Source organism: Schistocerca serialis, chromosome 9, assembly GCF_023864345.2.
Source record: "Schistocerca serialis cubense isolate TAMUIC-IGC-003099 chromosome 9, iqSchSeri2.2, whole genome shotgun sequence".
NCBI classification, from domain to species: Eukaryota; Metazoa; Arthropoda; class Insecta; order Orthoptera; family Acrididae; genus Schistocerca; species Schistocerca serialis.
This window is the reverse complement of record NC_064646.1, coordinates 36,917,634-36,989,722: the sequence shown is the minus strand read 5'-3', so window position 1 is coordinate 36,989,722 and position 72,089 is coordinate 36,917,634.

The following is a 72,089-nucleotide window of genomic DNA, read 5'->3' as shown; positions in this document are numbered from 1 at the left end:
GCTTGTTGGTGGCTACGTGTAACCATTAGTTTTAACTATGTGAAATTTCCGTTTTTCGAGTTTCTATGCGTATAGTTGTGTACGCTGTATGCATTCTCTGTTAACCCTAGCTGTGTGACCTCGTGGATGTCACTGTTCCAAAATGTATAAATTTGGTCCGTATTCTTTATGTTTTGACTTCCAACACAAAATATTTACACAATCTTTTACTTGTTCATCATCGGTATGTGTGATTACCAAACAAAAATTTACATATGTAACTGTGTAAATTCTTGCATAATGAATGAACACACCGCTAAATATACAATCCACATATGCACTGATATGATTATAGAACAATACAATACTTTTCAACTCATTACTGAGAGTACGATAGTACGTTTGGCTTAAGAACAGTAATTAATACACGTACAGAGTGAGCATATATAGAAGCTGGAGGCTGTCTGAGTCTGTGCAAAATGGGTAAAAACTCACCGTTCCCTAAACGCAGTAGACAATGTCTGAACCTGGCCTTAATGGCGTACTCGCGCAACAACGTAAACGTACATCTACTGCGCAGCGCAAATATAGTTATCTGTGACAACATGAGCTGAAAGAAATCGCACTATTTTTGGTACTGGTTAAACAAATTCGGTAAGTGCAATGCGAGCAAGGCGAGAGCCAGAAATCAAATGTTAGTAATCGGATGGAGCTGCAATTTGTATCCGGTTAATCTTGTTTTCGAAACTTTCTGATTAAACAAGTGGGATGTGAAGGCTCAGTCTCTAATGACTTGAGAGCTACTGTCCTTTATTCGTGTATTAACTAGAGGAATTTGAGAATGTCAACACGCAGACATTGCTGATCATTGTTATAATAACAGTAGGTTTGGAACACTTTAGTTGAAACTTCCTCTTACATTCAGTACTTAAGAAAAGGGTAAAAAATGATGTGATCCTTTCCTGAGTTCATGGTAGTTACGAAATGCTTAAACCGACAATGTTCTGATAGCCAAGACACAATTCAAGGTACAATATCTAAAAAGCTAAAACCGAAAAATCCTCCCTAAATGCGACATCGCGTTTCTTGCAAAGCCAGCACGCGCGAATGCATAGCCACCTGTTCCCCTATTCGATATGTTCCAAGCTGCACAAAATGCGTTCCGACGTCAAACCTCCCCACCAGCACCATCCAAGTCAACATATCCGATTCTACCAATACTCGGCAAAGTAGTGCTCACCAGCGAGTACTTACTACTCAACGACAATATCCAAAAACTCTCCTCTATACACGTTGTGGGAGATACGCGATACGTGGCAAATACACACATCAAAAAAAGTTTTGCATCACCCCGGTTCCCAGAACTCCTGAATATAGACGTTGACTGTGGATATTGTATCAGAGATAAAGTCTCTTTCACGGTTCAGATATGTCACTAAACCCGCCCAAAAATGTAGACAACTATGCATGAGCAGCTCCTATTAGACGGAGGGGGTCCGACAGCCGATCAGTTCCAATCTTCCCACCAGGAAGGAGGTACAAGGCTCGTGTTGTCTGTAGTTCAACCATGCCTAGACGGCCGATAGCGCAGTTCGATCGCGTCCGCATTGTTAATTTGTGCCAGGAAGGGCTCTCAACAAGGGAAGCTTCCAGGCGTCTCGGAGTGAACAAAAGAGATGTTGTTCGGACATGGAGGAGATACAGAGAGACAGGAACTGTCGATGAGATGGCTCGCTCAGGCCGCCCAAGGGCTACTACTGCAGACGATGACCGCTACCTACGGATTATGGTTCAGAGGAACCCTGACAACAACGCCACCGTGTTGAATAATGCTTTTCGTGCAGCCACAGGACGTCCTGTTACGACTCAAACTGTGCGCAATAGGCTGCATGATGCGCAACTTCACTCCCGACGTCCATGGCGAAGTCCATCGTTGGAACCACGACACAATGCAGCGCGGTACAGATGGGCCCAACAACATGCCGACTGGACCGCTCAGGATTGGCATCACGTTCTCTTCAATCATCAGTGTCGCATATGTCTTCAAGCAGAGAATCGTCGGAGACGGTTTTGGAGGCAACCCGTTCAGGCTGAACGCCTTAGACACATTGTGCGGCGAGTTCAGCAAGGTGGAGGTTTCATGCTGTTTTGAGGTGGCATTATGTGGGGCCGATGTACGCCGCTGGTGGTCATGGAAGGCGCCGTGCGATTCGCGATGCCATCCTCCGACCGATAGCGCAACCATATCGCCAGCAGATTGGCGAGGCATTCATCTGCATGGACGACAATTCGCGCCCCCATCGTGCACATCTTGTGTATGACTTCCTCCAGGATAACGACATCGCTCGACTAGAGTGGCCAGCACGTTCTCCAGACATGAACCATAAAGAACATGCCTGGGATAGATTGAAAAGGGCTGTTTATGGACTGCGTGACCCACAAACCATTCTGAGGGATCTACGCCGAATCGCCTTTGAGGAGTGGGACAATCTGGACCAAGAGTGCCTTGATGAACTTGTGGATAGTATGCCACGACAAATACAGGCATGCATCAATGCAAGAGGACGTGCTACCAGGTATTAGAGGTACCTGTGTACAGCAGTGTGGACCACCATCTCTGAAGGTCTCGCTACATGGTGGCACAACAAGCAATGTTGCTTTTCATGAGCAATGAAAAGGGCGGAAATGATGGTTATGTTGATCTCTATTCCTATTTTCTGTACAGGTTCCGGAACTCTCGGAACCGAAGTGATGCAAAACTTTTTTTGATGTGTGCATTACACACAAAACAACCGTCTCTCATAATATATTTAGGTTAGTAGTGTTTTTGCTTTGTGTGATGATATTCTGGTTGCTATGGGTTTATTTATCGAGTGTGATCCTTTATTCTAGTTCACTGTTGCTCTTTGAGTTTACGTATTGTCATTTTGTCATTTCGAGGTAGTGATTGGAGCTGTCGACACTCCGAAAGGGAGTGCCATATGGAGAAATCGGAAACATTTCCGGCATACTCTTCTGTTTGAGTTCAGGAGAGGGGTGACAGCAACGGAGGCAGCCAGGAACATTTGCGACGTGTAGACGATAATGCCAATAGACAGAGCACGGCAAGAAAATGGTTTTCTGTTTTAAGCAGGGTCGTTTTGACATTAGTGACTCTCCACGTTCAGGAGGACCTTCGGGGTCTGATGAAGAGCCTTTAAAAGCATTAATCCACAGCGATCCACGTCAGTGTACTCGACACCTGGCGTATGTGATGAACTGTGAACATTCCACCATCGTGCAACATTTAAATGCAATGGGGAAGGTTCTAAACTAGGGTGTATTGGTACCGCATGCTCCAAGCCAAAATCGCAAAAATCAGTGGGTGGCCGTATGTGCATCTGTACTTGCTCGTTATCAATTGGCTTGTGAATAGCACCGACCATTTCTAACCTGTATCGTTACTGGAAACGAGAAATGGAGTCTTTACGCCAACATAAGGAAAAGAAGGAATGGTTTAGCCCAAACAAAGCAGCAGCTGCCCGCTGAAACCTGCGCGCATCCATAAAAGATAATTTTATGCCTCTGGTGGAACAGCGACGTCCCCGAGGCGTAACCATCATTGCTGTCTTTTATTGCCAACAACTGAGAGGTCCTGCGGACGCAATCCAAGAACAACGACCTGAAAGACTGGGTGAAGTGATGCTAGTCCACGGTAACGCCAGCCCGCATTCTGGTAGACTGACAAAAAACACTATACAGGAGCTAGGAAGGCAAGTAATTCTGCACCTACCTTATTCGCCTTATCTTGTGCCCTCAGAGTATCACCTCGGACGAAAATGCTCTCCGAACATGCCTCGACGAGGTCTTCGCTTTAAAGCCATATGATTTCTAGAGTCGCGAAATCCAGAAGTTACCCCAGCGTTCGCAGACTGATGTAAAGAGTGAAGGAGAGTACAATTATTATTGATGACTAAAGTGTCTGTTAGATGCATCTATTGTGTTTATTGAACTTATGGAAAAGCGCTACGAACTTACGCACCAACATAATAGAAACTGAATAACTATATAGAACAGTGCCGAAATAACCTGCATCACCTCTCCTCTGTTGATTTGTCGCACATCCAATTCCAACACTCTGACACCAAGAAAGCGTTGCACATTCCCACGACACCGCTCTGTTCCCTCATTAGCGCAATCTACTTTTGGCTGTAGTGCAACTGGCGGAAGTCTGTCCCATTCCAAAAAGAACACTCACCGTCTCCCTGGTGCACAACCGTAGCTCACCTTCTCCGTGTTCGCAAACATGACCGGCAGTGCATTGCTGAGTCTACATTCAGTATTACACGGCAGAAAGATTTTAGTAGACCGTAAAGGACCCGTCTGAAGGTAGGCAAACCCCGTCCAAGGTGTGTAGAAGAAGTTGCCTAACCGTTAGGCTGTAGAGCATCCGCCAGTCTAAACTGACGCCGAAGTTTCTGACACGTACATTTGCAACGGGCTCAACAAAGCTGCGTGGGTGTTGCTGAACTGGGGGTTCTTAGGGGGAACCTTTGCAGTTTTATACACACACTTATTGATGTTGCACACCCGTGTGATCACGCCACAGGACGGCGGAAAACAAGAGGCTTGAAGAAGTATAAGTACCGTTTGCTGCTTCGGATCACGTCTAGATTTTCTTCAATCGTTTGGAACGGTCCCTAGTGGTTCCAATCTCATGAGAGCAAATACTGTTCAAATGTTCGAATGTGTGTGACATCTTATGGGACTTAACTGGTAAGATCATCAGTCTCTAAGCTTACACACTACTTAACCTAAATTATCCTAAGGACAAACACACACACCCATGCCCGAGGAAGGACTCGAACCTCCGCCGGAATCAGCCGCACAGTGCATGACTGCAGCGCCTCAGACCGCTCGGCTAATCCCGCGCGCAAATACTGTGGTGACGGTGCACTCCAGTGGGTGCTTCATTGGTGATGCAGCTCCACTATGTCCTTAGAGAAGGGCTGAAACGGCTCAAGATCACAGCAGAGTCAAAGATTGTCAACAGCATCTTCTTGTTGCTAATCGCAGGCCGAGCGGTTACAGGCGCTACAGTCTGGAACCGCACGACCGCTACGGTCGCAGGTTCGAATCCTGCCTCGGGCATGGATGTGTGTGATGTCCTTAGGTTAGTTAGGTTTAAGTAGTTCTAAGTGACTTATGACCACAGCAGTTGAGTCCCACAGTGCTCAGAGCCATTTTTTTGCTAATCGCACTGCGAACTGCCGTCTTCGACAGGAAATGTGTGGGAATCGATGCCGCAGGGAAACGGCTGGTTTCATTGGCACCCTTTTTGCCAACCTCTGAGGCCTTTACTTGTCGATTCTGAGCGGCGCTGCGTCTGAAGCGTTTTCCTCGACCACAAATAGAAATCCGCATTGTTTCAACGCTGGACGTTGCGGCTTAACCTCCTTGGCGAAGGCATGAAAAGAAAGGATGAAATGTGGGTAAGAGAGGATGCGACGACCTTGCCGTCGTGTGACAGGTCCGCAGTGGCGTTGGACAGGATTGAGGTCAAATTTGGTGCCAATGTGACATTGTTAACCCACACTTCAGCTCACATGACCTCTCAGCTCTGGCTGCTTCTCTTCCACGTGCCGACAACTTCCTGACTAAAGCGTTCCCGAGAACTAGGATGACGTAGCAGGGCGGCACGCTTTTGTACCATTATAGAGGAAGATTTTAGCCTAATTTCAAGCTTACGCGTTGCAATAGGACGCAGTTATGGGGTTTCGAAAAAGCGATTCTTTAATTTTGCTGTGCGGTGTAGAAGAAGATGTTCAGTCCAGGTGTTGGCATCTTCTCGAATTCTGTGGAGTGCAACTCCGCGAAACACGAAGTCATCATACAATTCTGCTACTACCCATTTTGCGTGGTTGCTTGAAGTTGGTTGAATGAACACTCTGCCAGGCACTTAACTGTGTGCTGCAGAGTAATCACGTAGGTGTAGATCCAACGTGTGGGAGTGGGGAGTTCTGGTGCAGTCCTGTAGCAGCGTCGGCCAGAGAAGAGCCCTCCCCTAGTGCAGTGGGCTGGACGCGGCTGCTTCGTTCGTCTGCCTCAATCGATCACGTAACGCGTATGTCTCTATGGCAACGCATAAAGTATGTTATACAAGTCACATTAGCGGCTTCGGTTTACTACAATCATCACAGTTGTTTCAAATAAAAATAGAAAAAATAGAAAGAAACAGTAATGTGACAATAAGACTAAATACACAGAAGACCTACGACTACATGAAAAGATAACATCTTTATCACTCGTATATACCAGCAATAAAGTACACGAAAGTGAAGACTGTTTTGAAGACCACACTGATCTAGCGGGCGCGGGCCGTTGCCTCCCTCCAACCTCTGAACTGACCCACCCAGCTACTTATGTGGGGACCTGCTGTTTGACATCGACTAACATTGCCAGAGGTGAAAGAAGTGACGAGTGACAGATAAAAATCCTAGGATTGACTGGGGTTCTAACCCTAGAATTTTGGACCAGTAATCTGGCATTTTTTGTCGTTATTGTTTGTTGCATTTTTTTCGGGGTGGACGTTCCATGACACCTGTTCAAGGTCGTCCTTGAGCCATTCACTCCTTTTTATGACGGAGGACAGCTAACCCTCTGATGGAGCACGGTGAGCTACCCTGTTGGGGACCAATCAGTTACCGCGCCACACACACAGCTGACATTAAACGTATTCGGGTACAAACATCATCGAAATAAACCAACATTGAGTGGAAGTTAGAATAAAAGGTGTAAAATGTGATGTACAGTAGAATCAATTGCCAGAGAACCTTCCTGTGTGGCAAGGCGAATAAAACACACCCCTATGTGAAGGTGGTCAATTGAACAATTATTATTTTGTAAAAACCCCTGTATTCGGTAGCGTATTATGAGTAGAGTGCAGGTATCACCATGCTGCGACCTGCCTGTAAGCTATTTCGTCATTCTGTGGAGCCGATTGCGGAAGGAAGCCCCATTCTCATGCCTCGTGTGTACGGCCGCTGTTCATACTTGTGAGAGTCGACGCTCAAGTTAAACTCGTGCTCATCGTTAAGCTGTTCCCTGGTTGGCATTCTCTGTTGACATAGCTCTCTGTTCCTTCCAGTAGCTCCAATAATCGATGCCCTTTTGTAACACCTGCATATTACCCCGCATATTTCTTGCTACATGTTTTTTCTTACCCACATGAATACCAATGCGGTCCTATGTTGGTTGATTGGGTTGGGTTGTTTTGGGGGAGGAGACCACACAACGAGGTCAGCGGTCTCATCGGATTAGAGGAGGATGGGGAAGGAAGTCGGCCGTGCCCTTTGAAAGTCCTATGTTGCTGTGCATTTGTTCCTTGAAGCGAGTCTTGAAACTCCTTCCAGTCTGACGGATGTAAGACTTAATCGTTCTCGTTGTGGCGTGGCCTGCAACCAGTGGTGCCCTTTGTCTGAAATCCAGTTCAACTTTACTCTTTCTGAAAGTCTGCACAATTCTGTCGGAAAAGTGCACCATTGTGTGACACACCAACAAACCTCTTGTCTGCTGTATCTAATGTTTTCTGACTGTGAAATATTTTTGACCTTAATGCTTAAATGGCTCCTACTCTGCAGTGAAAGAGAGGAGAACTGTATCGTCTACTTCCTATATAAGTAGGAAGTAGTTGCCTCTCCTAGACTACGGCCCCAGTGCGTAACCGCACGGCCTCGTAGATGGTCCGTGTCGGCGTACCTCTGACCACTAGAGGTTTATGTTAGGGAGCGTCAGCAGCTTAGGGGAAGCGGAAGGGGTTAAAAGTCGAAATATCGGAGACTTTTTGTCTACTTTATGCGGCCGTACGTTACTGAAACATTAACTATGCCGGTAAGAGTTTAAGGTTCGCAGCGCAGGAATAGTAGTGGTTCAAATGGCTCTGAGCGCTGTGGGACTTAACATCTTAGGTCATCAGTCCCCTAGAACTTAGAACTACTTAAACCTAACTAACCTAAGGACATCACACACATCCATGCCCGAGGCAGGATTCGAACCTGCGGCCGTAGCAGTCGCGCGGTTCCTGACTGAGCGCCTAGAACCGCTCGGTCACCACGGCCGGCGAATAGTAATTTTAGATTTCTGTTGACATCTCTTATTTCCTTCATTAAAAAATAAGATAATGACTTTTATTTAACAAGTTGTGGTGAAATAATAGACTTCGCGTCTTTGCCGTGACAGTAATTTTACACTTGTATTCAGCTAATTATCCACTAGCAACTGAGACGGAGTGGTTTCTCAGTTAACCGTGTTTATTATTCGCGGTGTACTATTTAAGCTGCTAGTGTGGATTACGCTGTTCCATAGGAATGATGCGACTGAAAACCATTCGAGAGAGCGACTGCAAGTTCAACTCACTCCTAAGTAACACAGCTCCACAATTACCGCACAGAGACAGTAATCGAATTCGAGATTGTGGTTTCTTTTCTTCCGTTTGTTTTATGCAGAAAATAGCCGTGTAGTTTCTAAGGGAGAAATCCGTATTCGAAGCGGTGCATTTGCCCAGTGTATCAGCAACGTAGTCATGAAATTGTAATTTTCGCAGAAATATTACATCTCCGCCGAGCGGCGTGCCCTGACTCCTTGCAAGCTCTGTCGGCCAGCCGGAAACTGCATTATTGATACGCCCTCTCCGGGTAAGCGGTCTCGCTAGGTCGCTCGCTCTTTCTATTTGGCTCCCTTTTAAAATTTCACGATCCGTTTACGGGCGCTTCCCGCTTGCTGGTACATACCAGAGTCCGCTGTACGGTGTGCTGCTGTCTGCGCACTGAGTCCTCACTGTGAGACAAACCGTGCTGGGGCTCGAGGGCGTCTGGCCATTCCCACCTCTCTCACTTGAAACAGTCACCTGTGAAAACTCCACGTCTGTCTCGCGAACCAGATAGTGTCACACGTGTTTTTGGATCCGTCCGACAACGGAAGGGAACCAACCCTGGAGGCTTCCATGATCTAGGAGAAAATCTGGTCACGCCGCATTGGTAACACCAGGTTAACCCACAGCTTCCCATTGCGTAACAAATCGCCCCACATTGTAGTTGTGCGCACTTACAGTCACTTCAACAAGAATGTTTACGCCGTTATGTGTATGAAATAAAAGACACTATTATAAATATATGTTTACATGGACATTCGTGTTACTACTAATTGCACAATTACCTAATAGTTAATACAATCGCCGCCGTTATCGATTATACCTTGGTACCTTTTTGGCATGCTTTTAACGACATTTCTGCATATTCTCTCTCGGTAGCGATCTCCACATCGTCCTGATTTTATATGACAGCTGCTTCAAAGTATATATTGGCTAGCCTTTAAGCTTCAAGCTTCATCTTAATATATGGCCTAAAAATTTGCGATAGGATTTGCATCCAAAGACATTGCTGGCCAATCCATCCTGGACACTGCATTGTCTTGTTTTCACGCTGTACAGAGACGGCTGCGATATTTCGCATCATTTGGCTCTTGAAGCACCCAGTTTGCCTGTTTCGAACCATATATCTTCTCAACAGACCTCAGAAGCCGTTTTTGATAAATATTCCACATTTTTCAGCATTTAAATTCGCTGTAAATATGAAACTTCCTGGCAAATTAAAACTGTGTCCCGGACCGAGACTCGAAATCGGGACCTTTGCCTTAGGCGGGCAAGTGCACTACCACTGAGCAACCCAAGCACGACTCACGCCCCGACCTCACAGCTTTACTTCTGCGAGTAAAGCTGTGAGGACGGGGCGTGAGTCGTGCTTGGGTTGCTCAGTGGTAGAGCACTCGCCCGCGAAAGGAAAAGGTCCCGAGTTCGAGTCTCGGTCGGGCACACAGTTTTAATTTGCCTGGAAGTTTCATATCAGCGCACACTCCGCTGCAGAGTGAAAATCTAATTCTTCGCTGTAAATAAGTGCAAATTGCCAAAACATTCAACTACCACACTGTGCAAAAGCACATTGATTACAGATTGGAGACGAGTACCAGAGATCACACTGTGGATGTTTTAAAGTTATAGCGTACACTTTCTTGAGGAACTGACTGTACCGTCAGCATCTCATATCCATGTGGAATGCCCCCTACTTTTGGCCCTCTGCTAAGTATTGACTTCCGGCCTCAGTGCCTGTAATACTGACGAAGAATTCACGGGTGGTGAAAATGATTCTCAGTTTCCTCCGTGAAAGTGGTTTTTATTCTCAGTTGTAAGGTTTTAACCTGGACCCGGGGCAGGGTGGTCGGGGGCGAGGCTGATTCAAATGGTTCAAATGGCTCTGAGCACTATGGGACTTAACATCTGAGGTCATCAGTCCCCGAGAACTTAGAACTACTTAAACCTAAATAACCTAAGGACATCACATACATCCATGCCCGAGGCAGGATTCGAACCCGCGACCGTAGCGGTCGCGCGGTTCCAGACTGTAGCGCCTAGAACCGTTCGGCCACTCAGGCCGGCGGGGACGGGGCGTCCCAAGCTGTATGCTACGTCTGGGAGATTCCCGACCCCGCCTCCTCGACCAGTCTACTGTTCCACCTCTCCTTTACTCTGTTTTAATCACGTTTAGATTCTGTTTGCCTCTTTTCTGCCGCACCCAGTTCTCTATAGTGAACCCTGTGGGTGGGACGTTGGCTGTCACACGCAGAGTCCCGGGGACGTCAACCCCCTGACTTCCTTGCCTCCTTCATCTTACTTTTATGGCCATTACATTTTTACTCTTCTCGCTTTTACTGTTATGAATCTCTCTACTTCCGGATGCACCACTCTTGTACCGAGGGACTGATGACCTTGTTGATTGGTCCCTTATCCCCTCCCGCCACCCTCCCAATTAACTAACCAACCAAAATTGGCCACTCGCCCTGTGCTGGGTAAGTGCTTTTGTTCAGCAGAGAGGACAGCCAATGCTTGTTTGGACTCTCATCGTGAGACTTCCGTATTATTCAGTCCAATACTCACCACGAAGTAGCCTACATCCGTTTACAGCTGGCGTGAAACAGGCGACAGGTTCCCGAAAGGTTAGAACCAACTCAGAGGCGCACTGCTACATTTGTTATGGTAGTTTCGAACAACACGCAAGTATTATGGCGATGCTTCCCGAAATAAAATGGCAATTCCTGGAGGGGAGCCGACACTTTTTTCGAGAAACACTACTGAGAAAATTTAGAGAACTGGCGTTTGAAGCTGACTGCAGAACGGTTCTACTGCCGTCAACGTACACTGCTCGTAAGGCCCACGAAGACAAGATTCGAGAAATTAGGGCTCATACGGAGCCATATAGACATTCTTGTTTGTCTTGTTATTTGCGAGTGGGACGGGAAAGGAAATGGCTGTTAGTGGTACAAAGTACCCATCCCCACGCACCGTACGGTGGCGTGAGGAGTGTCTATGTAGACGTAGATGTAACACTTGTTACTACCCTTAACTGGTAAACAGAACAGTGCCTAAAATGGTCCTAACTTATTTCTCTTTACTGGCTCATTCCGATTTACTACTGCTATTCGGTTAACACAGTTTATTTAGAAGTTGCAGGGACTGTCATTCGCATACGTGTTGTTTAATGATTTAAAGAGTGGTTGGTTGGGGGAGGGGACCAGACAGCGCGGTCATCGGTCCCGTCCGATTAGGGAAGGATGGGGAAGGAAGTCGGCCGTGCCCTTTCAAAGGATACCTTCCCCCACCTTGTCAATTAGCTCGTAAAATTTGAAAGTGCCTCACTGCACGTAACACATAATGGTTCTGTAGCAAAATGCTCACCAAAACACCTCGTAAACTGCTGCGATTAAAGCGACACACACCCGTCCATTTAATCCAGCCCTTAGATAATTCGCGTGTTTCTGTCCCGAACTAATATGTCTCTGATATTGTCTGATAGATTGCGTCCATCTCTAAGAAAGGTTGACTGAGTTCGCAGATATAGGGCACAAGAACACTTCAGATACATACAAAATACGTACATATAAGTGAGACATATGACGGGTAATATATCTAGAAATGTTATTTAGCAAGAGCTGCTGTAACAATAAATAACTCTGTTACTGTTTTCCATTGAAGATGGATGTGTGAGTAGGCAGTGCAACCTTGTTATATGAAAACGTCTTTCACCAAACTAGAAAATTTGGTGCGTATTGGCTTCTTATTGAAAGCAATTTAGATCTGTTAGAATTCAGGACGCCCTTGATGGAAAACTTCAATTATTAAGCAGTGCAGTCAACACACCAATAAACGAACCTTACTGGAATAAAATTAACGCCAGCACTGAAGATTGAGTGGTGACCCTCTAACACCAATAATCGGTACTGTTGTGTATAATCCGTACAAGTTCTCTGTTGACATTGTACACAAGTCTATCTGCATAGTCAAGAGCTTTGGTTGTGTAAATATGTAATGCTTACGTTGTTTTGGCGTTTTAAGAAATTGTATTATAACTTTTATATGTAATACTCTGTGAGTTTAATAACTTGTACAAACTCAGTACGTTTTACTGGTCCCTCAGCAGGGCAGCTAAATGTGAAACCTGTAGTAAAGCCCCACCGCTACGGGAGTAGTTTGGCGAGACTGGAAAAGGTCGACTTGGCACGCAAGGCGCTTGATTCCTCTGTGGCGAGTTCTGACTGTGATACTGAGCGGTCAGAGGGAGCCTTGGTCAGCTATTGTGGTTAATTTGGCTGTATAAATTGAGGCAAGAAGAGCTTGCGACCACGTAAATTAGCCTCGGATGGAATTTAAAATGGCCTGTTGACCATCGTATCATTATTGGCCCTGTTTGGTTAAATACACGACGCCAGGAAAAGTTATATCAGCGTGCGAATAACATCAAGAACAATGGTTGCTCTACCGCCAATTTTATAGCCACTGTGATTCACCACAAGCGCCACTACCTTCAACAGAACTGTTTTTTAAATATGTACACTACGTCCAAGGGATCAAGTATTATGTCTTGAATAATAACTTTTTGTGTAACTTCTAACTTACGTGTGTGCCACCCATGGTTATCCCCAGTCACATTCCTAGACAGGACCCTTTCCAAGTGAATTAATTCCGAGTATCCTGTTTTTATTAAACTGACAATTAGTCAGTACTTATGCGGAGTATGAAGTGTGGTTATTTTTCTGTACAGTAGTGAATGATTTACACCACATAATTTTTCATCTTAAAGTTTACTAAAGTGTGGGCATAAAGAAAGCTATTCATTAAATAAGAAGCTGTCATTAAAATAATCAATGACAAAAACATAAAGTGCTTATCGCTGTCTGTAAGTAAAAGTTATAAAGAGACAGCAGTATTATTTCACCTTGAATAGGTTTGTAAACTTGCAATTGTTTGTTTTTTGTATATGCTGTTTTAAAGTAGTTTTTCAAGTTACGTAGTCATTTACAAAACCAGTTTGAGTCCACTGAGAGACTAGTTGCTAGGTCCCATTGTTAAGTGTTGCATACCAATGCAATCAAAACCCAAAAACAGAAACAGGTCCTCTTCAGGGCCAACACTGACGATCGTCAGCCTGAACGTCGAGGGAATCACCAAGAATAAGGAGGATGTAATATCGCAACTATGCCGATCAGAAAAGTGGGACGTACTGTGCCTGCAGGAAACGCATAGAGATGAAACAGCAAACAGACCCAATATCAAAGGAATGCGCTTGGCAGTAGAAGCACCTCACAGAAGATATGGGAGCGCAATATTTACTAGACCCGATATGCTGCTCTCTTCCACGAGTAAGACAACCACCAACAACATTGAAGTGTTAGCGATAGAGAGTGGATCATTTACAATATGCTCCGTATATAAACCCCCCGGCCAGAACTTACACACTTCAACGCCAGAAAGCTTCAACAACCAAAGGACACACTTCGTTGTGGGCGACTTTAACAGCCACAGCACCACCTGGGGCTACGATGAGACAGACACCAATGGTCAGCTGCTAGAACAATGGGCTGAGGCAAATAACCTCTCACTTCTCCACGACCCCAATCTCCCCTGCTCCTTGAACAGTAAAATTTGGAAGCGAGGTTACAATCCCGATATTTGCTTCGTCAGGGAACATCTACGACACCTGCTGCAAAAGAGTATATGATGCAATCCCAAAGACACAACATCGACCTATTGGAATCCAAGTCTACTCAACAATCAAAACAACCAAAATACCTTTCCGTAGGAGATTCAACTTTAAAAAGGCTAGGTGGTCAGAATATTCCCAAGCGCTGGATGAGGAATTAGCCACTCTGACCCCAACACCAAATAATTACCTTACCTTTGTTGAGACTTTGCGAAAGGTGTCTAGACAATATATTCCTAGGGGTTGCAGACAACACTATATCCCAGGGCTCTCAAATGCCTCAAAGGACATCCTGGAGAAGTATCAAGTATTGTTCGCTGAAGACCCATTCAGCGACGAAACCATCACCTGTGGCACAGCTTTAATGTCAGCCCTCAGCGAGGCACGCGAGAAGAAGTGGATAGCAACCCTAGAAAGAATGGATATGTCCCACAGTAGCAAAATAGCCTGGAACCTGATTAAGAAACTGGATGGTGAGCCAAGGCTAAGCAAGGCCCCGGCCAACGTAACTCCAAACCAGGTGGCCAACCAACTCCTTCTAAACGGCAAGTTCAACTCCAAACGTCAGAAAACTAAAATCACACGCCTACTGCCAACGGAAAACACCAACTTCCAGAAACCATTTAGCATGAGAGAGTTGAACAACGGCATAAATACCATCAAGAATGGGAAAGCCGCTGGGTTTGATGATATTTGCGTGGAACAGATTAAAAACTTCGGCCTTGGCGCCAGGGACTGGATACTTGGACTTTTTAACGTGTGCCGTGAAACCTCTCAAATCCCGAAACTGTGGAGGAAGTCAAAAGTGGTGGCTCTCCTTAAACCCGGGAAGGACCCAGAGTCTCCGAAGAGCTATCGACCCATAAACCTTCTCTGCCATCTGTTTAAGCTCTATGAAAGATTGATCCTCAACAGAATAGAGAAGATCGCTGACTCGAAGCTAATTCCACACCAAGCAGGTTTTAGACCTGGAAAGTCCTGTACCAGTCAAATTCTAGCATTGACGGAACATATCGAGGACGGGTTTGAGAATAAACTAATCACCGGGCTGGCACTAGTCGACCTAAGTTCCGCCTATGATACAGTACATCAGCGGACACTACTGCATAAAACCTACGAGACCCTGAAAGACTACCACCTAGTCAAGATAATCGAATCCCTGCTCCAAAATAGACAGTTCTTCGTAATGCTTGAGGGGAAAAAGAGTCGATGGCGGAATCAGAAAAATGGGCTCGCCCAAGGGAGCGTGTTGGCGCCAATCCTATTCAACATATATACAAACGACCAACCAACTCCAGACAAAACCAAAACTTCTGTATATGCAGACGACCTGGCAATAACAGTTCAAGGCAACAGGTTTGAAGGCATCGAGGAGAAACTAGAAACCGCCCTTTCTATAATGTCAACCTACTACAAAAAGAATTATCTAAAGCCCAATCCCTCCAAAACTCAAGTGAATGCATTCCATCTGAACTCGAGGCAGGCAAAGTACAGGCTCAGTGTTACCTGGGATGGGACATTACTAGAACACACAGATACTCCCACCTACCTTGGCGTCGTGCTGGACAGAACATTGACAGACAAATATCATTGCGAAAAAACACGCAAAAAAGTAGAAGCACGAAATTCCCTAATAAGAAAGCTGCCCAACAGCAAATGGGGTGCCAAACCTACCGTGGTCAGAACTTCAGCCCAAGCCTTGTGCTTCTCAACTGCCGAATATGCCTGCCCGGTATGGTGCAGATCCGCCCACGCAAAAAAGGCAGATATTAGCTTGAATGAGACATGCAGGATAGTGACAGGCTGCATGAAACCAACCCCCACAGAAAATCTTCACAGGGCCGCAGGTTTCACAAACCCTGACTCACGTAGGAAAGCCCATGAACATACCGAGAAGCTAAAACAAACCTTTGATGCTCGTCACTCAATATTTGGCCTAGAGTGTGGCCCCAGCAAACTCAAATCCAGACGCCGTTTCCTAAGTTGCGCCTTAGATGAGCCCCCCATCTACTATCCACTAAGAGAGGACCCACCAAGCGGCGTTTCTGGTGATTGGAAAACCTGGAGAATGCTTAACCGCATCAGAACTGGGGTAGCTCCTGTGAAATCTAATCTGACCAAATGGAGTTTGTTGGACGAAAATGACGACAAATGCGACTGCGGCACTCGACAGGACATGGAACATCTTCTACAATGCCCTGCCTGCCCCCACAGATGCACCCTCGACGATGTATGGCTGCCTAAAGAAGAAGCATAGGACATTGCCCAATATTGGGCAAACAAATTGTAGTTTCCGGACACGAAAAAGTAAAGTAAAGTAAGTTAAGTGTTGAAATAATTTTGCGTTACTCATTTATCATTATACTTAAAGTTGTTACTAAAGGCATTTGCTACTTTCTCAAATTTGTATGTTACTATTTACAACTGATTATGATTCTACAAACTATACCGGTTTCAGATATCTCATAAGCTACTTAACTAGTGTGATAAAAGAAAGTAAAGGCTCCTTCCGAGCAAGTGTAGCAATCAGGACAAACATTTATTCTACACCAAAACTTTTCTTATAAATAATAAATTGCACTGCCCATTTGAATAGAGCAGTCCAACGGCATTGTCACAGTGGTAACACCGATTCCCGTCAGATAACCGAAGTTAAGCTCTGTCGGGCTGGGCTAGCACTTGGATGGGTGACCATCCGGTCTGCCGAGCGCTGTTGGCAAGCGGGTGCCCTCAGCTCCTGTGAGGCAAACTGAGGAGCTACTTGACTGAGAAGTAGCGGCTTCGGTCACGGAAACTGACATACGGCCGGGAGAGCGGTGTGCTGACCATATGCTCCTGCATATCCGCATCCAGTGACGCCTGTGGGCTGAGGATGGCACGGCGGCCGGTCGGTACCGTTGGGCCTTCATCGCCTGTTCGGGAGGAGTTTAGTTTATTTGCATACAGTAATTTCATGTGCAAATGTACGAAGCCCATAATAGTCAGTACTGCTTCAAATCATGATCTTTATTGTGATAGTTAATTAAAATAAAGTACTTCATGCTACTGCCAGTTAGACCTTGTTATAAGGCTCATATATCCTGCATTTGTTCATTATATTGCATAGTTTTGCCTATGAAGTGTTATTGTGAGTCAGTGTGCACTGCTGCATTTATTGGCCATTCTGTGTTCTGCATAAAGGTTAACTGTTGTTTGAGATTAACTGTCCTAGAAGAGATTAGTTAGGACATGAAGTGAGGTTAGTTTTCTTATGTGAAGTTTATTCCCGCTTTGCCATAAAACTTGATACCACATTGCCTACTTAGGTTGGGGACTGCACGTATATATATAATTACAATTTACTTTCCTATTAGTAGAACGTCAATTCAAAACCTGTTTGCTTTGCAGTTGTTAGTGTTACACTTACTTCGCGATTACGAAATTGTAGTCCGATTTTTTGTCATTAGGTACAGTCACGGTCAGGCCACACCCTTCACAGAAGGTTAACATTATCTGCGATTGACAATTTGGTAAGGGCCGGTAGTGTTACAACCCGGCTTGAAATAACGCAGTTGTAAACAGTTTCGACTTTGAGTCGTCGTTTACTTATTATAAATACTTCCATCGTTTCACGAGCACCATCTTTAACAATGTTAGTTCACTGCATCAGTATCACAAAATCGTTCCATCTTTATCCCAACTATCTTCAAAATATCGCTAACTAAACTGTAACCGCTGGGTGAACACACTTTATGTGACAACTATGTAAAGTTCTGACACTGAAATTACCCTTAACAGCACAAATGTAACTTTATTTTTAGATGTTACTCAAGGAAACATGTTAAAAGGTAAATTGAAAATTGACTTGAACCTGCGTAACACACTTTAGTAGTATTTGTCTATAGGAGTGTATAAAATGTTGGTTGACAGTCGATATTGTGATGGGAGAAGTGTGCGCTCAGCAGCTTCCTACCTGAGACGACGGACTGCTGCTGCATCTAAGACAGTCGTTCGTAATTTTCAGCTTAACTCGTAGTTCCAACATAACACAGCTCACCATCGCTTCTGAACTGTCTCTTCGTAACATTATTCACAGATATTCGCTTGTCAGCTGTCAGTTCCAGTGATCTCTATGCTACCTGGATGTTGAACTTCAGCTGTCTGATCGTGCCAGCCATAGATGCTCATATTTTGTTTCTTGCCAAACTACAACATGGCTGCTTAGATGTGTCGCTAGAACACGAAAAGAAAACACTTTTCGATGCCACATGAACCTATTACATCACATGTTGACGTAAAGTTCAAGACAAGAAATAAGTCTCCAATTCTTCGTCACGTACAGCTCGATGCAAATTTGTTTGCCAAATAACAACATGGCGGACGATGAAGAGCTCTGTGTCAGTTCGTAACATTATTCGCAGATATTAATTTTCCTAACAGATCGAAGCTTCTAAAATTACAAGGAGATTACATACATTCATGGAATCAACATTATCCAATAAATAAGAATATTGATTGTATGTACTACATTACATTGCATATGGACATACAATATCACAACAATCCAAGGTAGGTTACGTTCACAGAGAAAAGAGGGAAAAAAACGCAAATAGAAAAAAATACATATTGACTTCATTAATGTTTCACAGAACTCTAAACGAATATTAGTATTAGTAGATGCAGAATGCAATAACATAAGCCAAGTAAACCTGTTACGTGGCGTGCCGTGTACACCATAGACTGATCTTCTCGGTGGACACGAGTGACCGATAAATTTGGAGGAGGACATCGTACCACTAGTCTGTATTTTAAAAGTGTACTTTATTAAGTACTCCTAGTTTAGAGAGTTCCTGAATCTCAAGTGCAAGCGCAAGCATCACAAACCGTAATGACATGAAAAAGAAAATATAAAAGCCTGTACGACTGGACCCGTTGAAGTTTTGGCTCAAAATCAGTGGTCATCTGCAACAGAAGGAAACACGTCGTTCTCGTTAAAAAGAAATCGCCTGCCGTGCCTAGTTGCACACAGCACGGTTGTCAACGTGAACGATGTAAGTATGAAATACATAGAGTTATATTCGGTTCGAGAACTACAGTAATAACACATAATTAAAAAGCTACACACAACCAGTCACAACGGAAGAGAAACCTCGCAGCCGGAATCCACACCTGGAACCAGCTGTCTACAGCAGCTCCATATCTTAACCAGTGTGGGCGAGAAAAATGTAACTGTCAGCCGAAGAGTCTACAGTCAAAGGATCTTGAAGTACTATCGATATACAATTTTAAAATAAATCTTTTTTGGTATAGTTATGCGAGCACCTGCTGAAAAGTAATGCCTCCGAATTTTTTATGTGAAAACTCTTAGAACCTTTTAAAAAAACAAACGTTATTAACACTCTACGTCCTTGTTCTTCATGCCTACCTACATATTTATTTCTCAACACATCCACTCTGGTGAAGAGCACATTTCTTCCAAATATAGAACAGTTTGTTGGTGCCATCACTGTAGAATGTGATGGCACCTCACCTTTGCTTGGTCCGATTCATCACTTTCAAAGGGAAGTCTTTTTTTCTCTTTATTGTATTTCGATTTCCCCCCAGAGGGGGGGGGGAGGGGGGGCGGCTGGCAGCCTACAGATAAAATTAAAAAACATAATGAGGAGATATAACAATAAAAAGAGGGATGAAATGGAGACTGTTTGAAACTGGTACATGACGAAAATGTTGTGAAGAAAACAAAAAGCAAAGAGGTCAGTGATGATGATTAAAAACACTTAGAGGGGCACAATTAAAAAACATGGCGACAGTCTGGTCTCTGTTAGCAGCACCATAAAAAGGGACACACAACACTGAACACTCACGGAAAACACTGCACTATAGAGTACAAAGGCATATGGGTATGGGGGAGGGGGGAAGAATCCAGACAGATGAGGGGGTGAGAGAAAGGGCGAGAGTCGATGGGGGGACAGGGCATAGAAAAAGGGGGGAGCAGTGCAGATGCGAGAAAGGAGTGGGGAAGACAGTGGAGGGGAAAGAGAAAGGACTGGGAGATGAAGGACCTAGAGGTGGAGGGTAGCAGGGACACAATGGTGAAGGTGGAGCAGGGGATGGGGGTTGGAGAGGAGAGGAACAACCAAGGGATGAGGGGGATCAAGTCAGCAGGAGGTGTAGAGGACACGGACATGTTAGAGGAAAAGGAGCAGATGGGGGAAAGGAATCAGGTGATAGAGGATCCGCGTGGAGGACGGGAGGTGGATACGGAAGGTGAGGTGGAGTGCATGGCGCTCGAGGATCTGGAGGGACTTATAGAATTTGGGGTAGGAGTGGATATCCAGGCAGGACTGGCATAACAGAGGATGGGATCTATTTAGGATTTGTAGGTGTGAAGGATGGTAGAGGGGTTCAACCGCCATATCCATCCAGAGAGGAGTATAAGGAGACGGAGGCAGTTGTAGGCCTTGTATTGGATAGAACGGAGATGAGGCATCCAGGTGAGGTGACAGTCAATGGTGAGTCCAAGGTAGGTGAGGGAGGGGGAGAGGCGGGCAGGACGAGCGCAGGTGAGGGAAAGATCAAGGAGTCGGAAGTGAGCAGTGCGTGGCTCATGTCCCGCCATCATGTATTTTACACACTGATTTTAACGTACTTCCACCTCACAACATAAATTTAAATTACTACTGTCACTGAGTTGCCGCTTTGCCTGACCGTGTATCGTGTATCGATATATCCCCTCTCGTGGTATCTTTGCTCGACTGCTATTACTTCCAGGTCGTTGTCTGTCGTAAGCGATTTTGGATAGGGAGTTCGGATCACGAGTTCGGGCTGCCAGTCGGTTGGAACGCGTCTGGAGCGCAGTCCGGACCCGCCAGTCGGGGAGTTGCAATGCGGCACTAGTGCAGTCGGGTTGGAGCAGCGAGGTCTGCGTCGACATGGCTCGCCCGACCATTGCCGCCACGCATCGCCTGAGCCGGGACGCGGTCTTGGTGGATGGTCGGTAGGTCGTCCTACCGGACGACGCGTTTTGGCTCTCCGATCGTTCATGAGTCGGCTGCGTGTGTGTGTGTGTGTGTGTGTGTGTGTGGACTCCTGATTTGTCCTTGTGCGTGCTTAGTTACTGTTCGGCACCATTCAGGTCTTCGTGTGTTTGTCAGGTTGTGTGTGTAGTTGGCGTTATTTTCACTGACGACTATTTTAGATGTTGTCGGCATTCTGAGGGAGTGAGCCGGAACGTGCGAGGAGGAGAGTTCGCGGCGGCAGTTGGGGTCGTGAGTTGGGCCCTGGCAGTCAGTTGCAACGCGTCTGGAGCGCATCCCGGGCCAGCCAGTCGCCGGCTGGCAGCAGCAGTGAGCCCTGCGTGGACATCGCCGCCCGACCGCTGCCGCCACGCATCACTTAAGCCGGGCCTGACTCTTGGTGAATTGTTGGTCGGTCGGTTGGTCCGAGGACATCTCCTTCTGGCGTGGTCGACTGGGCCGCTGGCGGTCTCTGTGCAGTGCCGGAGTCAGTCTGGAGCTGTCCGATCGGTATGAGCATCGTCGCTCGCCGACCCAGGACGTGAAGGTTGAGTGGTTTGGAGCATTACGTTGGTTCCGCCGTTGCTGTTGTGGAGGTTTTCCTGTGAGCAACAACGAGTGAAGTGTTCGAGATAGCCGCCGTCAGGTAGAAATGATTAAATTAACTTATCCATAGTTAAGTGCACCAGCGGAATTTTCTGCCTTGTGGCCGTTAGTGTTCTGGCTACCTGCCCTGGCCGCTTACGTAATTTTTAGGCAGTGTCTTTTCCTCACAGGTTGTTGCTGACCAACATGGTGTGTAGTTTTGGCAGCTCAGTTCACATACACGTTTGTTTGGGGATAGTGATACTTGTAACTTTTTTGGGGCCTTGAATTCTCGTGTACTCCGTCGTGGCAAGCAAGTGTTTGGTCGGTCGGTCGGTGACTGTCCATTGGTTGGGTTCGCGCGAATTAAGTTCAAATGGTTCAAATGGTTCAAATGGCTCTGAGCACTATGGGACTTAACATCTGAGGTCATCAGTCCCATAGAACTTAGAACTACTTAAACTTAACTAACCTAAGGACATCACACACGAATAAAGTGTAGTTGGACTCACCACCTGTTTCGCCTAAGTGAACGACGGCAGACCGATCCACTGCAGACTACTGAGTGCCGCTCTCTTAATTATCCATTTGGCAGTGTTAATGTTGTTGTAATTTAACTGTATTTTATATTTTTAATTGGAGATGGTTAGTTTTGGGCCTTCAATCCTGGAAACATGTTTTCAGAGTTTCCTTCAAGTCCAAACGTTGTCGCCTTCTGCTCTTGAAAGGTTATTGTAATTTCCTCTCAAAGATTTTACAAGTGATTGAGGACCTTCCGCCGTTGGTGTTGTGCTGTTGCGAAAAGGAAATTTTTAAACTTAATGTATTCTTTTACCGATTGTTGCAATATATATTTCCTTAATTTGCAGAATTTAACTTTGCGGCCTTGAGCCATCTTATTGCGTTTGTTTATCTCTTTCTGTGCACCTTGTGGGCTATCAGTCCTATTAGCATCTTAAAACATTGTGGCCTTCTGCCTTCAGCCGGCCGGGATGGCCGAGCGGTTCTAGGCGCTACAGTCTGGAACCGCGCGACCGCCACAGTCACTGGATCGTATCCTGCGTCTAGCATGGATGTGTGTGATGTCTTTAGGTTAGTTAGGTTTAAGTAGTTCTAAGTTCAGGGGACTGATGACCTCAGAAGTTAAGTCCGATAGTGCCCAGACCCATTTGAACCATTTTTTTTGCCTTCAGTAATCATCATAGTATATTTGGAATTTTGGAGATTTATCCGGCGGCCTTCAACCGCTCCGCATGCTCATCTCATATATGTATACGATTTATCTTATTCGTAAATTTAACTGTGTGTCATGTCTTTTCAAAATTGAACTTATTCTAAAGCATCTGTTTGGAGACCTTCAGCCGCGAAGCAAATTAAATTCTTTCAAAAGTGTATTTGTGAACTAAATGATAATAAATTACAATTGTGAAATGAATCCGACCGCAACTCCCTTGGCCCTTTCCACAACCCTAATTACGTGTTGGCCCTGCGTGATTTACCGGGCGTCTGAGGAAGGAGCGAATGGTAGAGACTACGATGATTGCCTGGGTCTTGGAAGGATTGATTTTGAGGAGCCACTGGTTACACCATGTGACAAAAAGGTCAGGTGATTCTGGAGAAGGCATTGGGACAGTTGAAGGGTAGGAGCGAGGGCAATGAAGGCGGTGTCATCAGCATACTGCAGGAGGTGTACCAGAGAGGTGTGGGGGGGGGGGGGGGGGAGGGTTGTTGTTGTTGTGGTCTTCAGTCCTGAGACTGGTTTGATGCAGCTCTCCATGCTACTCTATCCTGTGCAAGCTTCTTCGTCTACCAGTACCTACTGCAGCCTACATCCTTCTGAATCTGCTTAGTGTATTCATCTCTTGGTCTCCTTCTACGATTTTTACCCTCCACGCTGCCCTCCAGGAGGCAGAGGAGAAGGTAGAGGACAGAGCCTTGGGGCACACCTGCAGAGGGGTAGAAGGTGCGGCAGCTGACGTTATGGATGCTAACGTTGGAGGGGCGGCGGGAAGGAAGTAGGCAATCAGACGGACATAGTTGATAGGAGGGGCGTAGATCTAGAGTTTAAAAGTACACCGGGATGCCATACACGGTCATAGGCCTTTTCGAGTTCTAGGGAGACAAAAATGGCGGAGTGACGGGAGTTAAGCTGGAGGGAGAGGAGATGAGTGAGGCGTAAGAGTTGGTCATCGGCAGAGAAGGAAGGTCCAAAGCCACCCTGGGTGTTGGGGAGGAGGTGGTGTTGGTGGAGGTGGTGATGGATGCGCCGGGTAAGCATGGGTTCCAAGAGCTTGCTGAACACCGAGCTGAGACACATAGGGCGATAGGCAGAGGCATCAGTTGGAGGTTTGTTGGGTTTGGAGAACATCAGGATACGGGAGGTTTTCCACAGTCGGGGTAGAGGCCGGTGGCAAGGATGACGTTGTAGAGGGCTGTAAAGACTGCAAGGGAGGAGGGAGGGCAGTGTTTGAGATGGCGGTAGGTACCGCGGTCGTGGCCGGGAGCAATGTCGCGTTTAGGGCAGTGTGTGAGGCTGATGTCCTGTGTAGTGATGGGAGTGTTAAGTCATGATGGTGGTGTGCGGCCCAAGTATGGAAGCAAAGGGAAGTCCTCAAAGGTGTTCTTTAAGTTTTAGAAACAGACGAAAATCGGATGGGGCGAAGCTGGGACTGTGTGGAGGATGATCGATGCCAGTGGCGACAGGTTGTAGCAGATGCCGCAGCGCTCGTGTGTGGTCTGCCATTGTCGTGCTGAAGGGGAGAGTGATCCGTGTGTGGAACAACTCCTCGAATTCGAAATTCGATTACAGCACGCTGTTTCTCACACACCGACGTACTTAACGTTACATACCGCCGTGTTACACCACACAGTTCGGAGCTCTCTAGCGGTAGAGGACTGCAATTGTGTAGGCACGAAGAATAAAGATGTATAATGTTCTTTTATTCAAAAAACTTTAGGAGTTTCTATACAAAAAATTCGAAAGCATAACTTTTCAGCACGATCTCGTAGTTACGAGGAAGAGGGAGAGCACATAACACTAATATTTAAGAAACTGTCACAGAAAACTTTTTGTACAAAAGGCAGGCCGAAATTCACAATCAGCCGAACTGCGTCTGCAGGAGAGTTGTATGCGCCGCTCTTATTGCGAAGTGATCTTAACGTGGGACGACACGTGGAACCCTCTGAAAAGCTGATACCAATAGCTACACGCTGAAGGAAACGTCAGAAGGACAATGTCCTAAGTCATTAAGACTGTCGTATCAAAACCTTGTCGAAAGACCTCTCACAAATCCGAAAAAAATTCTGTTCATATATAAAGCCCTACTAATGGAGACATAGTGTGCCAGTTATGGATGATACAGGAACTGGAATTAATAGTAGCAAATCAAAAGCAGAAATGCCGAACTGTCTTTTCGAACGTTCCTTTATAAAAGGAAATCCGAGAGTGCTGCCCAGTTTAATTATTACACTGCAGCATCTACATCTACGTGCATAGTCCGCAAATCACACATAAGTGCCTGGCAGAGGGTTCATGGAACCACCTTCACAATAATTCTCTATTATTCCAATCTCGAAGAGCGCGAGGAAAAAACGAACACCTATATCTTTCCGTGCGAACTCTGATTTACATTATTTTATTATGATGGTCGTTTCTCCCTATGTAGGTCGGCGTCATCAAAATATTTTCTCATTCGGAGGAGAAGGTTCGTGATTGAAATTTCGTGAGAAGATTCCGCCGCAACGAAAAACGCAATTCTTTTAATGATGTTCAACGCAGATCAAGTTTCGTGTAGTGACACTCTCTCCCGTATGTCGCGATAATACAAAACGTGCTGTTCTTCTTTGAACTTTCTCGATGTGCTCCGTCAGTCCTACCTGGTAAGGATCCCACACCGCGCAGCAGTTTTCTAAAAGAGGACGGACAAGGGTAGTGCAGGCAGTCACATTAGTAGATCTGTTGCATTTTCTAAGTGTTCTGCCAATAAAACGCAGTCTTTACTTAGCTTTCCCCACAACATTTTCTATGTGTTTCTCCCAATTTAATTTGTTCTTAATTGTAATTCCTAGGTATTTTGTTGAATTTAAGGCGTTTGACTAGTTTATCGTGTAACCGAAGTTTAACGGATTCCTTTTAGCACTCATGTGCATAGCCTCGCTCTTTTCGTTATTTAGGGTCAACTGCCAACTTTCACGCCATTCAGATATCTTTTCTAAATCGTTTTCCAATTTGTTTCGATCTTCTGAAAAATGGTTGAAATGGCTCTAAGCGCTATGGGACTTAACATTTGAGGTCATCAGTCCCCTAGAACTTAGGCCTACTTAAACCTAACCAACCTAAGGGCATCACACACATCCATGCCCGAGGCAGGATTCGGACCTGCGACCGTAGCAGCAGCGCGGTTCAGGACTGAAGCGCCGAGAACCGCTCGGCCACAGCGGCCGGCCTTTGATCTTCTGATGATCGGCAAAAGTGACTGCTACAGATATTTGTGTTTGTGGCGTTGAGCAGCAGCTCATATATGTAAAATGTTCTGAGCTCAAACTTAATGAGGTGTGTCGAACAGAATGGCCTCTTCAATGCCAATCGGCTGACTATCGCAAACGTCGGTCTTGCGAAACGGTACTCATGCATTTCTCGAATGAACAATTTTAATAATCGTTTTTGGAAACAGTGGCAAAAATTTAAAAAATTTTTCTTTTTAAAATTCAATCAACTGGTCTGACCAGTTGACATCACAGCAGCTGAGAAGAGTGCTCCACCTACCATCTTCGAAGGATGCCATGGGTCCGATGATGGTCATGTGATATGACCGAAACCAGTCACCTATGTTCTTGTAACATACGTGGTGTGATCAAGACTGAATTTTAAAAAGAAAAATTTTAATTTCTCGAATGACCAATTGAAAGCCATGGATCAAGAAAGACGGGTACACGTACTATTTTTCACTACTGATAAGCATTTATTTCCGTACCAACCAGCGTTTGTTAACAAAGCTGACAATATCGTGTATCAGACAAAATTTGTGACAGAGCTGGGCAGTTAGTGGAAGGCAGGATTCAGCATGTTACCTTGGATGGAGAGTCAGCGACAGATGCAGAAGTAACTTCAGGCATTCGCCAATAAAATGTTCTGGGACTAATGTTGTTCATATTGTATATTAAGGATCTGGCAGACAGTATTAATACTAACCCCAGAGTCCTGCAGATGTATATAATGTTTAATGTGCCTGTATGAGGAGAGCGAGCTGTAGTTTTGCTAACCTTTGCCGCTGGGAGCTTTATTCCTGAGGACTTAGATGGAGGAGATCTCTTTGGGGTACCTGACTTTCTGTTGCTACGGGTAGATGACGCGACTTCATGAGTGTCTTGCTTCTCTGTGGGCACTCCGTCTTCACTTCGGTTAGTACTGTTCGTAGTGATGGTGTGGAGACGTGCTTTCGGGATGCCGTTTTCTCCATCCCGGGCTTCGGTGGATAATGTAAAGTCCGCCAGGGAATATGCGTTTGCCACAATTTAGTGATGTGGCTGAAGAAGATTTTTCATTTCGTGAGTCTTGATGTTGAAAATGAATTGTTATTAACATACGTAGAATTGTTTGCGTAGCTACTTCACGCTTACTGTGCACGGACCTAGGAAATTATTGCATCACTCGTTGCCCCAATTTAATGTATTGATTGTAGAAATAAGATTACACTCAAAGTGCTTAATCGATGGACTTTCTGCCTCATATTCGTGTCCAGGTGCTTTATACCGCCAGTGTCTAAAAGAGGCACGCAGCCTTCATTCAGATGCAACTTAAATACGTAACTGTATGTTTTGTGAGCCGTAAGATAACTTTCGACTGAAATAGGTTTTGATTCTCTTTCCCTTGATGTTCCGCATTTACGTCTGACGGTGGAGAAACCTACTGTGATCAGCCATGCTCACACGCATTGCACGCTGTGTAGGCCTAATTTACACTACTGGCCATTAAAATTGCTACTCCAAGAGGAAATGCAAATGATAAACGGGTATTCATAGGACAAATATTTTATACTAGACCTGACTTGTGATTACATTTTCACGCAATTTGTGTGCACAGATCCTGAGAAATCAGTACCCAGAAAAACCACCTCTGGCCGTAATAACGGTCTTGATACGCCTGGGCATTGAGTCAAACAGAGCTTGGATGCCGGGTACGGGTACAGCTGCCCATGCAGCTTCAACACGATACCACAGTTCATCAAGAGTAGTGACTGGCGCATTGTGACGAGCCAGTTGCTCGGCTAACATTGACCAGAGGTTTTAAATTAGTGAGAGATTTGGAGAATGTGCTGGCCAGGGCAGCAGTCGAACATTTTCTGTATCCAGAAAGGCCCGTACAAGACCTGCAACATGCGGTCGGACATTATCCTGCTGAAATGTAGGGTTTCACAGGAATCGAATGAAGGGTAGAGCCACGGGTCGTAACACATCTGAAATGTAACGTTCACTGTTCAAAGTGCCTTCAATGCGAACAAGAGGTGACCGAGACGTGTAACCAATGGCACCCCATACCATCACGCCGGGTGATACTCCAGTATGGCGATGACGAATACGCGCTTCCAATGTGCGTTCACCGCGATGTCGCCAAACACGGATGCGACCATCATGATGCTGTAAACAGAATCTGGATTCATCCGAAAAAATGATGTTTTTCCATTGGTGCACCCAGGTTCGTCGTTGAGTACACCATCGCAGGCACTCCTGTCTGTGATGCAGCGTCAAGGGTAACCGCAGCCATGGTCTCCGAGCTGATAGTCCATGCTGCTGCAAACGTCGTCGAACTCTTCGCGCAGATGGTTGTTATGTTGGAAACGTCCCCATCTGTTGACTCAGGGATCGAGACGCGGCTGCACGATCCGTTCTAGCCATACGGATAAGATGACTGTCATCTCGACTGCTAGTGGTACGAGGCCATTGGGATCCAGCACGTCGTTCCGTATTACCATCCTGAACCCACCGATTCCATATTCTGCTAACAGTCATTGGATCTCGACCAACGCGAGCAGCAATATCGCATTACGATAAACCACAATCGCGGTACGCTACAATCCGACCTTTATGAAAGTCGGAAACGTGATGGTACGCATTTCTCCTCCTTACACGAGGCATCACAGCAACGTTTTACCAGGGAACGCCGGTCAACTGCTGTTTATGTATGAGAAATGAGGTGTAAACTTTCCCCATGTCAGCACGTTGTAGGTGTCGCCACCGGCACCAACCTTGTGTGAATGCTCTGAAAAACTAATCATTTGCATATGACAGCATCTTCTTCCTATCGGTTAAATTTCGCGTCTGTAGCACGTCATCTTCGTGGTGTAGCAATTTTAATAGCCAGTAGTGTATTTGACATGGATTTACCGGACAGTGCATTTATCAGAAATATTGCGGTTTATTTCACGTCGACGTGCAGCGGAGTGATGTTTTACATATCACACTGGTAAGAATTAACAGCAGGACCATGACGGAACACTGCTCGGCGTGTTTAGGGAATGGTGAACATTTACACATCTGCATACACACTGACAGAAAAAAATCGCAACAGCAAAAAATAGTTAATGTAGAGTAATGAAACTTCTGGAATACATTTGTCTAGGCAACAAATTTAAGTAATTAACATTCTAAGGTCACAGGTTAATGTAAGCGTGAGATTAGTCATTGCTAATGTGAAATCACGGTACATTAATAAGTGTTGTAACCACCAGAATGTTGAATGCAAGCATGCAAACGTACATTCATTGTGTCGTACAGGCGTCGGACGTCAGCTTATGATATGGAGTTCCACGCCTGTTGCACTTGGTCGGTCAATACAGGGACTGTTAACGCTGGTTGTGGATGACGCTCGACGTGTCGTTCGATAATGTGCCACATTTGCTCGACTGGAGACAGATCTGGTGATCGAGCGGGCCAGGGCAACATATTGACACATCGTAGGACATGTTGGCTTTCCACAGCGATATGTGGGCGAGCGTTATCTTGTTGGAAAACACACCCTGGAATGCTGTTCGTCAATGGCAGCACAGCAGGTCGAATCACCAGAGTGACGTACAAATTTGCGTTCAGGGTGCGTGGGATGACATCGAGAGTGCTCATGCTGTCATACGAAATCGCACACCCGACCATAACTCCAGGTGCAGGTTCACCTCACTGGCACCGAGGCGGGACCAGCTTCCATCGGAAGACGCAAAAGGCCTCCACCCACCCCTCCAATGAGCTCTCGCTTGACATCGCTGAAGACGCAAATGGCGGTGGTTTGGGGTCGGTGGAATGCACGCTACAGAGCGTCTGGTTCGGAGCTGTCCTTGAAGTAACAGATCTGTAACAGTGGTGGCAACTGCTGCTCAGATTGCTGGTGCAGGTGCAGTACTATGGCCCGGAGCCATGCGCCGAACAGGATGGTCTTCCCTCTAGGTACTGGTACGTGGCCGCCTGGAGCCCGGTCTTCTTGCTACCGTACACTCTCGTGACCACCGCTGCCAGCAGTCTTTGTACAGTGGCTACGTTCCTGCCAAGTGTTTCTGCAGTATCGCAGAAGGAGCATCCACGTTCTCGTAGCCCTATTACACGACCTCGTTCAAACTCAGAGAGGTACTGTACTGACAATGGCGTCTTTGTCACCCTAGAGACATTCTTGACTAACTTCAACTCACCTCGTTTGATATCTACATCTACATGATTACTGTGCAATTCACATTTAAATGCTTGGCAGAGGGTTCATCGAACCACAATGATACTATCTCCCTACCATTCCACTCCCGAACAGCGCGCGGGAAAAACCAACACCTAAACCTTTCTGTTCGAGCTCTGATTTCTCTTATTTTATTTTGATAATCATTCCTACCTTCGTAGGTTGGGCTCAACAAAGTATTTTCGCATTCGGAAGAGAAAGTTGGTGACTGAAATTTCGTAAATAGATCTCGCCGCGACGAAAAACGTCTTTGCTTTAATGACTTCCATCCCGACTCGCGTATCATATCTGCCATACTCTCTCACCTATTACGTGATAATATAAAACGAGCTGCCCTTTTTTGCACCGTTTCGATGTCCTCCGTCAATCCCACCTGGTAAGCATCCCACACCGCGCAGCAATATTCTAACAGAGGACGAACGAGTGTAGTGTAAGCTGTCTCTTTAGTGGACTTGTTGCATCTTCTAAGTGTCCTGCCAATGAAACGCAACGTTTGGCTCGCCTTCCCCACAATATTATCTATGTGGGCTTTCCAACTGAAGTTGTTCGTAATTTTAACACCCAGGTACTTAGTTGAATTGACAGCCTTGAGAATTGTACTATTTATCGAGTAATCGAATTCCAACGGATTTCTTTTGGAACTCGTGTCGATCACCTCACACTTTTCGTTATTTAGCGTCAACTGCCACCTGCTACACCATACAGCAATCTTTTCTAAATCGCTTTGCAACTGATACTGGTCTTCGGATGACCTTCCTAGACGGTAAATTACAGCATCATCTGCGAACAACCTAAGAGAACTGCTCAGATTGTCACCCAGGTCATTTATATAGGTCAGAAACAGCAGAGGTCCCAGGACGCTTCCCTGGGGAACACCTGATATCGCTTCAGTTTTACTCGACGATTTGCCGTCTATTACTACGAACTGCGACCTTCCTGACAGGAAATCACGAATCCAGTCGCACAACCGAGACGATACCCCGTAGGTCCGCAGCTTTATTAGAAGTCGCTTGTGAGGAACGGTGTCAAAAGCTTTCCGGAAATCTAGAAATACGGAATCAACTTGAGATCCCCTGTTGATAGCGGCCATTACTTCGTGCGAATAAAGAGCTAGCTGCGTTGCACAAGAACGATGTTTTCTGAAACCATGCTCATTACGTATCAATAGATCGTTCCCTTCGAGGTGATTCATAATGTTTGAATACAGTATACGCTCCAAAACTCTACAGCAAACCGACGTCAATGATATAGGTCTGTAGTTCGATGGATTACTCCTAATAGGAAACTAACGCTTACGACCGTTGCCGCGTGTATTTAAAGGAAACCTGTTTTGCATCCTCATAGTTGAGCTGGTAGCGCCTCTCTTATGCAACTGGCGCGAAATTTGAACAATCATCTCTCAGGTGTAGAAACACGCCTACGCAGAACTCCGCCTTGCTGTTCCGATTTTTTTCTCTTAGTGTAGATTGAGATTAGTGACAGTAACTGCACGCGGTTCTTCTGTGTGTTAGTTAATATCACAGTCTTGATGTTGAAAGATTATGTAGTAGCTGCTAGGTAAAACTTCGTATTACACTTAGAACATTCCTTTCAGAAAATTCTGTACCATGCTGCATTCTTAGTGTTGCAGAGGCATGTTTCATATTCAGTAAGTTGCACGCTCACGTTATGTTCGTTTCACAGCATGCTCGCAGCAGAACATAAAAATCGCACAGACATCACAATTAGAGCCTTCCCTTAGGAGTATTACGCTGAAACATTAAACAATTAGAGTATTAAACTGAAATGATGTGCAGTTAGATGTTTAAACACTAAATGTTACAAATGGAGTAGCACAGATATTCAGACAGATGTTTAACTTTTCAGGAATGCGACGTTTCTCACTTCACAACAGGCAGAAGCTTAGTATCGTATGGTTGCACCATCAGTGAGTCACAACTGGAACCAATCAATTCATACAAATATCTGGGTGTAACAGTTTAAGGATGTGAAATGTCGTGTGGCTAGGTTAGGGCTTCCCGTCGGGTAGACCGATCAGCTGGTGCAAGTCTTTTTAGTTGACGCCACTTCGGCGACTTGTGCGTTGATGGCAGTGAGATGATGATGATGATGAAGACAACACAATACCCAGTCCCTGAACGGAGAAAATTACACAGCTGGGAATCGAACCCGGGCCTTGAGCATGGCATTCCGTCGCACTGACCACTCAGCTATTGAGGCGGACTGTAAGGATATGAAATGGAATGACCACAAAGGCTCAGTCGTGCGTAAATCACGCGGTAGACTTACAAACTTTCGAGAAAAACTATGAGGTAAGAAATTTACGACGACCTCCCATCCCCCCCTCCCCGCGAGAAACGCGAAGACAAGGTTACATTATGAAACTTCCTGGCAGATTAAAACTGTGTGCCCGACCGAGACTCGAACTCGGGACCTTTGCCTTTCGCGGGCAAGTGCTCTACCATCTGAGCTACCGAAGCACGACTCACGCCCGGTACTCACAGCTTTACTTCTGCCAGTACCTCGTCTCCTACCTTCCAAACTTTACAGAAGCTCTCCTTTCTTTCAGGAGTGCTAGTTCTGCTAGGTTCGCAGGAGAGCGTCTGTAAAGTTTGGAAGGTAGGAGACGAGGTACTGGCAGAAGTAAAGCTGTGAGTACCTGGCGTGAGTCGTGCTTCGGTAGCTCAGATGGTAGAGCACTTGCCCGCGAAAGGCAAAGGTCCCGAGTTCGAGTCTCGGTCGGGCACACAGTTTTAATCTGCCAGGAAGTTTCATATCAGCGCACACTCCGCTGCAGAGTGAAAATCTCATTCTGGGAGGTTAGACTAATTGCACGCACAGAGCTGTTTAAGAGTCATTTCATCCTATACGCGAATGCAACGGACAGAAGCCCTGATATCTGCTACTATGGGAAGGAACTTGTGCCGTGCACGTCACAGTGGCTTGCAGGGTATGGATATAAATGTAGAGATCGAGTCGGGGGACTTTGTGACAACATCCCAACCCTAGAATGAACGCACATCGGCAGTACCGAAACAGTAATGAATAAACCGAGGTGGGAAATCTGAACTTCTTCCGGCGTACTGAATGGTCAGGTAATATGCGGGGATGAAGAAAGGGTGACGTCCTTGACAAGCGCCGATATTTCGTCAGGTGAACAACCCTGCCACAAAAGAACTGAGAGACTGGTGAGAACCTCACTCGGGTCGGTGGCGTTGAAACCTGCTTGTTTTCTAGTTATCTTGGCTGCCAGCAGTTCCACAGCCCAGAGTCTCTAAGGAACCGAACTGCCGCGTATGTAACAGTTTTAGACGTCTCAATACAAACAATCTACGTGCTCAATATCGGACGTTAAGCATGTAAAACGTTTATGGCTGAAGGCACAAAAACCTAATGATCTTACTTCCATTAGTTTCGGATTATTCACTTTTTTTTTTTTTTTGAGTCATCAGTCTTCCGACTGATTTGATGCGGCCAACCATGAATTCCTCTCCTGTGTCAACCACTTCATGTCAGAGTAGCAATTGCAACCTACGTCCTCAATTATTTGCTGGATGTATTCCAATCTCTGTCTTCCTCTACCGTTTTTGCCCTCTTCAGCACCCTCTAGTATCATGGAAGTCATTCCCTCATGTCTTAGCAGATGTCCTGTCATCCTGTCCCTTCTGCTTGTCACTGCTTTCCACATATTCCTTTCCTCTCCGATTCTGCGCAGAACCTCCTCGTTTCTCACCTTATCAGTCCACCTAATTTTCAGCATTCGTCTGTAGCACCACATGTCAAATGCTTCGATTCTCTTCTGTTCCGGTTTTCCCGCAGTCCACGTTTCACTACCATACAATGCTGTGCTCCAGATGCACGTTGTCATAAATTTCTTTCTCAAATTAAGGCCTATGTATGATACCAGTAGACTTCTCTTGGCCAGGAATGCCCCTTTTGCCGTAGCTAGTCTGCTTTTGATGTCCTCCTTGCTCCGTCCCTCATTGGTTATTTTACTGCCTAGGTAGCTGAATTCCTTAACTTCATCTACTTCGTGACCATAAATCCTGATGTTAAGTTTCCCGCTGTTCTCATTTCTGCTACTTCTCGTTACTTTCGTCTTTCTTCAGTTTACTCTCAATCCATATTCTGTACTCATTAGATTCTTCATTCCATTCAGAAGATCATTTAATTCTTCTTCACTTTCACTCAGGATAGCAATATCATCATCGAATCGTATCATTGATATCCTTTTACCTTGAATTTTAATTCCACTCCTGAATCTATCTTTTATTTCCATCATTGTTTCTTCGATGTACAGACTGAACAGTAGGGGGGAAAGACCGCTTCGTTCTTGGTCGTTCCCTCTTATTTTTCCCTCTTGGCTCTTGTACATATTGTACCGGGTGATCAAAAAGTCAGTATCGTGGCTCTTGTACATATTGTACCGGGTGATCAAAAAGTCAGTATAAATTTGAAAACTTATTAAACCACGGAATTATGTAGATAGAGAGGTAAAAATTGACACACATGCTTGGAATGACATGCGGTTTTATTAGAACAAAAAAAAATTCACAAACTGTCCGACAGGTGGCGCTGGACAGCAAAACGTCAGTAACTGCTACCGTGACGGGTGAGAGGTACGCCGATATGTTACAGAATCGCATCATCCCCAGCCTGGCTGATAAACACCTGCTGGAACATACGATGTTTATGCAGGATGGCGCTCCACCCCATATTGCTAGACGCGTGAAAGATCTATTGCGCGCGTCGTTTGGTGATTATCATGTGCTCAGCCGCCACTTTCGTCATGCTTGGCCTCTCAGGCTCCCAGACCTCAGTCCGTGCAATTCTTGGCTTTGGGGTTACCTGAAGTAGCAAGTGTATCGTGATCGACCGACATCTCTAGGGATGCTGAAAGACAACATCCGACGCCAGTGCCTCACCATAACTCCGGACATGCTTTACAGTGCTGGTCACAACATTATTCCTCGACTACAGCTATTGTTGAGGAATGATGGTGGACATATTGAGCATTTCCTGTAAAGAACATCATCTTTGCTTTGTCTTACTTTGTTATGCTAATTATTGCTATTCTGATCAGATGAAGCGCCAGCTGTCGGACATTTTTTGAACGTTTGTATTTTTTTGGTTCTAATAAAACCCCATGTCATTCCAAGCATGTGTGTCAATTTGTACCTCTCTATCTACGTTATTCCGTGATTTATTCAGTTTTCAAATTTATACTAACTTTTTCATCACCCGGTATATTACCCGTCTCTCCCTATAGCTTACCCCTATTTTTCTCAGAATTTCGAACATCTTTCACCAATTTACATTGTCGAACGCTTTTTTCGTATCGACAGATCCTACGAACGTGTCTTGATTTTTCTTTTGTCTTGCCTCCATTATCAACCGCAACGTCAGAATTGGCTCTTTCGTGCCTTTACCTTTCCTAAATCCAAACTGATCGTCATCTAACACATTCTCAGTCATCTTTTCTATTCTTATGTATATTGTTCTTGTAAGCATCTGGGATGCATGGGTTGTTAAGCTGATAATGCGATAATTCTCGCACTTGTCAGCTCTTGCAGTCTTCAGAATTTCGTGGATGATATTTTTTCGGAAGTCAGATGGTATGTCAAATTCAAATTCAAATGTGTGTGACCAAACTACTTAAGTCATCTGTTCGTAGACTTGCACACTACTTAAACTAACTTGAACTAACTTATGCTAAGAACAACACACACACACACACACACACACACACACACACACACACACACACCCATGCCCGAGGGATGCCTCGAACCTCCGGCGAGTGGGGCCGCGCAGTCCGTGACATGACGCCTCAAACCGCGCGGCTACTCCGCGCGGCAGATGGTAAGTCGCTAGACTCATAAATTCTCCATACCAACGCCAATAGTCGTTTTGTTGCCAATTCCGATAGACTAAGCTAAAAGTATTCCGTATTTTGAGAAGTGGTGATACGGGTGAAAACGATCAGAAAAGTCCAGTAATAGATTCTAAAACCTTCGAGCATTTGGTCATCTTTATGTTCGTCATGCTATGAGCTTTTGTTCATCTCCGCTTCTGTGAAACATATCTCTCCTACTGCAAGCTCTTTGCTATCGTGATCGACCTACACCCTGCAGTAAACAAATGACGACACATTTATTCTGCTACTGTGAATCAGCAGACCTTTTGATGTAACCTGCTTGCCACTGCACCCGACCTGCTCTTGTGAGCCATCACTAAAGGAGATGCTCAGTATGGTGGCCACTTACAGTAAGGCACGCTTCTGTCCGACGCCTTAGGGAACCTCGCACACTCTGAAAACGTTCCACGTTTGTCAAGTGTGCACTGGCAAGCATCGATGACGCGTTGGTGCAGCGTTTGTACATCATTTATGGGGCTTGCGTACGCTGAAGATTTGAAGCGTCCCTACAACGAAAAATACAAGGGATTAAGATCTGGGGAACGAGCTGGACAATGTACTGGACCTCCCCAATCCATCCACTGTCCATTAAATGTCTGCATGAGGTGTTCTCGGATATTTGGGAGAAGATGGACTGGTGCTCCATCATACATGCACCACACCTCCAGTCGTGGGAGTGGTACCTCCTCCAGCAGGACAGGCAAGTCGTTTGAGAAGAGCCGATGTTACCGTGCAACAGTCAACCTGTCTGGTCGTATCTAAGGTCCTGTTAGTCTACAGGCAATAATTCCTGCCCATTTATTAACTAAAAGTGGGCACTGATGCCTCGCTTCTTCAATTGCGCGTGTGTTTGCATCGGCCCATACATGCTGCTTATGGAAACTGACAATCCCCTCTGTCTTGAAACCAGCCTCGTCTGTGAACAACTTTGTTATCAAAAGTGTATCAATATTTGCTGCAGCGAATGGCAGAACTGCATTCTGGCAAGCTTATCTTGTGGCTAAAGGGCTTGGACATGCTGAACACGATATGGATATAGTAACTGTTTGTGCAGGATCGCCCAGACGGAAGGATGACTAACCCTGGTAGATGCTGAAATTCTACATAGACTAGTTCCAGGATCTTGTTCCACCTGTTGCAGTACCCACACCTTCTCGACAGCAGAACGAATTTTGCGACATCTGGCACTATCAGCTGTTGTTGGAGCTACAAAGCCAGAGTCTGCCAGTCACTGCAGAAGACACCTGAATAATCCTCCAGAGCTCCAGAGGGATCCGTGCACTCTGGATAATTTTCAGCATACCAAACACAGTCTTGACAGTTGCTACTGTTTGACAGACGACAACAGAACGAGACGTGGTGGTGGTGGTGGTGGTATGTCATCTCACACCACATGTTCATTTGAGAATTACTAAGTTTTCGATTTAGAGTAATGATGAAGATGAAGCAACAGGTGGAAACCTATGTAGGTGGATGTGTATTTTAATTTAAGTGAGATTGGCGAATACTGCATCGTGATCCGAGCGTGGAATCATGAGATACTTGAATTTTAACTGCGCGTCATAGTCGGAATTGACGGTAACTGGTAGCGGCCGTGAGAAGCCACTGTCACGGAATAAGGTGAAGGAGCGCACAAAAAACCCGAGTCGTCATGGCGGGGGTTGAGAGTGTGGCGTCAGGAAGTTAGGAGGACTGGAGTAGGGATACCAGCAGGGGAGAAAATAAAAACACGCCGTCGTTTGCAAGGGCGGACACCGCTTCAGCTACGCCAAGGTGGAACAGTCCAAGGCAGTTCAGTGCACAAAGGAAAAATAGGCCTCCTTAGCATAAAGTTTTGTAATAGTTAGGAGGCTGGGGAAATTACTTCATGTAGCAGTCTGAGTCTCCACTGGAGCAATCGAGTGAGGCTGTTATGTTAACACCACAGCCAAGAAAAGTTAATAAAGTTAATAGTATGGGTAACGAGTCATTGTTCTCAAATAACGTACTGGGTTCTGGAAGAGATCGGACCTGTATAGGATGTCAGTTTCACCTCTACAGCATTATAAACTTTGTCGAATTAACAAGGTATAATCAAGGACAGTTGCATAGGCATTGATTTTGATCGGTGTCGGTAAAGTACCGTATATTTTGGTCGTGACAATATATACAAACTTAGACAATGATAGATAGTGAGCAAAGCATATGCCGTTCTATATTCCATCATTCCAATGCACTTTGGAAAGTGGGACGATGTGGACTATCCATTGTTTACTGCCGCTGAAGGCATCTTGGTCACAACGATGGGTTTAGGTCATTTTGTGTTTTGTAGAATGTATTATTATATACTGCGAGCAGATCCAAATTAAGCCTGGTATTTTGGTCTTTAGTGCCGTGTGGGAGAGAGCATAAATCATATGCCTCACATGTAGCAGTGTTTGTAAAAGCTTACGTGAGAAACTGCTTCGTTCGTGACGGAGGAGCTGTGTTGATCGAAAGTAGCTGCAGTCGCGTGAATTCCGACAAATGCAGTTGTAATTTCGCATAACTGCCGTCAGGAATGTATACCTAGGACTCAACAATATATTAAGGTTTTATCAGATTTGTCTGCTCTTCATTTGGTGGTGTACCAACCTCGCCCAGTAAGTTGGCAATGTAATTCCTATGTTGCGGCGCAACGTACGAACAGTAGACCTAATGGCAGGAGAGGTTGAACAGGTCGTGTATGTCCAGATGGACTTCGAAGACGCAGTGCCAAGGGGTAGGTGTGCTTTAGTGGTGTAACAGTGTTGCCAAATGAAATGTGTTGCCAGGCTTAGCCCGTTATTTTGAATGAGCGTCTGTGGAATCCACGTTCTAGTGCGCTAAGATCCCTGAGATCGATCCCGTCTCGCACAGAAGGAGTCCGCTGTCCTTGGCGTTGACAGTGACTGGAATCGAGTTTTCTGGGTGAGACGATATTTCGTTCCTCTCTACAAGGGCAAGCTCTCTGTGACAAGGTGGATACGGCAGCGCCATTTTCAGCGTGAACTGCTCACGTCCCGTCCACACCGCGTCATTGACACTCCACCGCCAGGTGTCGACTTCCTTATATGTATAGGCGGCTGGTTCCATAGGACGTTATTGCGTAAGGTTTGCCACTTATTTTATCTCGAGGCAAAACGATGTATTTTGTTCTGTTTACCACCAAAAGAGCTAAATCCAATAAGGTTCAACCACAAGGAGATCATGTCTAAGATATACTGCTTGGAGTAATAGGGTTCTATTATGCTGGTAACTGAAAAGATGACACTAAAATATAAAAGCACTTCTCAAACTTATCAAAACACTAACTGGTTTAATTAGAACTAATGTATGGTCTTCATTTACCCAGACTTGTGAATAGTATGTACACTAACAATACTAACGGACGTTTACTGTATGCTGTGCCCTTACTTGTCTAGAGGATTCCGTAGGTCGTTCGTAATAGCAAAGAGTTTGGAGTAGAAGGGATGTGATTCACAGTAGCGAAGACGAATGGGTGATAATAGCCCTCAAGTTAAGCATTTAGAGCTCATGATTCTTGGAAATTAGTCTTGTTTTAATCTGTACTACCATTTCTTAAAATATGGAATACTTTTTGTACACATTGTGTACTAAAAAAGGGAGAGTTGTGAGAAACTCTCAATGTTTTTGACGCTATATCCTCTGGAGTATTGGTCGTATAACGATATAATTTTGTCGGTACACTCTTTGGTGTATGGAGATACTTTCTGCAAGATGCGTTACGAATAGACTTGTAGTAGTGTTGAAGTGATGAATTAAAACACTGTGCCTAGTGCCGAAGTTATTCTGCATGAAGCGGGAAAATGTAAAAGTGATAAACATTTTCCTATCATTATTGTGTGGTGCGTGTCAGAGAGAAATTGTTTCGAAAAGTTTTGATATTATGTCTAAAGTCTGTTAGAAGTCGGCAAGTGCTCTCGCTCTGAAATACTGGATCAATAAAGTCTGCGTCATTTGCGCGCTTTGAGTTACCCCGCCTGCCTAAAGACCTGTACACACTTCCTGAGTTTAACAATTGACTTTTCCCGTAAGCAATTTAACGTAACATCATAACTGCTAATGCGTAGATTAAGGGAGCATTTAAATTTTCGAAATTCGGTCAGCAATTGTATGAAATAGCGAAAATGAGAATTTTTGTTCGCCTTGGAAGCCGTTGGACAGGCAACATGGAACAGCCGCAGGGTGACCATTTTAGCAGTTTAATGATATAACCGTAGACTACACTTTTGACTTTATTGGAGGGAGACTTTGTACAGCTCTTTCGAATATTTGAATTCGTTGTACTCAGAAATTCGCTTCTACATAGGAATGGAAAAGCATGGCTGCTTCCCTGTCAGCGGGAAAACTCTTTGGGACAAAATTTTATGTTGAGGCTGATGACATCACCATTCATCTCAGCATGTAATCATCATCATCATTTAAGACTGATTATGCCTTTCAGCGTTCAGTCTGGAGCGTAGCCCCCCTTATACAGTTCCTCCATGATCCCCTATTCAGTGCTAACATTGGTGCCTCTTCTGATGTTAAACCTATTACTTCAAAATCATTCTTAACCGAATCCAGGTACCTTCTCCTCGGTCTGTCCCGACTCCTCCTACCCTCTACTGCTGAATCCATGAGTCTCTTGGGTAACCTTGCTTCTCCCATGCGTGTAACATGACCCCACCATCTAAGCCTGTTCGCCCTGACTGCTACATCTATAGAGTTCATTCCCAGTTTTTCTTTGATTTCCTCATTGTGGACACCCTCCTGCCATTGTTCCCATCTACTAGTACCTGCAATCATCCTAGCTACTTTCATATCCGTAACCTCAACCTTATTGATAAGGTAACCCGAATCCACCCAGCTTTCGCTCCCATACAACAAAGTTGGTCGAAAGATTGAACGGTGCACAGATAACTTAGTCTTGGTACTGACTTCCTTCTTGCAGAAGAGAGTAGATCGTAGCTGAGCAATCACTGCATTAGCTTTGCTATACCTCGCTTCCAGTTCTTTCACTATGTTGCGATCCTGTGAGAATATGCATCCTAAGTACTTGAAACCGTCCTCCTGTTCTAACTTTGTTCCTCCTATTTGGCACTCAATCCGTTTATATCTCTTTCCCACTGACATTACTTTCGTTTTGGAGATGCTAATCTTCATACCATAGTCCTTACATTTCTGATCTAGCTCTGAAATATTACTTTGCAAACTTTCAATCGAATCTGCCATCACAACTAAGTCATCCGCATATGCAAGACTGCTTATTTTGTGTTCACATATCTTAATCTCACCCAGCCAGTCTATTGTTTTCAACATATGATCCATAAATAATATGAACAACAGTGGAGACAGGTTGCAGCCTTGTCTTACCCCTGAAACTACTCTGAACCATGAACTCAATTTACCGTCAACTCTAACTGCTGCCTGACTATCCATGTACCAAAACTTTTGCATGTAGACAGTGCTGTAAAATTTGTTCATATCTTTCCCCACTAAGAGTTCTCTTAAGCGGAGTGTTGGATCCACACCCTAACCACCAACATCATCCCCGTACCGTAACACCACCTCCTCCGCAGTTCGCTACTGACAATACAGGCAATGGCAGGTAACGTTCTGCCGGCGTTTTTTCCAAGCCCAAACAGTTCTGTCAGATTGCCACGGGGTAGAGCGCGGTTCATCGCTCCAGATGACTCGTTTCCAGTCATCTACTGTACAGTGGCACGACTCTTTACACCAACTCGAGCATCGCTTACCGGCGACTACAGAAATGTGTTGGTTCTGAGGAAGTGCTCGATCATTCGCCCTCCCTACGCGCACTCATTGTGGTGGCTGGACTGCTGGCAGCGCCCTGGAACTCACGACTGACTCCTTGCGCTGATTTCACGCCACTGTTGACAAACACCATCCACAAAGCTCGACATACCCGTCTGTCAGTACAGGTGTCTGCCTTATCTTGATACAGCCGTGCTTGTCCCTCCACCTGACAGTGACATCACCGAATTCGACAGCTTTACAAAGGCTGGAATGTCTCTGATGGATGTGTTACGCAAGTGACGTGGAACGGCTAGTCGACGTACGAACTCACTGAGCTCTCACGACCGACCCGTTTTGCCGTTACTCTGCTCCTTTGCTGACAACACGACACTCCGCGCCTTCTTTCATACTGGCGGGTCCACCTCTCCTGTAATCTACTGTGATGTCAGCATTCCACGTGCGTGTACGGATACTTTTGATTAAGTAATGTATATGCAGTATTTTACAGAGAATAATACATACACATGCATGTGAGGTAGCTCTTTCTATAAAATCGCACATATCTTTGAGTTTATATACGAGGGTTGGAACTTTAATAGTGGCTACCATCTATTTACAGCTCGTACAAAATACATACGAGTTTCACTGACCTTCAAAGTAGTCAAAATGGCTCTGAGCACTATCCGACTTAACTTCTGAGGTCATCAGTCCCCTAGAACTTAGAACTACTTAAACCTAACTAACCTAAGGACATCACACACATCCATGCCCGAGGCAGGATTCGAACCTGCGACCGTAGCGGTCGCGCGGTTCCAGACTGTAGCGCCTAGAACCGCACGGCCACTCCGGCCGGCTCAAAGTAGTCACCAGCACTGTGTATAACCCGTTGCCAGCGATGTAAGTCTTAGGATACTCTTAGCAGTGCCAGTTGTGTTGACAGTTGGATCGGCGCGGTCTGTTGCCCGACAAATTTGTAGCAGTTTTGAAGCGAATGCCATGAAGTGTTTCCTTCAGTTTAGAAATCGAGTTGAACTCACGAGATCTTAAGTCAAGGGAGTGCACTACGTGGTATAGCACTTAGCAGCCCCATCAGTCAAACAAATCAGTAACAGCTTGCACTGTACGTGCTTTAGCACTGTCCTGAAAAATTATGGTCAGGTCCTGCACAAAGTTTCATCACTTCTGTCTCTAAGCTGTTCACTTTTGGAACACAACTTAGGACCAGCTGTCGTTGCCAAAACATGTAGTGTTGCAGAATATCTCTCAAACTAGTCTTTAATCTCACGCTATCATCACACTGTATATGTTTCACTTGTAGTCTGCTTGTAACACCGAAAATGCGGATAAAATACATTCTGCTCCATCCAAAACTGTTGATAACTTGTACTGTACTTCTAATTATGAATCTGCAGGCTTCATTACAGAAACTGTATTTAATATTTAATGGATGTAATAGTGTAGTTATTTCTGGATATATCCAGGCCTATTACAAATGATTGAAGCCATTTCATAAATTCACTGTAGCTCCATTCATTGACATATGGTCACGACACACTACAGATACGTAGAAAAACTCATAAAGTTTTGTTCGGCTGAAGCCGCACTTCAGGTTTCTGCCGCCAGAGCGCTCGAGAGCGCAGTGAGACGAAATGGCGACAGGAGCCGAGAAAGTGTATGTCGTGCTTGAAATGCACTCACATCAGTCAGTCATAACAGTGCAACGACACTTCAGGACGAAGTTCAACAAAGATCCACCAACTGCTAACTCCATTCGGCGATGGTATGCGCAGTTTAAAGCTTCTGGATGCCTCTCTAAGGGGAAATCAACGGGTCGGCCTGCAGTGAGCGAAGAAACGGTTGAACGCATGCGGGCAAGTTTCACGCGTAGCCCGCGGAAGTCGACGAATAAAGCAAGCAGGGAGCTAAACGTACCACAGCCGACGGTTTGGAAAATCTTACGGAAAAGGCTAAAGCAGAAGCCTTACCATTTACAAATGCTACAAGCCCTGACACCCGATGACAAAGTCAAACGCTTTGAATTTTCGGCGCGGTTGCAACAGCTCGTGGAAGAGGATGCGTTCAGTGCGAAACTTGTTTTCAGTGATGAAGCAACATTTTTTCTTAATGGTGAAGTGAACAGACACAATGTGCGAATCTGGGCGGTAGAGAATCCTCACGCATTCGTGCAGCAAATTCGCAATTCACCAAAAGTTAACGTGTTTTGTGCAATCTCACGGTTTAAAGTTTACGGCCCCTTTTTCTTCTGCAAAAAAAACGTTACAGGACACGCGTATCTGGACATGCTGGAAAATTCGCTCATGCCATAACTGGAGACCGACAGCGCCGGCTTCATCTTTCAACAGGATGGTGCTCCACCGCACTTCCATCATGATGTTCGGCATTTCTTAAACAGGAGACTGGAAAACCGATGGATCGGTCGTGGTGGAGATCATGATCAGCAATTCATGTCACGGCCTCCACGCTCTCCCGACTTAACCCCATGCGATTTCTTTCTGTGGGGTTATGTGAAAGATTCAGTGTTTAAACCTCCTCTACCAAGAAACGTGCCAGAACTGCGAGCTCGCATCAACGATGCTTTCGAACTCATTGATGGGGACATGCTGCGCCGAGTGTGGGAAGAACTTGATTATCGGCTTGATGTCTGCCGAATCACTAAAGGGGCACATATCGAACATTTGTGAATGCCTAAAAAAACTTTTTGAGTTTTTGTATGTGTGTGCAAAGCATTGTGAAAACATCTCAAATAATAAAGTTATTGTAGAGCTGTGAAATCGCTTCAATCATTTGTAATAACCCTGTATATTTGATTGTAATTATAATGTAAGTATTGTGAATTATTCGATAATAGCCAAGGAAATTTATTTAAATGTATCGATTTGGCAATGCCTGTGGCTTTGTATATCTTTGCGTATCGGTAGCCTCTGCCGCGTTGCGAGCAGAGAGGAGACAGAGCAGCCTGAGTCGTGAAAGAGTGCGGAAGTGTTTGTTGGGCGCCCCCTCCCACGTAGTGCGCAGCTACGCCCGCACCGGTGTAGGCGCGTCTGATTCGTTAACCTTCGAGTGTCGACAGCACGGTGGCAGTGGACATGAGGAGGAAGGTGCAGTTCCAACTATTGCCTGTCCCATAATTATCCGCGCCTCTGGAGACGAATCGGTGTTCTCAGCCAGCAGCAGCAAAAACAACAGCAGCTCAGCATTGTCGTCGGCTACATTTTTCGTCGTCTGCACAGCTACAACGTTGTATGACTGTTAACTAATATTGTGCAGGCATTACATCTACATCTACATCTACATCCATACTCCGCAAGCCACCTGACGGTGTGTGGCGGAGGGTACCCTGAGTACCTCCATCGGTTCTCCCTTCTATTCCAGTCTCGTATTGTTCGTGGAAAGAAGGATTGTCTGTATGCTTCTGTGTGGGCTCTAATCTCTCTGATTTTATTCTCATGGTCTCTTCGCGAGATATACGTAGGAGGGAGCAATATACTGCTGGACTCTTCGGTGAAGGTATGTTCTCGAAACTTTAACAAAAGTCCGTACCGAGCTACTGAGCGTCTCTCCTGCAGAGTCTTCCACTCGAGTTTATCTATCATCTCCGTAACGTTTTCGCGATTACTAAATGATCCTCTAACGAAGCGCGCTGCTCTCCGTTGGATCTTCTCTATCTCTACTCTGTGTAAAATCGAACTGGTATCCCATCACGTCCAGCGGCCTTTCTCTTTAGAGCGATTTTAATTGTTTCTTTATCCCTCTGTCCTCTATTTCGATATCTACCATTTTGTCATCTGTGCGACAATCTAGAGAAGGAACTACAGTGAAGTCTTCCTCTGTGAAACAGCTTTGGAAAAAGACATTTAGTATTTCGGCCTTTAGTCTGTCATCCTCTGTTTCAGTATCATTTTGGTCACAGAGTGTCTGGACATTTTGTTTTGATCCACCTACCGCTTTGACGTAAGACCAAAATTTCTTAGGATTTTCTGCCAAGTCAGTACATAGAACTTTACTTTCGAGTTCATTGAACGCCTCTCGCATAGCCCTCCTCACACTACATTTCGCTTCGCTAAATTTTTGTTTCTCTGCAAGGCTTTGGCTATGTTTATGTTTGCTGTGAAGTTCCCTTTGCTTCCGCAGCAGTTTTCTAACTCGTTTTTTGTACCACGGTGGCTCTTTTCCATCTCCTACGATCTTGCTTGGCACATAAGTCACTCGCTATGCTAAATAGAGAATAAACGAAACTGAGCACTTATAATTTGTGCTGTACTTTTAGTTATTAGTTTTGCCAGTGAAACTTTGCGTTACTTTAAGTGAAAGGAGTTAATACGCGAAATTGCAAATTATTTATGCGTCTGTTATGCAATACAAGAATGAACAGTTACTGAGGCAGCAAAATTTAGACTTAAACTAGTCATTACCAAGCGGCATTTCTTCAACAAAGTATAACTAACCTAATAACCTGCAATAGTTAAAACTTGTAGGCCACCTGTGTTGTCATTGTCCTCAGAAATTATTACCAAGCAGGGTCCCTTTTCTTTCCATGCCATCACCGAATGTCGTAAAATATAAAAACTGATTAACTATTTAATGTCAGTTTTACGTGTCTGATAATGACTAGTTTAAGTCTAAATTTTGCTGCCTCAGTAACTGTTCATTCTTGTATTGCATAACAGACGCTTAAATAATTTGCAATTTTGCGTATTAACTCCTTTCGCTTAAAGTAACGCAAAGTTTCACTGGCAAAACTAAGAACTAAAAGTGCAGCACAAATTATGAGTCCGCAATTTCGTTTGTTCTCTATTTAGCTTAGCGAGTGACTTTTGCTGCCTTGGTATGTATTATATTGTGGTTATCTTAAAAGTAAAATCAGTTGCTCATTTGCTCAATGTAAATTCAATTCAATCTTTCAATAATCTAAAGTAAATTTCCCGCCATTTTTTTAAAAAAAATTTTGCATTACACTACACCTACGTTACCCAAAGTCATTTTTTACACAACTAAGTTAAGTCGGTCATTTATTTAACTAGTAGCTCCATTTACCTTTGCTTTCAAAATTTAGTATTTCAGAATAAGTAGCTACAGTCTCAGTGCTTTCTGATTCATTTATTTGTGATTATTTGCTTAAATTTCTCTGCCATTACGTTTCTTAAGATTCTGGACATTCATTGCCCTAGCGGGCTTGCGACCGTTTAATTATCCGCTTTTTACGCAATCAGTGTTTTCTTTGTATTATCAGTATTTTTTGTATTAAATATTAGGGGACACTTGTACAAAACGGGGACAGCGGTTAAAATGGGGACAGTGTGTATGTGCTGGATTGGCGGTGCTACGAGCGGAAAAATACGGTACTAGTGCCTCTCGGCATGGCAACGGCAGTTTGAGTTGGTTTGTGGCCGCGGAAGACCGTCTCTTTCGTCAGTACAAAGTTTCAAAGTTTTCACTGCTGTTCTTCCTATTTTCTCACGTCTTTAGTTGTGCCGATATACAATAATACACATAGAAGGATCAACGGTAAGTTACCATTTCTATTAAGTAGTATTAAGACATTATTTTAACGTTTTAACATTGAGGTTATCTGAATTCCTACCTTAGAGACGCCATATTTCGTTATTCACTGTACGTTCGGGTAAAATAGGGACATAGGATATTGTACAAAACGGGGACTTCCCCGTTTTGTACAACGCATAAGTATTTTAACACTAGTAGGCTAATGTTATATATTAATTTTTATGTTTCATTAGTCTCATATTATTTCAGGCCCACCTGTTATAAAAATACATCTTTAGGTTTTTAAAAAATATTTTATTAATAATATTGTAATAAAATATTATACTTTTTTTCTTTTCAGGTATCAAGATGAGCCGGTATGTGAGGAAGACTGACAGCCAGAGCTGGTCCGAAGAGGGGATGGCCGACGCTATACAGGCTGTTTTAAAGGGTGAGTTGGGGCATCGAAAAGCGTGTAAGGTCTTCAACGTTCCTCAAACTACCCTTGAGAGGAAGGTAAAACAAGCTAGCGAACAAAACATATCGTAAGAAAAAGCTGCTGAAAAAAAGCTTGGAAGATACCAAACTGTGTTGTCTAAAGATCAAGAAAACGAGATAATGCAACATGTTCTCACTCTGGAGCGAAGACTTTTTGTTTGGTCTCACACTAACTGATTCGAGAAAGCTAGCATTCGAGCTAGCTGAGGCAAACAATATTAATCATCCTTTTAATAAAGAAAAGCAGCTTGCAGGGAAAGATTGTTTATATGGTTTTCTGAAAAGGCATCCAAACCTTTCTCTACGTAATCCAGAGCCCACATCTATGGCAAGAGCCAAGGGATTTAATCGAGATGTAGTTGGTAAATTCTTCGATTTACTGGAGCCTCTACTTAAGCAACACAAGTTCTCTCCAAATCAGATCTATAACGTCGATGAGACAGGAATCATGACTGTGCCAAACAAGTCGTCTAAAGTACTTGCCATTCGTGGTAAGAAGCAAGTCGGTGCGCTTTCTTCAACTGGGAGAGGTGTACTAATAACTGCTGAGACTTGCATGAATGCGGCAGGAAACTTCGTGCCTGTCATGTTTTGTTTTTCCTAGGAAGAGAGAGAACCCTTTGTTAATGGATGATGCTCCTCCTGGTTCTTTTGCTGTATATCACGAGAGTGGGTGGATTAATAAAGGCCGGCCGGAGTGGCCGAGCGGTTCTAGGCGCTACAGTCTGGAACCACGAGACCGCTACGGTCGCAAGTTCGAATCCTACCTCGGGCATGGATGTGTGTGATGTTCTTAGGTTGGTTAGGTTTAAGTAGTTCTAAGTTCTAGGGGACTGATGACCTCAGAAGTTAAGTCCCATAGTGCTTTGAACCATTTGATTAATAAAGATTCCTTTTTAATCTGGTTCAAAAAGTTTGTCGACTTCTCAAATCCAACGCGTGAAATGCCTGTGCTATTGATTCTTGATGGACACAACTCGCATGTGAGGAGCCTAGACTGGATTAACCTAGCACGAGAGGAACACGTCGCTTTACTTTGCTTTCCTCCCAATACGACACATAGCTTGCAGACACTCGATGTGAGGGCCTTCTATGAGCAAGAAGTCAGGAAGTGGCTAGTGAACCATCGTGGCCGTGTTGCGACAATACAAGTCGGGAAACTGTTCAATGCTGCTTTCAGTAGAGACGCTTCTGTAGAAACTGCATGGAAGGGGTTTAAAAAAATCAGGACTATGCACATTTAACAGGAATATTTTCCCAAACCATCTTTTTGCACCATCTGAGACTACAGAGAGGCCTTTAGAAATGTCACATGAGACTCCCCTCCGTACGGCAACGTCCAGTTCAACTTCTGATGTCATATCATCTACGGGCACTCGACCAGGACTATCTACAACCTCACTAGTTTTTTCGCCAAATGCTGGTCATTCACCGTCTACGCCTAGGCTTACAACGGTTTCTTTGCCAACAGCTGATTCAACATTGGTATCCCCAGCAATGGCGAGGTCTTCATGTTCAGTTTCAATTTCTTCTCAGTGTGTGCCTAGGCCTATGTCAACAACCACTGACCCTCAGCCATCAACATCTGGATATCAGTTCTGAATTCCTCTTTCAATGTTGCTCCTAAAATGCTCATGCCTACACCTCAAGAATCTGAACGAAAGAAGAAGGAGGCTAACGACAAAAGAAGAGGAAAAACAGCTGTTGTAACTTCTTCGCGATATAAAATTGAATTAGAGGCTGAAATCAAAGAGAGAGAAGAGAAGAAGAATAAACAAAGGAAGATTTATTTGGTCCAGAAGAGAAATCCCAAAAAGAAACAAAAGTAAGAACAACAGTATCAAAGGAAAAAATACTAAGCCCACAACTAATGAAAAAGCGAAACCTTCTAAAGGAAAGAAGAGAAAATTAGAAGAAGAAATAACGTCATCATCGGATGATGAAGAAAGTGATGCTGCATGTATTTTCTGCAATGAACATTACATACATTCCAAAGGGAAGGAAGGGTGGATGCAGTGTTCCGGATGCAGTGGCTGGGCTCATGAAGCGTGCTCAAGGCGAAGAAGATGAAACCTTTATGTGTGACTATTGTGAACTTGGTAATGCTTCACAAAAACATATTCTACTTTTTTCTTTTAAAATGGGTCATTCAAGGCCTAACGCATTTATTTTTTGTCAATAAAATGGTTCAAATGGCTCTGAGCACTATGGGACTCAACTTCTGGGGTCATCAGTCCCGTAGAACTTAGAACTACTTAAACCTAACTGACCTAAGGACAGCACACACATCCATGCCCGAGACAGGATTCGAACCTGCGACCGTAGCGGCCGCGCGGTTCCAGACTATAACGCCTAGAACCCTCTCGGTCACCCCGGCCGGCTTTGTCAATACAATGGCAGCTTTTGGAAAAATGAAAATGTTTACATTGTTTCTTATGTTTTACCACGTTTTACCCGACAAGTTGCATAAAATGGGGACATTTGACATATTTTGAAATTGTTGTTATACACGTTAAATTAAAACTCAAATTCCACAAATTACAATGTAAATAATAACTTAAGTAGTGTAACTACTTAATAGATCAAGAGGGAATGTGATACATTTGTTAACAATGCTTTTATATTAAAAAAAACTGTTAGCGCCCACATTTTGTACAACTTTCCCCTACGTGGTACGCTTTTCCCCGTGTGGTTCTTGAGCTATTGCTCTATATTCCAACCATTCCAAATTATTACCAGTATTTAGAATACACTACTGGCCATTAAAATTGCTACAACACGAAGATGACGTGCTGCAGACGCGAAATTTAACCGACAGATGCTTTGATATGCAAATGATTACCTTTTCGGACTATTCACTATTCACACAAGGTTGGTGCCGGTGGTGACACCTACAACGTGCTGACATGAGGAAAGTTTCCAACCGATTTCTCATAAACAGCAGTTGATCGGCGTTGCCTGGTGAAACGTTGTTGTGATGCCTCGTGTAAGGAGGAGAAATGCGTACCATCACGTTTCCGGCTTTGAGAAAGGTCGGATTGTAGCCTATCACGATTGCGGTTTATCGTATCGCGACATTGCTGCTCGCGTTGGTCGAGATCCAATGACTGTTAGCAGAATATGGAATGGGTGGGTTCAGGAGGGTAATACGGAACGCCGTGCTGGATCCCAACGGCCTCGTATCACTAGCAGCCGAGATGACAGGCATCTTATCCGCGTGGCTGTAACGGATCGTGCAGCCACGTCTCGATCCCTGAGTCAACAGATGGGGACATTTCCAAGACAACAACCATCTGCACGAACAGCTCGACGACGTTTGGAGCAGCATGGACTATCAGCTCGGAGACCACGGCTGCGGTTACCCTTGACGCTGCATCACACACAGGAGCGCTTGCGATGGTGTACTCAACGACGAACCTGGGTGCACTAATGGCAAAACGTCATTTTTTCGGATGAATCCAGGTTCTGTTTACAGCATCATGATGGTCGCATCTCTGTTTGGCGACATCACTGTTTACGCACATTGGAAGCGTGTATTCGTCATCGCCATACTGACGTATCACCCGGAGTGATGGTATGGGGTGCCATTGGTTACAGGTCTCGGTCACCTCTTGTTCGCATTGACGGCAGCTTGGACAGTGGACGTCACATTTCAGATGTGTTACGACCCGTGGCGCTACCCTTCAATTAATCCCTGCGAAACCCTATATTTCAGCAGGATAATGCACGACCGCATATTGCAGGTCCTGTACGGGCCTTTCTGGATACAGAAAATGTTCGACTGCTGCCCTGGCAAGCACAGTCTCCAGATCTCTGACCAATTGAAAACGTCTGGTCAATGGTGGCCCAGCAACTGGCTCGTCACAATACGCCAGTCACCACTCTTGATGAACTGTGGTATCGTGTTGAAGCTGCATGGGCAGCTGTACCTGTACAAGCTATGTTTGACTCAATACCTATGCGTACCAAGGCCATTATTACTGCCAGAGGTGGTTGTTCTGGGTGCTGATTTCTCAGGGTCTATGCACCCAAGTTGCGAGAAAATGTAATCACATGTCGGTTCTAGTATAATATATTTGTCCAATGAATAACCGTTTATCATCTGCATTTCTTCTTGGTGTAGCAATTTTAATGGCCAGTAGTGTAGACTCTTCCTTCAGAAGGGTCTGTTGTACAGAATCCTCCTACTAATCGGTATTATTTTTCTTCTGTAGTGAAAGCCTTACTCACTGTAAAATTTCATTAGGCGTACGCGATGACGGTCAATTATATCGCGATCCAGTCGGCCGATAACTAAGCGCGAGGTTTGATGTTGTTCTGGCATATATGCAAATGGTTGATGTGTATAATTCAGTCGATTTCATTGTCTCAGCTGGTGGCCCGTCAATGCAGAAATTTTTTGCTTCCTCCCAAGCATTATGTGACAAGTTCTGACTGTGCCTCGAAGCGTTGTTACGCTGTAGCCGCAGCCGGAGCCACTGCCAGGGTACTCGGTGGCAGCCGTGTCGCCTGCCTGGGTGCGAAGAGTGTGTCTGCCGGCGGTGGAGATGAGCGGAGGAGAAAGCCGCGCAAACAGAAGTCCCACCTCTCGGCTGCGCGCGGCAGCGGCGTCACGCCGCGTCTTGCCCGAAGGAGGTCGCTGCTGCAAGAAAGTGCGTGGCAGGCCTACTCACTCTGCGACCAAGCAGCTCGTCTGCAGGCTTTTTATCTTACAATCTCGGTATGAAGCAATCCGCCCCCCGCAAAATCACCGCCTCTGTTTTACAGCGACTTCCTAGTAACATGCTGCGCACGTGTTGATGACCGCGGAGGGACCATTCGGCTGGATTCTGTTCTACACTATGTGTAGATCATTTGATGTCCACCTCTCCACTGTATAAAAAGGCGAATAAATTATAGGGTTAAAGGACGAACGATCAGAATTTTAAGTACCAACTGTGACGTTCGTGACCTAATTTTCGTCACTTCTAGAGGCAACTGTCGATCTGTTTGGTAAACGCCCTTGATTCCTGATTCCTTAATCGTACCACACTTACACACCATATCTTAAATGCCATAAAAGAGGAAGCGGGATGGAATCATGGTTGATAGTCACATTTTATAACGAAGAAAGTTTATTGACATTACCCCTTTAAAAAAATTGACAAATACAAACTGTGGACGAGCCACTAGATGAAACTTTGCAGATACAGTTAGGAACCCAACGTACTCAGTCTCTAACAAACAATTCCAAATTAAGACAACAGGGTTACTGACAAACTTGAGAACTTCAAACTCCCGTATAGGACTTCCCTCCAAATAGATATAATGAGAACAATTACAGGTAAAGGGTAACTTAATAACACTTGAACACTAGTGCCAAGCTAAGATGCCATTACATAACGTGATAGAACCACTTAAATAAAAAACTACAACAGAAACACTGATCTTTAAAAAATAAATGTTCACGTGGTCAGACTTGTTAATAAAAAATTTTTGTAAAAAAAAGCTGCATAGGGAACTCAGCAGATGCTATACGGTTTAAGTTTTAGCCAGTTGCCAATCGATAATATTTAAGAAAACAAGTTCATATACAAACAGCTTACATACAATATATGCATCTACCAGCTTAACCCGCCTTGACGGAAGGAACATAAACACTAAACTTTGGAAGACGATATGTGAACAAGTCCGGTAGTGGCCAGGCCCAGACCTCGGATGTTATTTCACTCCCCGCCAAGGCGCTGGCACAATCGAAAGTTTCTGCGCGAATCACAAAGACATTCCAATAACTCTGAAACATAGAAACACTCGTCAGAACCTTTGACTCACTTACACATGGAGAACTGTATTAACAGAGTGCAGGCTTTAAAAACGGCAACATAAATTCATTTGATTGCAAGAGACACAAAGCACTAGTAAAACGTCGGAGAAAATTTTCAAATAACGGCCACCATTTAACTAGGCCAACTGAGCTCTTCCACACCGTCTTAAGTATCGTCTATGAAAGTCTCACCATAATAATAAAGTTTAAAATCTCTGAGTGCGTCGGTGAACAAACACAATCACGACGACTTGCTCCATATCAGGTACACAATACGAGGGAGCGGGTTCCACAGCTTTACCGCTTCACTTTAAATTTCGTTCCCAGCGAAGTCACAGAACTTCTATCTCCAAGCTTCCCATGTTTGCAAAACGCCCCTACCGATTTCACACCACCACGTGTAACGGTCATCGCGCTCGTTCGCCAGCAATTGACACTCGTCTCCCCAGCGAATGTCACGAAATCTCGGGGGTTACCCGTCGGAGGCTAACAACCAACTCGCTTCGCCCGCCAACCCGGAAGGTAAGACACGCGAAAGCAAAGATAACTTAACTCAACCACAATCGATGTCAACGATACATGAAGAAAATAACATTGGCGCCAGGTCGCCACGGCACAGCCGTAAGGTCAGATATGCCCAGCTGAACGGTACCTGAAAATAGGCATTTAGTTCTTGATTTCGTTGTCTATAGTGTTAGTCCACCTATGTTGTTGTTGCTGTGATCTTCAGTCCAAAAACTTTTTTGATGCAGCTGTCCATGCTACTCTAGCCTGTGCAAGCCTTTTCGTCCCCGAGTAACTGCTACGACCTACATCCTTCTGAATCTCCTTTCTGTATTCATCTCTACGATTTTAACGCCCCCCCCCCTTCTCTCCAGTAATAAATCGGTGACCCCTTGATGCCTCACAATGTGTCCTATCAATCGATCCCTTCTTCTAGTCAGGTTGTACCACAAATTTCTTTTGTCCCCAATTAAATTCACTACCTCCTCATTTGCTACGTGATCCACCCATCTAATCTTCAGCATTATTCTGTAGCACCATATTGTCCTATACACTATAGACTTACTGCTTTCATGACAATTTGCTAATTTAAAGAAATACAATTAAAACTACACTTAAGATATTTTTTCTTTATTCCGTGAACAAAACAAACAAAATACGACTATTCGTTACATACCAATGCAGCTGACATCTTGATAAAACAATTGTTGTGCCAAACCACTATAACAGGCACACGTTTGGTTCGTAAGACAGCTTACCAGCAACCGCCCTTCTGTCTGATACGGTTATACGAGCGTTGCCCAGAAAATAATTTTTTTCTCAGCCGAAAACAATGCTATGAATGCGAAACGTTGCGTATGTATTGTCTGCAGTCTCCTAAGTGAGTGCGCCAAGTTTCCGCCACTTCCGACAGACAGCGTGGCTGCAGGACAGTTTCAAAATGGCGTCTGTAGGTGATGTACGTTACAAGCAACGTGCCGTCATTGGATTTCTCACTGCAGAGAAAGAAACTGTGGGGGATATTCACAGACGCTTGTACAATGTGTATGGAGCACCTCCTGTCGACAGAAGTACAGTTAATCGCTGGGCACGGAGAGTGGGGTCATCAGAAGGCGGTTCGCCGGAGCTGCACGATTTGCAGCCGTCCGAGAGACCATCCACGGCTGTCCACTTCCGACTTCCACTTGTTTGGGTCATTAAAGGATGCTATTCCTGGAAGAAATTTTGAGGACAAGGATCAGGTGATTCGCACAGTGAAGCACTGGTTACGCCACCAGGACAAGGATTGGTACCGACGGGGCATACACGCCTTTGTTTCACGCTGGAGAAGGGTCATAGAATGGGGTGGAGATTACGAGGAAAAATAGGATGCGTATATAGCACACCATTCTTTCGTGTGTGTAATTCTCATTATGTTCAGTAAAGAATTTTTGAAGAAAAAATTGCGGTGCATTACTTTCTGGGCAACACTCATACTTAAAAAGAATGACTTATTTGTGAGCCAAAAAGCGATAAACACTCATGCTCGTAAATTAAGGATAATTGCAGAATGTGATGCCACACAACGTGGCACTACACAAAACTGGTGCTAATAACGTAGGCACATAGGGAACACACACGACACAGATCTGTAAGTCCACAGTATTTGTGATAACTGGAGAAATTCGTCCCGAAACACATGTGCTACAAAACGCCACTGTTTCCTGCACATGCACCCCGACATCAATATGGCACATGATCTCCATGTAGACGTACACAGGGCGCACAAAGGGTTGGCATACTCTGGATCAGGTGGTCGAGCAGCTGCTGGGGTATAGCCTCCCATTCTTGCACCAGTGCCTGTCGGAGCTCCTGAAGTGTCCTAGAGTTTTGAAGACGCGTAGCGATACGTCGACCGAGAGCATCCCAGGCGTGCTCGATGGGGTTTAGGTCTGGAGAACAGGCAGGCCACTGCATTCACGTGCTATCTTCTGTTTGAAGGTACTCCTCCACGATGGCAGCTCGGTGTGGCCGTGCGTCATCATCCATCAGGAGGAAGGTGGGACCCACTGCACCTCTGAAAAGGTGGACATACTGGTGCAAAATGACGTCCCGATACATCTGACCTGTTACAGTTCCTCTGTCAAAGACATGCAGGGGTGTACGTGTAACAATCATAATCCCACCCCACAGCATCAAACCACGACCTCCGTACAGGTCCCTTTCAAGGACATTAAGGGGTTGGTATCTGGTTCCTGGTTCACGCCAGATGAAAAACCGGCGAGAATCACTGTTCAGGTTATACCTGGACTCGTCCGTGAATATAATCTGGAGCCACTGTTCCAATGACCATGTGCTGTGTTCTTGACACCAGGCTTTACGGGCTCTCCTGTGACCAGGTGTCAGTGGAATACACCTTGCAGGTCTCCGGGCGAATAAGCCAAGTCTGTTCAGTCGTTTCTAGACTGTGTACCTGGAGACAACTGTTCCAGTGGCTGCGGTAAAAGTCCCGAGCAAGGCTACCTGCAGTACTCCGTGGCCGTCTGCGGCACTGACGGTGAGATATCGGTCTTCTTGTGGTGTTGTACACTGTGTACGTCCCGTACTGTAGCGCCTGGACACGTTTCCTGTCTGCTGGAATCGTTGCCACAATCTTGAGATCACACTTTGTGGCACACGGAGGACCCGTGCTACGACCTGCTGCGTTTGACCAGCCTGCAGTCGCCCTAGTATTCTACCCTTCATAAGGTGATCAATATGTGTTCTTTGAGCCATTTTCAACACCGAGTCACCATTATCACGTCTGGAAACGTCTGCACACTTACTCGCTGCACCGTACTCTGACATACACCAACACACCTCTGCGTATGTGGACTGCTGTCAGCGCCACAGTGCGACGACCGCAAGTCAAATGCACCGCATGGTCATACCCCGAGGTGATTTAAACCCCCAAACCGCCCACCAGAGCGTTGTTTCACGATGTATCACCATTATCCTTAATTTATGAGCATGAGTGTAATTAGATTTAAACATTGAATGTATTAGTATTTCGAATGGTGTCGCTCGCATAGTGTCAGCTCTGTAGGCTTGGAATCACTTTACAAATTTTTGGATCAGTTTGCCTCACAAGAAGAAGATAATGTTGTTGAGAATAATAAAAAACAAGTACAAATATTTTTCTGAACTTTAAAATAGTCAAAATTACGTTTTGTGTGTAAACTTCGTTCACGGATTGAAGTGTGACGAGTGTTAGTGAAGTTATTAACTGCTGGGTATCGAGAGCTTGGCCCAGGCAGTGAAGCACTCGGCGGATCACAGGTCAGCAGAAGGTGTCGCTTCCTAGCTGGGGCTTGGGTTGTAGGCGTTGTTGTGGCTGGAACCGCTTGGCGAGGCCTTAACGAAACATCCCTGTTTAGGGTAGTCGTTTATTCATTTTGGTACAGAGATGGAATTTCACACCCTCGACGACGATGGTGGCAACAGGCGCGCGGAGCACTAGGATTAGCAGCAGCACAGCACAGCACAGCACATGCTGGTGGCAGCGGGTGGTGGCATCAGCGATGCCCCCTCCCCCAAAGTGTGCTCGTACGTGTCCGTCCAAGTTGGCGTCACCGTGTAACACAGTAGGATAGCCGGTGTCCAAACCGTAGCATCCAGCACGGCCGAACCTGAAGCCTTGTGCCAGCACTGGGAGGTGATCAGCAATGATGGAAGTCTCCAGGGACTGGTGTACAGCGAGACTGGACCTCCCCCAGCCTGGGTTCGAACGTGTGCCCCACCAGGCAGGTGGCCGTCAGGTTATGTGGTTACGTTAGGTTAGTTTAGGTTAGGTCACCCAGAGGGGGATCCAGCTGTGTGAAGGCGCCAAGACCTAGCTCACGCGGTTGGCTGCTGCCACTGGAGACAAAGTCCGTAGTAGGTGACTGGGTACTTCATCTAGCACTGCAGTGGTCTCCACCTCGAACTTAGCAGCTGATGGCAGATTTTGGCATCACTTACACATCTCAGTAACGTCAAGCACAGACAACATGGCGAGCATCTGAGGACATCTGAGAATGAGCGTCTGATTTTGGTGGATATTTATGAGACACTGCTGTCCAGTATGCATCTGAAATCCCCACCCCAGAAGAGAAAACAGGCTGTAGCAGCGAGGTGTCACCACTGGATGGGAATGACTTCATTCGTTCTGCTGTTCTTGTTTGTCAGTTCCTGAAGGAGCCTAACCAGAGTTGTAGAATTGCTCATCTTCAATCTTCAGTGTTCAGAAGTTCCACTTCCTCAGCTTCCTGAAGAAGCACTATTGCGTTCTGGAGGCACCTTCTTCTGAAACTGTGTCTGCGCTTGTTTGCGAGGGTGATAACTGTATTTGTTGCAGCATGTGCGTGAGTTTGGAAAGTAGGGTCGTTGAGGGGCCTATTCCTGACAAGAAGGCAGAGTCCTATTCCATCAGTTACACTCCTGTGCCACAGTATTGTTTCCGCATTTGCGTCCATTACGAAAACTTGTATATCGTGACGACCTACTATTGCTGCTGTAGTTGTATTTTCTCTTTGCATTGAAAATATTAAAGTTATGTAAAATTATCGTAAGGCAGTCATTATATCTATTGTCACCGCGTATTCCTCACACAGTTGTATCTTTGTCACTGTTGTGGCTTTATTTGGCACCACAGTGGGAAGTAATGATACGTGCTGTAACTGGCATGTGGGATAATACCCCATTTCTGGAACATGGCTCCTGTATATATGGCACGCGTAGGTCCAACTACTGTAACACCCTCCGAAGTTCTTGCATCCCCATGGCACTGTGGACCGGGCCGATTGTAATCAGCTGTCTCTGATGCGTTGCCGTTGGGGTGCGAGGTGACTGTACGTGAATACTACGGGAACCAAGTGGGCACACGGCTAGGGGGCCCTTCTCATCCGTGTTCATGTACGTATTACTCAAACACAACACACTCGATATAAGAGGCGTTTACACGCCACGTTTCGCATGCAGGAGGTTCACCAGCGTACCGATAAACACAGGTGGCAATACGGTGTACACACGTAAGCAGCCCCTTCGTAACACAACGTACGAAAAGGCGCTAACAACGGCAACAGATTACTAGCCACAAGTGTACAGACTTGCTAATCTCTGTATTACAGCCGTTTCCGGAGATCAGAGAACTGAAGGCGTTAACCAGGATCAGCAGTGAATAGACGATTAATGACAGGAGCAGTGCTTCGCTTTCTCTGTGCTGAATATTTACACAGGTAGGCCGTGACAGACTGGCGCACTATTCTTCTTTTACAGGCCGCTGTGTTTCTTAGGAGTGTTTGCGTACGCTGCGTGTATAACGGAGGGGCGCGTGACAACTACAAGCTGTGGGGAGGCCGGAACTGCCGATCGTTCTTCCGGCGGAAGAATTTGTGGCGAAGAGGGGGAGGGGGCGAGGGGAGGAAGACGGTCAGGGGCGGAGGGAGAGGAGGAAATGCCACGAGGGAGGGAGCCCGCGGAGGCGGCGATGCCGAGGATCGATGTCCCGTCCCTCCAGACAAAGGTCGGCACGCTCCCACACTGGCGATGAACCTACCAACCTTTGTTGTCTTGCTTGGCAGGTGGAGGCTCCGTTGGTGAGACCCGTCAAGTAGCACCGGAATACAGCATTATATGCTACATGTCCCTTACTTGTCTCGTTCCACTAACAATGGAAACTATCCGTGACACCCATGTCAGATTTAGTGGTAAGAGTGCGCAGTGGGCATTCTGCCAAAAACTGAACATAATTGAACATAGATCGATCATGAAAACAGGAAGAAGGTGTACTGTACAGTGGAAAAAGAAGGAGAATAGAAGCAGTGAACGGTCAGAAGAGAAGTGCGATACAGAGCAGCCTGAAACAGCAGCGGCCACGGTGGTGAACTGCCGTCAGCCGTGTTCAAACCTCCGTCGACCCAAATTGTGTCTGTGTCGTGGTGTAACGTCCATTTCCAACTGCGAGGTGCGAGGAAGGGACCTATAATGACAGTTGATTCTGCACAACTACTTGGCTTTCGAAGGAGAACCGCGAACGTTTGATGACAAGGCGACAAGTCAACCGAATCCTCCACCGGAAAACGCGTCTGCTATGTCACGCTCGGCATTAGTGACAGTACTTGTCATGTGACAGGAATCTCTTACCGACGAACCTAATTTGTACGCCTGCAAAAGTGAGTCAGATATGTCTCCTTGCCCGATTTAGGTGTTCGTATGAATGCGAATGTGATCACTCCCAAGCAAACGATGAAAGCATAATAGTTTCTCACATAAGCTGGAACAGATGAACAACCAAACAGCTTGCCTGCTGTCTGTCAAAATATTTTTTTTTTTACGTTTTTGAAGTTGCGTTCCGTTTTGGAAGTTTTGACTCTGGAATTCCTTTGTTATAACATAGTTGTTGTTGATGTAATTTGTGTGAGACGTCTATACGGTACCTCGCCTGTTCTTACAATTCATCACGTTTACGTGCGACAGTAACGTATTCTTACCGCATGACAATTGCCAAGACTACAGGAACAGAACAAACATTTGAATGATCGGACGGACAGGTCAAAATGTTGTAAAAAAAAAGGCGTGAGTGATTTGTGAACACGGCTCGACCACTTCACAGTCTAACAGCGCCACCACTCACCCATGACGACATTGCTCTTTCAAGCTGATGCATACTACACTTCTCTTCCTTAGATCGTTCACTGTTTCTGTTTTGCTTTTTTTCACAGTCCAGTTCACCTTCTTCTTGTTTTCGTGCTTGATCTGTGTTCTTGCCGGGCTCTCCTGTGGGCCATCTTATCACTAAATCTGGGGTGGGTGGGACGGGGAGATTCCATTGTGAGTAACAGCCCACTTCTCGTATTTGCGTATACACAAATGTGCATACAATAATATATAATCGCATTTAGTTTCAAAGTGATCGAGGCCAAAGGTGTCCGGCAATTTTCCCCTGATTCACATTACTTGTCAGTTCGTTCAAAATGGTTCAAATGGCTCTGAGCACCATGGGACTCAACTGCTGAGGTCATTAGTCCCCTAGAACTTAGAACTAGTTAATCCGAACTAACCTAAGGACATCACACACATCCATGCCCGAGGCAGGATTCGAACCTGCGACCGTAGCGGTCTTGCGGCTCCAGACTGCAGCGCCTAGAACCGCTCGGCCACTCCGGCCGGCTGTCAGTTCGTGCGTACCATCATAGACACTAGTGTCTGCGGTATCTATTATTACGGAACATGCTGTACATACCGTAAACTAACTACGATGCCAATTTACACACGGCTAACACAGCTTTATGTTTGTCTTTTCATTTTCCTGACTCTACTTATAGTATGTATCGATTCTGCGCTGTTATTGTGACTTTGTTACTTTATTATTATTGTTTTAACTTAAAACTGTATCAGTAAAAATGGGTAGTAATTACATCAGAGAAATTGTAATCGTCAAAAAGAGTATGTAATTTCACCCTGACTAGGCAGATAATTTGTAAATTTTTAGATGTATCCGGACGCAATAAGGTGCGAAACTCCGTGTGCGGCCATGGCGCACTGCTGGTTGGCAAAAACCTCAGTACCCAACACTTGGTAGTGTAGTGTGCCCGTGGAAAGGTATAGCTGTTCTGCCGTACGTACTAGGAAAGATGAAATCTTAGACCAGGAATTCTGCTCAAGATTACGAATATTGGTCGCGCATCGATGTTCTGCAATAATAATCCACACATATTGTAAAAATCGATATATGTATATATGTAATGTATGTATCTTCCACATCCCCTCCTAAACCACGGGACCTGTTTCAACCAGACTTGATGCACTTAGCAACATGCATCCCTGGCGTAGACGAGGAACTGAAAAAGTTGAAAACAAATAACGAGTTTGTTTGCGCTGCCATTTTCGCAGCAAGCACAGAAACATTTGTTTCGTAAATAAAAATGAGAGGAAACACAGATGCCAACTAAAAGCAGGAAGAACGGCAAGCACTCACTTATTTACATAAAAAGCGACAAGCGAACTGTTTTATCATCTACGAATAATACATATCAAAACAAAAGTGTATCGTAACTGTATCGTTACAGATCCCACTGATGATGCCTTAAAGTGAAAAAAGGCGAAACGCGTCTGGCAAAATAAAACACTGTGCAGCAAGACAGGGCGTCTCTATTTACGAAACCAAAACAAATAAGTTGCCAGCTCCACACGGAATCCAACTCGATTTCATTGAGATTACTCTATGCTATTGAACCGCTACTTACCTTGCATTTATCACGATTCTCGACCGGCGAAAAGACCCAGGCACATGTATATAAGAAGGGTAAATGAATGGACCATAACAATACAAATATCCTCGACATCGTTTTCCTGAACGTATTCTGAGTTCGAATATAGTAAATTTCGTTGAGACGGAAAAGCTTCTGTCCACAAATCAGGACAGATTTAGACAGCATCGCTCGTGAAAAACTCATCTTGCACGCTGCGGACTGTTGGCGAAGGTCCGGCCTTACGGAATAGGTTCACAGGTATATGAGTGGCTCGATAAGTTCCTGTGTAACGGAACGGAGTGCGTTGCCCTCGACGGCGAGTCTACATCAGAGACAGGGGAGTCGTCAGGAGTGCGCCAGGGAAGAGTGACGGGACCGGTGTTGTCCTCTGTACATGTAAGTGATCTGGCGGGCAGGGTGAGCAGCAGGCTGCGGCTGTCTGCTGACGATGCTGCGGTGTACGGGAAGGTCACGTCGTTGAGTGACATGTAGGAGGATACAACATGGCTCAGACAAAATTCATAGTTCGTGTGGCGAGTGGCAGCCAGCTGTAAATGTAGAAAAATCTAAGTTAATGCAGATCAGTAGGAAGAACAGTAGCGTGGTGTTAGAATACAGCACTGGGAGAGTGCTGCTTCGCGCACTCACGCCGATTAAATATCGGGCATAACGTTGCAAAGAAATTTGACGTGGAAAGAGCATGTAAGGATTTTAGTAGGGAAGGGGAATGGTCTACTTCCGTTTATGGACAATTGTAGCTCGTCCTTAAGGGAGGCCGCGCATAGAAAACTGTGCGACCCATTCTTGTGTACTGCTCGAGTGTTTGGAACCCTCGCCAGATCGGATTAGAGGAAGATATCGTAACAGTTCAGAGCTGAACGGCTAGATTTGTTACCAATAAGTTCGATCAACATGCGAGTATTACGGAGGTACTTCGGGAACTCAAATGTGAATCCCTGGAGGTAAGACGATGTTCTTTCCGCGAAACTCTGTTGAGACAAATTAGACAACTGGCATTTGAAGCTGGCTGCATAAAGATTCTACCGCCACCAACGTACATTGCGCATAAAGACCAGAAAGATAGGAGAATAAGCAGAGTCAGGTTGAAGGTCTTCTGCCCGAGCTTGCTTGCAAATAAATTTGTTATATAAATTAATTTCTATATTGGTGCAGATGACAGACTGTGAAAGGAAGACAACTGTAATGCAAAACATAAGAAACCCGGGAACGTGTTTATACAAGGTGTATATACAAAAAGTTGCCTGTTTTTCAAATTTGTAAATACTTTCTTAAAAACTTGGGTCTGTATGAGAGCAAAGAGTAGAGAGTATTTTTTCTGTTTAATACATAAAAAATAAAAGGCTACTGATGATGCTGAAACTTCAGGGAAACATGTCCGGATAAAAGAAGGTAAGGAAGAAATTGCATTTGTTCAAGGTGGAGCCACTAAAAAAGAAAAAAAAGTGAAAGAAAAAATGGCCAAATTCCTAGCTCGCAAGGCGGCCTGGAGAAGTGTGCGCCCCTGCCGAGCCTGTAGCGGACTGCAGCCGCGCAACATTGCAGCCGCGTGTCCTTGGTTGACGGCGCATCAGTAAACTCAACGCTGTGTCTGATGCCGATAAGTCTTGTTTCGTGAAAGAACTGCGAGTAAACTGCACTTCACCATTTCAAGGCGAAAAAAGATACTCTGTTGTACAATCAGTTAATACTATGACGCATTCATATACAACGCCGCCACTATTAAGTTAGGCTGGATTACAGTTTCTCCAGCTTCATACCTGCCCTAGGAACCTCAACGTATATTAGGACCAAAATGAAAAAAAAAAATTAGTGACAAAAATTGTATAATCGACCCATCTGTGCCGTCCTAAGGCATCAACTGCACACCGACCAGCGCAGCGCCGCGAAACGGCACCGAGAAGCCGGTGACCCGTGCGACAGTCGGAAGAGCGGGCAGCGCCACACCTCCAAGAAGACAGAGTTCAGCGACCCCTGTCAGCGCTGACTTAAGCAGCCGCCAGTCACTAGTCGGCCCCAGGTGGGTTGAAGACTTCGAGAGTATTGGTACTGAGTAATAGGAAGACGTTACCTAGCCTGCCTTCTGCCAGTAGTAGTAGTAGTGGTGTGTGAGAGCAATTGCAAGGCACCTCATAACGAGAAGTTGTGTTTCTTTTGTTTTTAGAAGTAAAGTGTTGTGTTAATTTGAAAGTGTTATGTACAGATCATTCTGGATTCCTGCCAACGGCCATTACAACTTCCCTCCTCCATCGTTTGTGTTCTGCTGACTCCCACAGTATCCGACTCAACGCTTTCGTTATCTAGAAAAATAGGAAAGAACAATTTTAACACTTCTTTCACGCCAGTTCCAAACCAGTTGCAAAATTAATTCATTGCTTTTGTTGGACTCTTTGCCTGGACGTAAGGACACCTCTATCTTTAAGGAGGACGACGAAAAACTGTTGTAATTTAAATTCCATCTGGAGCAACCAATGTGACTCTCGATAAAGAGTTTCTCCTACTGTAGAAAGTATTTTTAAGGATAGTTCTGTATCATTTGAGGTTTATCAGCAGAACAGTTTGCATCGGACCGTCTTACAAATTGCTTAAAGTATACCTGTGCTGCATGCACAGTAAGCAGAGCAATAGCCAGGACCGTTCTCACTCCACCGCAACTCTGTTAAATAAAACTATCAGTAACCGTCAAGTTCTTGAAAGCATTACTTCTTCTTTCGTCATATGTGCCTGGTCTAAGGAAAATGTTTGTTTCCTCCATTGACATCACAGACATCAGACTTTGCTTTTTGTGTTGACTATGGCCAATAAATAAGCAAATGTTTCTTTCTTAGTGAGATATACATTACTCAAATATTGTCATGAGGATTGTGTTACAGAAATTATTATAAGATGTATGTGTAATAATTAACCATTCTAACAAACTACAATCACGATTGGTGGAAGTCGTCTTTAATGTCAGATGAAACATTGCTTTGGTTAATTTTTCTCTGGAAAGTCACCTTTGTGCAAATAACATATGGACCACTTTAACAGTCTGTATGAGCTGTCTCTTACCCAAGAAATACTACAAAAATTAATGGTACCTGACCTTTCTTGTGTGGTGTAGGCGATCCAAATTCGTGTGTGTTACCCTGGATATTGCCACTATGCGGCGCTATGTTCTCTTGTCACAGATCATCGCGCGCTACACAGGAAGGGCTCCACAAACCGCTCTCACAATCAGTTCTTCATAAGACGATAACAAGTAACTTCAACCATTTTTAAAACATACTTGCAGTGCCTCTTAGCAAGTAAAATGTTGTCAGTGCATTTCTTTTGTTGTATTCGTCCTATATAAAAAATTTCAGTGTGCGTTTTGACATTTCAGAATGGACCTTCCCTTCTCACAACAGCTTATCTCATTGGTCATTTTAAACTAACATTCCTTCATAGTGTGATTACTGAGAGCTGGCGAATCCCACTTGTTTCGCATTCTGTCGTCTGCACCTGCCTGCACATTTGTCCTTTCCAAAAGCATTTCTTTAGTTGACTCTTACGATGTACTTTCATGACAGATACACTGAAGCGCCATAGAAACTGGTATAGGCATCATATGTAAACAGCCAGAATACGAGCCGCCCGTTGTGGACGAGCGGTTCTAGGCGCTACAGTTCGGAACCGCGCTGCTGCTACGGTCGCAGGTTCGAATTCCGCCTCGGGCATGGATGTGTGTGACGTCTTTAGGTTAGTTAGATTTAAGGGACTAGTCAGGGGACTGATGACCCCAGATGTTAAGTCCCATAGTGCTCAGAACCATTTGAACAGGGAGAATACGGCGCTGCGGTCGGCAACGCCTCTATAAGACAACAAGTGTCTGGCGCAGTTGTTAGATCTGTTACTTCTGGTTCAGTGCTAGGTTATCAAGATTTAAGTCAGTCTGAACGTGGTGTTACAGTCGGGACGCGAGTGATGGGACACAGTATCTCCGAGGTAGCGATGAAGAGGGGTTCTTCCGTACGACCATGTCACGACTAGACCGTGAATATCAGCAGTCCGGTTAAACACCAAATCACCACCATCGCTGCAGTCAGAAAAATGTCCTAGAAGGAGTGGACCAACGACGACTGAAGAGAATCGTTCAACGTGACAGAAGTGCAACCAGTCCGAAAATTGCTGCAGATTTCAATGAGTGTCAGCGTGCTGACCATTCAACGAACCATCATCGATATGGGCTTTCGGAGCGGAAGGCCCACTCTTGTATCTTTGATGACTGCACGACACAAAGCTTTCCACCTGGCCTGAGCCCATCAACACTGACGTTGGACTGTTGATGACTGGAAACATGTTGCTGATCGGACGAGTCTCGTTTCAGATTGTATCAAGCGGATGGACGTGTACGGGCATGGAGACAAGCTCATGAATCCATGGACCCTGCGTGTCAGCAGTGGACTGTTCAAGCTGGTGGACGCTGTGTAACGGTGTGGGGCGTGTGCAGCTGGAGTGATAGATACGTCTCTGACATGTGACACGTACGTAAGCATCCCGTCTGATCACGTGCATCCAATTATGTCCATTAAGCATTCCGACGAAATTGGGTAATTCCAGCAGGACAATGCGACACCCCACACGTTCAGAATTGCCACACAGTGGCTCCAGGAACAATTTTCTGAGTTTAAACACTCCCGCTGGACACCAGACTCCCCTGACATGAACATTATTGTCCGCCCCGATAGCTGAGTGGTCAGCGTGACGGATTGCCGCCCTACGGGCCCAGCTTCGATTTCCGGCTGAGTCGGGGATTTTCTCCCCTCAGGGAGTGGGTGTTGTGCTATCTTCATTATCATTTCATCCCCATCCGGCGCGCAGTCCTCCCAATGTGGCGTCGAATGTAATAAGACCTGCACGAAGGCGGCCGGACCTGCCCCGTAAGGGGCCTCCCGGCCAATCACGCCAAACGCTCATTTCCATTTCTACATGAACATTATTGAGTATATCTGGAATGCCTTGCATCCTGCTGTTCAGAAGAGATCTCCATCCCGTTGTACTCATTTATGGACAGCCCTGCAGGATTCATCCTGTCAATTCCCTCCAGCACCACTTCAGAAATTAGTCGGGTCCATGCCACGTCGTGTTGCGGCACTTCTGCGTGATCGCAAGGGCTCTACACGATCTTAGGCAGGTGTATCAGTTTCATTGGCTCCTCAGTGTATATACATCTGCAGATTATGTCAGTTTAGACTAGTCTTAAACTAGGACAGTCCGTCATTCAGTTATTTTATATGTTTTATTCAAAAAAAGACCGACTGAGTAACAGTATAACATGTTGCCAGAGGTCTAGGTTTGTTGGCGGGTAAAATTACTGTATGGACAATATCAATAACTTACGGACTACCCTAAGTAATCCCGGACATGGGGCTGCATAGGCCTGTCAGGGATCTGCATGTTCCTCAAGGGATTTTGTTGGTGACAGCAGCAGTCTGAGGTCTTGCATTATCCTACAGGAATGTGTCATTTTATACCGTCATCGTGAATTGTATGACAACAGGATTTATCGTTCTTGTCACATACTGGTGGGCATTCAACCTTCCTTCAGTGTTAACAAATCAGTCCCCTTGTCATATCCAGTAAGTCCACTTCCCTTGAACCTGTAGTTGGAGAGCTACAGAATGTGGAGAATCTGGGCATGCTCTGACGTCTCACCAGGCCGTCTGTGGACACATTATCGTCAACGTGACCTCCACAAACAGAAGCAAGACTCGTCGCAGAACACCACAGGATGCCTCTCACTACAGGCCAGCCTCACTTTATACTGCGTAAGTGGCTGCTGTCTGTGGTACGGTGTTAGCAGTAAACGACACAAAGCCGTTAGAGATTTCAACACAGCTTCCAATACTCTCTTCCAGATGGTTCATAGTGACACTCTGTAAAGTGGTCGCGTCATTTTGATTTTGTATGTCATTGATGTGCATCTCAGAGAGAGATGGAGAGAAAGTTACGCTAGTGTTAAGCAATCTTTGGTCTTGCCATGGCACAGTGTTTGCCTCTGCGCAGCCTGACTCAGTCTTAGTTGAAGTGTGGCAGGTGATGGACGTATTTAGTAGTGCTCTGTGGACTTTTGATTGTATTTGTTAGAGGAAGGGACAGAAAGGGTGGGTATGATGTTACAATGAAAAGTGAAAGGAATATAAATTTTAAATAATGTAACTGTTTTTGGAGAGAAGAAGTCTGAGGTAAGACTGCAGCACTGCGCACCTAAATTGTCAGAATGATTGCTGCCAGCCAGTTAACTTGCTAAGAGCTGAGAGAAAGACCATCTTACTTTCCTGAATCACCGATTAACATATTAATTGATTAAGCGATTTGGTTTTTATAGAAATTCTCTGTTAACATTGTACCATCTTTAAATCATTGTTTACTTTGTTAAGCATAGCACTGTTCAGGCCAGAGTTGTGTGTGAAGATCACATTAAGTTTTGCTCTGTCTTTTTTAATATCATAGGAATAGTCACTCTCCCCACCCAAATGTTTATCCTTACGCATTACCACATGTCAGCAACAGTTTGAATATGTATTTAGAAACAGAAATCTAGCTTAGCCATTGCCCACTTGCTGTTTTCAGTGGTGCTTTCGAGGACTCTGCAACAATGTTGTCAGGAGATGAGGTGAGGGTAAATTTTCGTTAGCGCCAGATAACGGTTTTACTTCCGTTGCGCAGTTAATACAAAGACAAGCTGGATTCAGATCTGTTACTGTTCAGTTCAAATTAGGTTCTGTTTGGTCAAAGGTCAGCGTATGACTGTAAGTCGGGTAACATTTCGTGAATATATGGTTTTGGTAATACGTACACTTTTATAGAGTCGGAGGTGAAGTTGGGCTAAATTTCATACAGAAACAAATATAGTGGGGAGATTAAACCTGACCGTTCATAGTGAAACTCTACCTGTAATCCCTGTCCGAGTTTGATGTGCTGGTCTCCATCTAAAATCCTAAGGTTCTGAGTTGAACATTACACAGTCATTGCAATACATCCAACCGTCTGTCTGATCTATCAGTATGTTGGTCTCATGTCCCTCACGCCAATGGTGTGACCTTTGAGAATGTCCGAATGATGGTGATAAGTTGCAAGCCTGTGTTCTGCGGGTATGTTGTGTCACGATGTTCACCTGAAACTTTCCAGTGACGTTAGACACAACTAGTAGCCGTTATGCACAGACAACATTCTGTACTTGTGGTGTTGCACTGGAGATGGTTTGCCTGGCATGGCTGGATTACAGAAACACTATCATCATGAAACTTTCTGGCAGATTAAAACTATGTGGTGGACCGATATTCGAACTCGGGACCTTTGCCTTTCGCGAGCAAGTGCTCTACCTCCTTTTTTTTTTTGTCTATCTGAGCTACCCAAGCACGACTCACGCCCCGTCCTCACAGCTTTACTTCTGCCAGTACCTCGTCTCCTACCTTCCAAACTTCACAGAAGCTCTCCTTAACGAAATCACTGCAGAGAGATAATCTGGTTGTGGAAACTGTCATCATGAGTTGAGGCAACAGGTGCAGTCCAGAAGGAGGCCAGTAGTTTTGCACAAGGAACTGTGCTGACACTGGCTGCGCCTCAGGTTCCTTGCCACACATTAAGCTCCGGAGGGTGTGCAGCCTGAGCTGTAACTCCGCTGAGGACAGTGGTAAGGCGGAAGCCACTGGGGCGACGCTGACCAGACTGAGCGCTGCGCCTAGGTTCTGTCGTGACTTAGGCGAAGGAAAATGATACCCATTCAGACAAAGTGATGCGCTGAGCCTGTGTAAATACTGACCATTTCAGCCGAGCGGGATCTGTCAATGTAGCCGGCTATGAGAGGAGGTCTATGCCAGTCGTTGTCCTGAAATGGATTATGTAGCTTCCATCACTAGACACTAAGCTGCGGATGTGCCTGCTGCGCCAAAGTCCAGATGCCCCTGGGAGTCTAACTGGTGCCTTCCAGCTGGAGGGCCACATTCCAGCTGACTTCCTTAAGCTGTGTGTCTTACTTGGGGGACCACGATTCACACCTGGGCCTGACTAACTGCGCTCTACAGGCATTGTAGGGCAGGCATTCTCTACCACTGCCATCTTTGCTGACTACGCCGCGTGCAGAGATGGACTGTGCACGCTCTGGTGCGTCCTCCACTGATCCGTGTAGCAGCACCAGCCACTGGAGATGTCTTCCTCAGAGACCACCACAGCTCCATCCTACCTGGGTTGGAGGCCTGCCTAGGACTATCCTCGCCGCCATGCTGCTGGCAGACGGATGCGGCTCCACTACAGTCTGGTTACGGCATGAGCTGGTCGTGCCAGAGAAGACTGACTGCTCATTTCAGCAGCCTCAACACACACACTAACGCCAAGATCCGCCTATGGCCATAGGCTGCAACAATGCAGTGCCGTATACTGGTGAATACACGTACGATTCACTATGACACCTTTACCCTGTTTATCTGTCAAAAGACCCCACCCAGTTCCTACCCACCGATTTGCTGCAACCGTGCCCAGGGTGGGTATCTGAACTCCATCGTCACCTCTAGGAGAATGACTGTAGCTTCCACTGTAGAGGTGAAACCGCCCTCTGGACCTCTACAGTAGGAATGGCTTCCCTCTGTACTGAAAGTAAGCTCGCATAATAATGAACATTTCAATCAACACATGCCGCAGGCTCGGAAATTTTGGAGCACCGCAGTAACATTTTCCGTTTCCGTCGTCGAACAACGACGGTAAAGGCAATAAAGCTGTATGGGGAAAGCGGGCTTTCACGGCGAATTTCGTTCACGAAATCTCCGCGGGTTGTCAGCCGAGTCGTGACTTCTCCGCCTGAAGATGACGATTAGAAAACTCGTCGAAACGTTGCGGTAACACGACGCCAGGACACAGCTAACAACCGAAGAATGTGTCATCAGCCGACACCAGACCGGGTTGACCCTATAGCTGTGGCAGGTGCAGAGGCGGGGGCCGCGCTGCAGTCGGCGCGGGCCAGAGCAGAGCAGGCCGGAGCAGACCTTGGCAGAGGTCGGCGATGCAGCCGCGATCGATAGCTCGCGCCGCCTCGCCTCGCCTCGCCTCGCCTCACAGCTCCGCCCGCCACCCAACGATCCGGCGCTACCGGTTTCCTCGGTACTGCGAGCACTGCGGCGCAGCACGCTACGACCCAGCCCTGGCGTACTTTGCGATACCGCCCCCACTTAATGTAACACGGCTAAGCATAGCTAAGCACTCGTTCCCAGGAAACACGATGCTAATACTGACTCTAGCCTAGACAATAGCTCAGTTCGGCGAGGAAGACAGTTCGCAAGTGTTTTCAGGTGTGTGCCACATCCTGCTCGAGGCACTCGTCGACGATTAGATTCTGTGAGGCCACCAGATTGCGAGAGTGTTGACTGCTACGATTCATCCACTCTTCCAGAGAGTCCCAGACATTTTCTGTAGGTTCAGACGCGAATACCTTATCGTGTCACCCGAGATGCGAAAGTCTAAGATGTCTAAGTGTTCGCCTAACCTGC